Genomic DNA, 72,089 nt, shown 5'->3' on the forward strand with positions numbered 1-72,089 from the left:
ATGTGAGGAAACAGACAGGTCATGAATGGAAGTGAAGAGGTTGGCAGGGGTGAGGGGTCATGGGAGGATAACCAGTTTTGTGGGATAAAGAGGAACATTTCAAAACTTTCATGGGCTCAAAGGCACATCCCTAATTCACCTCTTGAAAATCCCCTTTTCAGGAATTTCCCTGATGTTTAAGGGGTGATCCGTTTCAGCTAAACAAAATGCTTTAATTATATATATATATATTTTTTTCTTTGTACATACTGGATCATAGTCAACTGTGTAAAGGTAGTGATTTTAAAAAACTCTCTGTTTTTAATTTTGTGACTCTTTGCCAACTTTTCTTCCTTACCCATTAAAGAGTTCTGTTCTCAGTATCTTTAGCTCATTCAATATAAATAAAATATTTTGGTTAACTTTCTGCACCTGTGAACAAAACTTTATCTTTTGTCACCCCAATTGTATGTCCTCTAGAACCCACACTTATTTTTCAGTACATAGCCACCAACCATACTTAGACTTATATTTTAAATGGCCATTTTCCTTCCTTCAATAGAAAATAAGTGCAAAGAAAGGGACAAAGTTCTTTAGTATAAGCAATTTGATGAATACGTTTCCAGAGGAACTAAGGGGATAATTCAGTTTTGGAAAACACACAGTTTCTATTTTTTAAAATATTAGTTGTCAAGGAAATTTCATAAACCATTGGTTAATATTTGAAGACAAATATGGAATTAGACAGGCTTTCCTGGTAGCTCAGGCAGTAAAGACTCTGTCTGCAATGCAAGGGACCCAGGTTTGATCCCTGGGTTGGAAAGGTCCTCTGGAGAAGGGCATGGCAACCCACTCCAGTATTCCTGCCTGAAGAATTCCATGGACAGAGGAGCCTGGTGGACTGGAGTCCATAGGGTTGTAAAGAGTCAGACATGACTGAAGTGATTTAGCATGAACATGAACACATGGAATTACACAGAAATACTTTCCCCAGAAATATCCCAGCTGTTCCCAACACAACCTCAGAGTTGCACTTTCATTCAGGATCTGGATTGAACAACAGTCATTTTAGGACGATGTTTCCCCATGCCAAGATATTTGTGGCTGGGAAAGTCAAGAGAGAAATTTAGACCAGTTTTATTGTACTAGTTCAGTAATTTTCAGTACTAATTTAGTAATCACACTGGAAGATAACAGCAAAATATTTCTAATTCAGAATTCCTCAGTAAATGATCATTTGGAATTTAATATAAGAATTTTCTCTGGACCCCACTAAATTTCCACGAATCTGTATTTTTCTGGCTTTCTGTGGCTATCCCTTGTCTGAACCTGGTGGTCTTGATGAGTACACATTTTAGAATCAAAAAACACATCAGAAATTAATTGAGGTTGATGAGGCTTATATCTAAGAAGGAAGATAAGCACTTTGTTGAACATTCACTATTCCCTGACCCTCAACTCTCTTTCCCATTTTTAGATGGGAAAGCAGAATGGCAATAGCTTTTGGTAGGTGGAATATTAATGTTCCCCATCAATGTAAGCTTGGTGTTTGGAACAAGGAAGCGAGATCTTTGGTTTCAGGTTGGTTCATATCTTGAGTTTGAGACTGGATTCCCTGTTTCCCTGGGGGCTGTTGTGGAGCTTAATTAATCTGTAATTTGTAATATGCTTTGAAAAATAAAAGGACTTCATAGAAATAATATTGTTTTAACTACAACTTCTGTGTTTGTAAGCAAACTATTAACACTATTGAAGCTGTTTACACATCAAAAATAAAACGAAAACTTGGCCATGTTCCAGTTGATTTAATAAATGTAGATAGCTAAAAGATATACTTCATTACAGAAAATGGACTTTTTTTCTGGAGAAAGAGGTACTCTTTTTTAAAGTAAAATATTTCTTTATTTTTAGCTGCATCAGGTCTCAGTTGTAGCATGCAGGCTCTTCTTTGCTGTACACACACTCCAGAGCAGGATTAGTAGTTGCATCTCCTGGGCTTAGTTGCCCTGAGGCATGTGGGATATTAGTTCCTCAACCTGTGATAGAACCCGTGTCCCCTGCATTGGAAGTTAGATTCTTAACCACTGGACCACTTGGGAAGTCCTAAAGAGGTACTCTTGAACAAACTATTTTCCCTGTCTGTTCAAATGAACTGAACAACTGTTAAATGTTCACTTTTATCTGATAGATGCAGTTCTACAAGGATAGTGAGTAGTTTTAGTCATTTGTTTTTAAAAGTAAGTAGGTACTTCTACAGCCACTCCAGTACTCTTGCCTAGAAAATCCCATGGATGGAGGAGCCTGGTAGGCTGCAGTCCGTGGGGTCGCTAAGGGTCAGACACGGCTGAGCGACTTCACTTTCACTTTTCACTTTCACACATTGGAGAAGGAAATGGCAACCCACTCCAGTGTTCTTGCCTGGAGAATCCCAGGGACGGGGGAGCCTGGTGGGCTTCCGTCTATGGGGTCACAAAGAGTCAGACACGACTGAAGTGACTTAGCAGTAGCAGCAGGTACTTCTACTGATAATGCTAAGTGTTGGCAAGGATAAGGGTTACCTGGCAACAAGCAGGAGGCTCCATTAAATTTGAAATTTAGATAAATAGGCATAATGTTTTGGTGTATGCACATGCCATGCAGCAGTGTAATGGAGAAATAAATTGTAGCATATATAGCATAAATAGAATAAATTGTAGCATATATAGCATAAATAGAATAAATTGTAGCATTTATTCTACAATAAATTGTAGATATATTGTAGTATGTCTGACAAAAAGAGTCGGACATGACTTAGTAATTAAACAACAACAAATATTTCTATAATACAACACTATATAGCAATGTAGATGAAAAAACTGCTACTACATGCAACCATGGGGATGAATTTCAGAAACACAATATTGAAGGAAGGCAACAGTCACAAAAAGTGCATACTGGATTATCCCACTTACATGAAATTTAAACAGAGACAAAACAAAACCCTGGGGTTAGGTCAGCTTAGTGGTTACTCTCAGAAGGTTGGACTGGGAAGAGGCGGGAGGAGGCAGGAGGAGGCCATGCGGTGCTGGTCAAGTTCTGTTTCATGATCTGGGTGCCAGTTACATGTGTGTTTTCATTTTGTGAAAATTTATTGAAGTGTTATAATTATGGCTCCTGAACTTTTCTATATGTATGTTATGAAAGTGTCAGTAGCTCAGTCATGCCTGACTCTTTGCAACCCCATGGACTTTCGGTCACCAGTCTCTTCTTTCCATGGAATTCTCCAGGCAAGAATACTGGAGTGGGTTGCCATTTCCTTCTCCAGGGGATCTTCCCGACCCAGGGATTGAACCTGGGACTCTTGCATTGCAGGCAGATTCTTTACTGTCTGAGATACCAGGGAAGCCCCTGTTAGGTTATGTCTGAATACAACTTACAAGAAAAAAGAAAAGTAGCAAGGGTTAACCTACTTTAACAAATTTCTTAAATGTACAAAGTTTTCAGAGAGAAACATGAGAAAGTAAAAAATGACAAATATTCATATGCTGCTGCTGCTGCTAAGTCGTTTCAATTGGGTCCGATCCTGTATGACCCCAGAGACAGCAGCTCACCAGGCTCCTCTGTCCTTGGGATTCTCCAGGCAAGGATACTGGAGTGGGTTGCCATTTTCTTCTCCAGTGCATGAGAATGAAAAGTGAAAGTGAAGTTGCTCAGTCATGTCCAACTCTTCGCAAACCCATGGACTGTATCCTACCAGGCTCCTCCGTCCATGGGAATTTCCAGGCAAGAGTACTGAAGTGGGTTGCCATTTCCTTCTCCAAATATTCATATAGTTGTGTATTTATTGCTATATATGAATATTCTATAAAATTAAGATATCTATTTAAGCTTAATATCATTATTTGTTCCTAAATATACTTTGAATGCCTAAAAACTAATAATTAACTGTATTTGTTCATATACTAAGTCATTTTTCATGGGGACTGCATGAATGATTATCAGATTTGATCACAAATATTAAGTGAATTCTCTTTTTAAAAATTACTTGGGTAAGAGTAATATAAGTGGATTAAGGATGAGTTCAAAGCAAATAATTATTTAAAAGGAAGAAAATATCAACATTCATTTAAAATTGAAAATCTTCCAAATAACTTAATAACTTCTACTGATGAGAAGGTACAGCCTTTATCATAAACAGAGGGAACTGACTAGTGATTTTTAAAATTGACTTTACCGGTAAAATACATCTATACACACACATACAAAATCTACACAAAATAAATATAGGTAAATATGTATATATGTATAGGTCCACAATGAAAGACAATGTTTTACTCTTTGAAAAAGTAATTATGATTAAGATGGGAGGTTTTTGATTTGCATTAAGAACTCAGAGCTTCTTGATGAAAGTGAAAGAGGAGAGTAAAAAAGTTGGCTTAATGCTCAACATTCAGAAAACTAAGACCATGGCATCTGGTCCCATCACTTCATGGCAAATAGATGGGGAAACAGTGGAAACAGTGGCTGACTTTATTTTTTTGGGCTCCAGGATCACTGCAGATGGTGACTGCAGCCATGCAATTAAAAGACACTTACTCCTTGGAAGGAAAGTTATGACCAACCTAGATAGCATATTAAAAAGCAGAGACATCACTCTGTCAACAAAGGTCTGTCTAGTCAAGGCTATGGTTTTTCCAGTGGTCATGTATGGATGTGAGAGGTGGACTGTAAAGAAAGCTGATTGCTGAAGAATTGATGCTTCTGAACTGCAGTGTTGGAGAAGACTCTTGAGAGTCCGTTGGACTGCAAGGAGATCCCACCAGTACATCCTAAAGGAGATCAGTCCTGAATATTCGTTGGAAGGACTGATGTTGAAGCTGAAACTTCAATACTTCAGCCATCTGATGCGAAGAGCTGACTCATTTGAAAAGACCCTGATGCTGGGAAAGATTGAGGGCAGGAGGAGAAGGGGAAGACAGAGGATGAGATGGTTGGATGGCATCACCGACTCAATGGGCATGAGTTTGGGTGGACTCTGGGAGTTGGTGATGGACAGGGAGGCCTGGCATGCTGCAGTCCATAAGGTCACAAAGAGTTGGACATGACTGAGTGACTGAACTGAACCAAAGGTGCTTTTCTTAAAATAAGGTAACAATTGTCTTCCCCTCTCCCCTTTGGCAAACACAAGTCTGTTCTCTATGTCTGAGTCTCTTTCTGTTTTGTAAATAGGTTCATTTGTGCCATATTTTATATTCCCCACACAAGTGGTGTCATATGATATTTGTCTTTCTCTTTCTGACTTACCTCACTTATTATGAGAATCTCTAGTTGCATCCTTGTTGCTACAATTGGCATTATTTTGTTCTCTTTATGGCTGAGTAGTATTCCACTGTGTATATGTACCTCCTTTATCCATTTCTCTGTCGATGGACATTTAGGTTATTTCCATGTTTTGGCTATTGTGAACAGTGGTGCTATACACATAGGGGTGCATGTATCTCAGAAATATGCTTTTCAATGTAAGATTTTCTCACGTTAGCTGATGCTGTTCCTACCTCCCCACTATAAGCTTCAGGTACTCATTGCCTGTACATAAGGACTGGGTCACATACTGCTGTCTATGTCAACCAGACAAGAATGTTGCTTCTACTGCAGGTATGTACCAGTCAGGATTATTAGCCTCATAATGCTGCAACAACAAACATCTCCCAAAAGTTAATGGCCTAAACCACGAAAGTTTGTTTCTCATTTACATTATATGTTCAGTGTAGATAGGCAAGGGGGCTGTGATCATTCTCTCAGAGACCCAGGGTGTCTAAGCAGTTACCACCTTGAATCACAGATCACTGTGGCACAGGGAAGAGAGAACTTAATTCTTGTATCAACAAGTCAATGTTCTGTCCTGAAAGCAGCCCGTGTCATTTCTGCTCTCCACTCATTGACCAAAACCACACGTCATCATCCAGTGACCTGGGAGCTAGAAAGTACAATTCTCCCCTGAGCCTAGGAGATTAATCACTTTGATGAACAGCACCAATAGCCACCACTGAATAAATATTTGGTGACAGATTCACTTTCTTTCCTCAGAAAGAGCTCATGGATTTTTCTCACTTTCTTTTGGATTCTCTTTTATTTTTCTTCTTGAGGACCTAGAGATAAAATGGACGTATCACACAGAATCAAGAATGCATTTTACTTTTCAGTCTGTTCAACTTTATTTTCCTTGCATTATTTATTCCACTCTGGGGACTTGTGACTTGCTAGTTCCCACCTAGCTTTGACGGTACTCTGAAAACCCGAGACTGAACGTTATAGGGCTCCTGACCAACATGGGAAAAAGCATTTTCTTGGCTTTCTTTCTGGGGCCTGTCTTGTGTCACACTTTTTTCCCTTACATTAGTATTACCAGATTCCTAAGCTTTCCTGCGAGAGCCCCACATTCTTCCTTACCTCCTCTCCTGAACTTTCAACTCCAGAATCTCTTAGGCCTTGTAAAGGGATTTGTGTTGAGAAAAATCACAGAGTCTGTTCAGAGTCAGTTCTCTCTCCCAGTAAATAAAAGGTAGGTTTCATAAAAGAAGGAGATATGCTGGAAGATAATTCTAGCTGCTTCCTACACTGTGTCTGTTCAGATTTAATGCCTATGTCGTACAGTTTTAGTAACCACCGTGGTTGTTCAGGCCAAAGTTTCAGTAATATGAGTTATCTACTTAGATTTTAAAAATAGTAGCTGTTAAGAACTGTACAAAACTAGCTTCTTCGGAGTGAAAAAGCTTTGTATTTTTAAAGAACAGATACATTGCTTATAATCAAACCCTTTAAAAACTGTGGTATGTATTTAACAGGCTTAAACTTTCCCATGATGAGATAGTTCAGGCTGAGCTAAAACAGACAGATATGTTTATCCAAACATGGGTATAGTCTTACTTCTAAGTCCTTCCCTTAAAGCCATCTATAGAGATACACACAGCTATAGAAATGTCTTTGTGATAGGGAAACACAATGGAAAATAAACCAGATCATGCCTTGCATTGAAAGCAAGTGAAGTGATATATTGTAGGGCAGGCAATTTAAACACTTGGGTTAGGTCAAGCTCATTTTCTAGCCTAAGATCAGAATTCAAACATGGCTAAGCTAATATATGTGGATCTCTGTATGAAACACATGTGAATAACATATTTTTTTGGAGAGATTATGGGCAAGCCCTTTCTTGTAAATATAATTATCAGGGATTACGGTTCAATTCCTGGCACTGTCGGTGAGGCTTAGAAGCTTCCCAGGGAATGGCAGTTTTTGCTGTCGGTACGTCACAGTCTCATTTTGACCAAGAATGACAGTACATGAAGCAAGAAAGATTGTTTTTTTTTTTCCCTGCCAGGTGTGAGATGCTCCTGTAACAAGAGCAGCACGGAGGCTCCTTTCAAGAGTAGAAAAGGTGATAAAAAATGAGAAAAAATTCAAGTAACAAAAAAATTGAATAGAACAGGCTTTTTATGTGTGTTGGTTTTGGTTCCACAAGGTGGCGGTAAATATGTTCTTAAGTAGCCATCTGCTTGGGGGAAGAAGGAAGTCACTCGGTGGCTGAGTAGTTATTGTGTATGCTAAGGGAATTGATGCTACTGAAACCAGAGGAAACGCATTTAAAGCCTGGGTGAGTGTTGTTCATGAGAATCCCCCTCTGCAAACTGATTCCTTATCTCTCAGGAGGGTCATGAGGCAGAGAAGGAAAGAGAAGCATGATTAGAGATAGTGAGATTCTGCCAGCTGCCAAGTTGGGGGCCCCAGGACTGGCTTTCTCTTTACTACTGTCTTGCTGTTTTCTTTAAGCTAGGTAATAAGCAACCCATCTGTTGGCTTCAAGGCTGAAAATACAGTCCATAACTGAATGATGAATTGGACGAAAAGAAATTTGGAAGCACTGTACTTAGAGCAAGTGGTCATAGAATGACTGATTGATACTAACGTCAGTTCATTTAGATGTTTACTTAGAAAGATAAATTCATCTAGAAGTTTCACATAGTTAAATTCAGACTTTTAAAGATGTCAACGTTTTAGTCTGGATCAGTATAATGAGAGTGATTGCTTTAAAGCCATGCTTTCTGATGCTATTAATACTGGAATAAGAAAATGTAAGATTTGGATCAGATATAGAAAGTTTCTAAACTTGGAAATTGAAGTTCCTTTTTTGTAGATTTAGCCAAAATAGATAAGTCCATATGAATTATTTAGGACCCTCCTGATCCTGTGTCTGGATCAACATCTCTCCCCTAAGGGGAGCATCAGTCATTTGGCTGCATGTATTGGATTACTTAGCACAAATGTTAATAAACATTTGATTGAACAACAGCTATCCAATTCAGGTCCAGAAACTCAAGGATGACAGAGGCACATTGTCTGCTCTCAAGGAAAGAAAGTCCCTTCTTCTTCATCTCTTTGGGAAAATTGGTTAGTAACTTTGTTTATGACCTTTGTTTGCATATAACACTTGAGAGCACAGTTGATGAAGAATTAATCTGAAGATTCTATTGGGTCCCTAAATAGGCATTTAACTGTGCAGCTAGTCCTAGGTGGGTCTTTCTCATGATCTTTACATAGGTAGTGGAATAAGAGTTTCCATTAGCTTTCCTTGGCAAGTGCTACAAAATAGTTTTATTTTCCTCTCTGATCATGGGATAACCCATAACTGCTAAGTAGCACTTTCTTGGGACAAAGTGAGGAAATAATGTCTAATGTTTAATATGAACTTTACATTCCTTGAAGGCCTTCTTTCTAGTGAGTGCAGTCTGCTCCTTACAATGACTATCTCAAGGCATAAAACACAGAGAAGTGCATCGTTCCCATTTGACAGATGGGGACAGTGAGGCAATAGCAAATGTATCATCTGTTGGGGATAAAGTTCATAATGGGGTACTAAGAGTATGTTGTATAGCATAAGGCCTCTGTTTGACTAGAAAAATAATTTTTTTTTGTACACTAGGGAAAGGTGTACCCCTGGGCAGATATAGCCCCATGGGTACCTGGCTTGGTAAAAGGAGCATGGGCTGGATTTCAGTTCCTACTCACCTCCTTAGATGACGACCTTTGTGCAGTACAGAACTCACACAACTCTGTGTCATTCCTGTTGCTGTTACCACTTCATACGTGGGGAATTAGACTCAAATAATTCAGGGAGAAAATTGAGCATTAACATCCAGAGACATGGCAGTTGTGTAAGTGAGTGTTCGATGGATGGATTAAGCCAGGCATTCCATCACATGGGCCTGGTCGCCCTAACTCCTTGTATCACCATGGCCTTGGATCTCACTATGAGGGCATGATTAGGGCAGAGGCAGACGTTGGGGTTAGGCATGATTCTCAACTGAGTGCCTCCTAAAAATGTTATATTCCTTTGGAAGCACTTGCTCCTAATCCTTATTCAAAAGAGAGATCACAGGAATAAAACCACCCTGATCATTTGTCATTTCCTTGGAGCTGACCATACACCTTTAAGTAGGTGGAGGCACCCTGAGTTGGGGGTCTGGGAAGAGGAGACCATTGACAGGTCCTCCTTTCATGCCAACAGGAGTTTTGGGCAAGAGAGGGTGTGGCAGAGGGCCATCTCAGAGATCTATTAGACGGACTGAGACTGACTGATATATATATTTATACCACATCTTCTTTCTCCATTCATCTGCTGACAGACATTTATGTTGCTCCCATGTATTAGCTATAGTAAACTGTGCTGCTATGAACACTGTGATGCATGTATCTTTTTGAATTAAAGTTTTATCTGGATATATGCCCAGGAGTGGGATTGCGAGATCATATGGTAATTGTATTCTTAGTTTTTTGAGGAACCTCCATACTGTCTTCCAGAGGGCTACACCAATTTACATTCACACCAATAGTGTAGGAGGGTTACCTTTTATGAGAAGTTTTTAAAGAAAAAAAAAAAATTTTTTTTAATGCCAGGAACAATTTTAAATGCTTTACCTACATCAGCACGTTTAATCTTCATAGTAGTCCCAGAGGAGCTCTTCATTGTCATCCCCACCTTATAGATGATCATGCAGGGAAACTGGACACACATGAAGATAGAGGAGGCTGTCCAATTCAGTGAGTGGCAGGGCTGAGGTTTGAACCCAGGAATCCTATGCCCAGAGATTGTGTCTGAAACCACGATCCCATCATGCCTCTCAAGTTTCCAATGTTTTGGAGTGCCCAGGAGGAACATGATATAAAGTGAAATTCATTAAAAAAAAAAAGAAGATACGCTCTTTGCTTTAAGTATGTCCAAGGTGTTTGGGATTTGGTTCAGCAGTTAGGGAGGGAAAGTGGAATCCATCAAGGTACACATCAATGTACTGAAATCTTATCTCTGCTGATTTCCTACCTCATATTTCATGTTGCACATAAAATACCTCCGACTTCTTTGTCCTCAGAAACTCTCACAAAGAGCACTTGATTTGAGGACGTCTAGTGATCAATCTTTGTACTGTAGTCTTATCACAAATGTTACAAAACTATTTTTATAATGTTTCCTTTCGAGTAGCTATCGAGACAGTCCAGATCCACAGCAAATTCCCATTTCTATGAAACTTCCTCAGCATATGGTGGGTGTTTATGTCTAGACAGTCTGGCCATAAAACTAAACTTGAAGCTAAAGGGCTGTGAATCTGGATCATGGATTCAGTTCCATAAGCACCTCTTGTATTCTTTTTCTTACTTGTAATTGTCAATTATACTTAGTAATTATGAAAATAATACACAATTTTCATAAATGAAACAATGTGAAGATATATAAAGAAAAAGTTAATACTTCCCTAACACACACACACACGCACACATACACAACTTTCTCTCTCTTCTAGCATAGTAACAGGCAAGTATTTATCTTTCACGTCTCTCCCTATCCTCATGGAATTATATACAAAAATAGATACATATATTATTAAACACGTTTGTGTGCATTTTAAAACAATTTAACAGACTTCCTTTTTTAGAGCAGTTTTAGGTTCACAGCAAAATTGATTAGAAGGTACAGAAATTTCCCATAAACCCCTGCCTCCACATATGCATAGCTTCCCCCATTATCAACATCCCCAGGTAGAGTGGTACCTTTGTTACAATTGATGAGCCTGCATGCAGTGTATTTTTAAATATATAGTTGCCAATCTGAAGTTGCCAGTATTTGACCATTTTGTCCTATAAAATTGGTAATTTCATATGGTTCAACATAATTTGTTGTTGTTGTTCAGTTGCTCAGTCATGTCTGATTCTTTGTGACCCCATGAACTGCATCTCACCAGGCTTCCCTGTCCTTCACCATCATCCTGGAGCGACAAGAATGATGATAGTCGGTGATGCCATCCAACCATCTCATCCTCTGTCATCCTCTTCTCCTCCTATCTTCAATCTTTCTCAGCATCAGGGTCTTTTCTAAAGAGTCAGATCTTTGCATCAGGTGGCTGAAGTATTGGAGTTTCAGCTTCAGCATCAGTCCTTCCAATGAATATTCAGGATTGATTTCCTTTAGGATTGACTGGTTTGATCTCCTTGCAGTCCAAGGGACCCTCAAGAGTCTTCTCCAACATCACAGTTCAAAAGCATCAATTCTTCGACACTTAGCTTTCTTTATAGTCCAACTCTCATATCCATACATGACTACTGGAAAAACCACAGCTTTAACTAGACAGACCTTTGCACTCTCTGTCTATAGTTTGTCTCTATAGATTCCCCCATTCTGGACATTTATATTAATGAAATCATACAATATGTGGTCTTTTGTGATTGGTTTCTTTCACTTAGCATAATGTTTTCAAGGTTTATCTATGTTGTAATGTATATCAGTACTTTATTCCTTTCTATACTGGATAATATTCCATCTTAAGTCTATACCTCATTTTATTTATCCATTTATCAGTCAATGAACCTTTGAGTTGTTCCCACCTTTGGCCATTATAAATAACGTTGCTATAAACATTTGTGTGCATATTTTTGTGTGAATGTTTATTTTCTTCTTTGAGTATATATCTGGGAATGAAATTGCGGGTTATATTGTAATTCTACTTTTAAGTTTTAAAGAAATGCTAGACTATTTTCTAAAATACCATTTTATATTATCACCATCAGTGTATGAAGGTTTCAGTTCCTCCACATCTTTGCCAACATTTGTTGTTATCTGACCTTTTTATTTTAACCATCCAGTAGTGTGAAGTGATAGCTAATTATGGTTTTGATTTGTATTTCCTTAATGACTAATAACGTCAAGCATCTTTTTATGTGCTTCTTCATCATTCATATATCTTTCTTGGAAGGGCATGGATTAACCCTATCTTAACTGGGTTATTAGCCTTTTTGTTATTGAGTTGTAAGAGTTCTTTATATATTCTGGATCTTGGTTCCTTATCAGTTACATACAAGTTCCTTTTTACTGAAGTTCTTTATGTGATATTCCCCACTTTCTTCACCTCACCCTGCTTGCTCTTGGATGACGTGGTCACAAGGCATAGCGAGAACCTGGAAGAAAGTACTCTCTGTGTAAAAGTGTAAAGCCTAATGTCTTCAGCTGACATTCAGGAACCTGTGTACATATCTCCTCAGCCCGATAGATCCTGGACCAGTAAAGCCAGAACTGGTCTTTTTCAAAAACCACCTCATTGCAGAGTGCTGCTTATTGAGTAGCAGATTAATGTCCAAACCTCTTAGCTAATTAGTGTGGAACACAAATCACCATTATGTAATGAGGCTTGACAATCAAATGAGAAGTCAAAGCAAATGCGTCAACTGAGTGTCTGCTTCTTAGAACTTTTGAGACAGCTGGATGGGCTGTTTTATGTCTTCTCTAGTATAGGGCTGATAACTTCATATTATGACTAATATTTTCTATTTTGTACAATCAATTACTTCATGGAAAAATCCAAGAATATATTAAGTTTATTTTCTCAAGTTGTAAACAGAGAATTAATCTTGAATGACTGGATTTCATTCCAGTATGAGATATTTGTGGATTTCTTTGAAAGGAAAAAATCAGAATTAGTTAAAAGGAAGACAAGACCAAGAGGACAGATTAGTGAGGTAACTGTTAAGTTGCAAATGGAGAAAATAACAATCTCTACCGCCAAACCCCTCCCATATTCCTTTGAAGTCCTCTTAATAGATGGGCTATATCTAAACTGGCATCTGAAGCTGTTACTCCAAGGACATTCTTTTGGATAGATGCCTAACATTTGTCCTTTTATGTAATGGTCTTTTGTTACAAGAACGTATTGTGTAATGGTAATTGGTAAATGATAAATTTGGTTGTAATCACCAGCTGTCCAGAAACTGAGATAGAAATTCAGTCTGTGGCAATATGAATATTTGTTTTTAATTTGTTTATCTTCGTGATTTTTTTTTAAATTGTAAGTTCTCTTTATTATTTTCAAACTATTTCATCTTCTCCTTAAGACAGAAAAAAAAAAAAAAGGAAAATATTTCTTCAGGGCAAGTGTTTAAATATACAGGTTTTTAATCTAATCCAAACAACTTTTTAATGGATTAACTGATTATGGGGCTCCATACATAGGGTAATTCAGTTTATTTTATGTATATTCAGTTATTTACTGGGAATATCTAAAATAATGGCAATATACATGTATCGTGTTTTTAACACTAGTTAAAAGTTACTAAGGGAATATACTTTGGCCACCTCATGTGAAGAGTTGACTCATTGGAAAAGACCCTGATGCTGGGAGGGATTGGGGGCAGGAGGGGACGGGGACGCCAGAGGATGAGATGGCTGGATGACATCACCGACTTGATGCACATGAGTTTGGGTGTACTCCGGGAGTTGGTAATGGACAGGGAGGCCTGGTGTGCTGCGATTCATGGGGTTGCAGAGTAGGACACGAATGAGCGACTGAACTGAACTGAACTGAAGGGAATATAAAAATTCTTAAAAAGGAGAAGCATATTTTGTATTATTTAAGCACAAATTTGGACTTTTAAACATATTCTATTGATTATTCAAATTATCAAATATGAATGTTGAACTTAATTATTCAAATACATCTTGGTGATTTTAAAACCACCCACTCTAAAGAAGATTGACACACGAGAATCTTTAAAAAAACTGAGAAATAATTAAAATATAACATTGTGTAAGTTTAAGGTATACAATGTAACGATTTGATGCATTTATATATTGCAGTATGAGGACCACTCTGGTGACAGCTTATACCTCTGTCATGACACATAGTTTTCATTTTCTTTCGTGGTAAGAACAGTTAAGACTAGTCCCTTAGTAACTGTGAAGTTTATAACACAGGATTGTTTTCTATAATCACCTGCTGCACATTGGATCTCTAGAAGTTATTTATCTACTAGTTGCCGGTTTGTACCCTTAGATAACATCTCCCTGATTCTCCCACCTCCAGCTCCTAGTGAACATGATTCTCTGTTGGTGAGTTTGGACTCCTTAGACTCCCCAGCCCCTTAGTTCAGTTCAGTTCAGTTCAGTCGCTCAGTCGTGTCCGATTCTTTGTGACCCTATGAATCACAGCACGCCAGGCCTCCCTGTCTATCACCAACTCCCGGAGTTCACTCAAACTCATGTCCTTCGAGTTGGTGATGCCATCCATCCATCTCATTCTCTGTCGTCCCCATCTCCTCCCACCCCCAATCCCTCTCATCATCAGAGTCTTTTCCAGTAAGTCAACTCGTCGCATGAGGTGGCCAAAGTATTGGAGTTTCAGTTTTAGCATCAGTCTTTCCAATGAACACCCAGGATTGATCTCCTCTAGAATGGACTGGTTGGACCTCCTTGCAGTACAAGGGACTCTCAAGAGTCTTCTCCAGCACCACAGTTCAAAAGCATCAATTCTTCTGCGATCAGCTTTTTTCACAGTCCAACTCTCACATCCATACATGACCACTGGAAAAACCATAGCCTTGACTAGATGGACCTTGGTTGGCAAAGTAATGTCTCTGCTTTTTAATATGCTGTCTAGGTTGGTCATAACTTTCCTTCCAAGGAGTAAGCGTCCTTTAATTTCCTGGCTGCAATCAGCATCTGCAGTGATTTTGGAGCCCCCAAAAAATAAAGTCTGACACTGCTTCCACTGTTTCCCCATCTATTTCCCATGAAGTGATGGGACCAGATGCCATGATCTTCGTTTTCTGAATGTTGAGCTTCAAGCCAATCTTTTCACTCTCCTCTTTCACTTTCATCAAGAGGCTTCTTAGTTCCTCTTCACTTTCTGCCATAAGGGTAGTGTCATCTGCATATCTGAGATTATTGATATTTCTCCCAGCAATCTTGATTCCAGCTTGTACTTCTTCCAGCCCAGCATTCCTCATGATGTACTCTGCATAGAAGTTAAATAAGCAGGGTGACAATATATAGCCTTGATGTACTCCTTTTCCTATTTGGAACCAGTCTGCTGTTCCATGTCCAGTTCTGACTGTTGCTTCCTGACCTGCATACAGGTTTCTCAAGAGACAGGTCAGGTGGTCTGGTATTCCCATATCTTTCAGAATGTTCCACAGTTTATTGTGATCCATACAGTCAAAAGCTTTGGCATAGTCAATGAAGCAGAAATATTTTTTTTTCTGGAACTCTCTTGCTCTCTCCATGATCCTAGTGAACACGATTCTCTGTTGGTGAGTTTGGACTCCTTAGACTCCCCAGCTCCTAGTGAATGCGATTCTCTTTTGGTGAGTTTGGACTCCTTAGACCCCCCCAGCCCCTAGTGAATACGATTCTCTGTTGGTGAGTTTGGACTCCTTAGACTCCATGTCTAAGTGAACGTGATTCTCTGTTGGTGATTTTGGACACCTTAGACCCCCAGCCCCTAGTGAACGCGATTCTCTGTTGGTGAGTTTAGACTCCTTAGACCCCCCAGTCCCTAGTGAACACGATTCTCTGTTGGTGAGTCTGGACTCCTTAGACCCCCCAGCCCCTAGTGAACACGATTCTCTGTTGGTGAGTCTGGACTCCTTAGACTCCCCAGGCCCTAGTGAATGCCATTCTCTGTTGGTGAGTTTGGACTCCTTAGACTCCATGTCTAAGTGAACGCGATTCTTTGTTGGTGAGTTTGAACTCCTTAGACTCCATGTCTAAGTGAACGCAATTCTCTGTTGGTGAGTCTGGACTCCTTAGACTCCCCAGCCCCTAATGAACACGATTCTCTGTTGGTGAGTCTGGCCTCCTTAGACTCCCCAGGCCCTAGTGAATGCTATTCTCTGTTGGTGAGTCTGGCCTCCTTAGACTCCCCAGCCCCTAGTGAACGCGATTCTCTGTTGGTGAGTCTGGCCTCCTTAGACTCCATGTCTAAGTGAACGCGATTCTCTGTTGGTGAGTCTGGCCTCCTTAGACTCCCCAGGCCCTAGTGAACGCGATTCTCTGTTGGTGAGTCTGGCCTCCTTAGACTCCCCAGGCCCTAGTGAACGCGATTCTCTGTTGGTGAGTCTGGCCTCCTTAGACTCCCCAGGCCCTAGTGAACGCGATTCTCTGTTGGTGAGTCTGGCCTCCTTAGACCCCCCAGCCCCTAGTGAACGCGATTCTCTGTTGGTGAGTCTGGCCTCCTTAGACCCCCCAGCCCCTAGTGAATGCGATTCTCTGTTGGTGAGTCTGGCCTCCTTAGACTCCCCAGGCCCTAATGAACACGATTCTCTGTTGGTGAGTTTGGACTCCTTAGACTCCGAGTCTAAGTCAAATCGCACACATTTGTCTTTCTCAGTCTGCCTTGCCTCACTTAGTGTAATGCCCACAGGAGAGTCAAGTGCTGAAGATCAAAAACAACTGTGAAACTGAATTACCAAATTCGAATTGGCTGGCTGTATGAAGGTGGAATTGACTATGGGAATGGAGATGTTAGGGAAGTACAACCCAAAGCTAAACAAGGTTCCTCTGGATGGCGGGCATGGAAACTTACACCTGCCTGACTTTTCTGTGCAGGCCATAGACTCACATTTCCACTGATATTTCCACTTTGGCGTGGAAAGGGCATACACGTGGGAATGAGACAGACCTGGGTCATCCTCCTAGGTTCATCCCTCACCAGCTGAATGATGCAGGACCAAGTTATCTGGTATCTCTGAGACTCTGTAGAGGTGAAAATCTAACTTATCTAGAAGGAATAAGTGGGGATACATCTATAAAGTGCCTACTCCAGTCCCTGGCTCAAGGCAAGCATTCTCCACATGCTACTTTCCTTTCCCTTCCTTCTTCATTTTCTGTTCTCTTTCCTTCCACCAAACTTGCTCCTCCACAACTTAGGCCACTTCAGTTCAGCACTTGAACTCTCAGGAGTTCATGGCCAAGAAGGAGGAGGTTGTCCTAATGTGGATATTCAGATCAACATGAAAAGTAGAACTCCCTTCCGGTTATCACCAGCCTTTTAGCAAAATTAGCTGCAATTCCCATCCCCCAACTCTTTTCTGTGCACATGTTCTTACCAGTTGTTCTTTTTTTTTTAATAGTCATGAAATTGACATATAGCATTATATTAGTTTCAGGTATGCAACATAATAATTTGATATACGTATAGGCTGCAAGATGATCACCACTGTAAGTTTAGCTAATGTTGATCACCACGGTTACAATTCTTCCTGTGATGAGAAATTTTAATATCTACTCTTCAGTCAGTTCACTTATTTAGTCATGTCGGACTCTTTGCAACCCCATGGACTGTAGCACACCAGGCCTCCCTGTCCTTTACCAGCTCCTGGTGTTTACTCAAACTCATGTCCATTGAGTTGGTGATGACATCTAACCATCCCATCCTTTATCATCCCCTTCTCCTCCTCGTTTCAATCTTTCCCAGCATCCAGGTCTTTTCAAATGAGTCAGTTCTTCGCAACAGGTGGCCAAAGTATTGGAGTTTTAGCTTCAGCATCAGTCCTTGCAATGAATATTCAGGACTGATTTCCTTTAGGATGGACTGGTTCGATTTCCTTGCAGTCCAAGGGACTCTCAAGAGTCTTCTCCAACACCACAGTTCAAAAGCATCAATTCTTCAGCACTCAGCTTTCTTCACAGTCCAACTCTCATATCCATACATGACTACTGTAAAAACTATAGCTTTGACTAGACAGACCTTTGTTGGCAAACTGATGTCTCTGCTTTTTAATATGCTGTTTAGGTTAATAATAATTTTTCTTCCAAATACTAAGCATCTTTTAATTTCATGGCTGCCGTCACCAACTGCAGTGATTTTGGAGCCCTCCAAAATAAAATCTGTCACTGTTTCCATTCTTTCCCCATCTATTTGCCATGAAGTGATTGGACCAGATACCATTATCTTAGTTTTCTGAATGTTGAGTTTTAAGCCAACTTTTTCACTCTCCTCTTTCACTTTCACCAAGAGGCTCCTTTGTTCTTCTTCACTTTCTGCCATAAGGGTGGTGTCATCTGCATATGTGATTTATTGGTATTTCTCCCAGCAATCTTGATTCCAGCTTGTGTTTCATCCAACCCAGTGTTTCTCATGATGTACTCTGCATATAAGTTAAATAAACAGGGTGACAATATATGGCCTTGATGTACTCCTTTCCTAATTTGGAACCAGTCTGTTGTTACATGTCCAGTTCTAACTGTTACTTCTTGACCCACATATAGATTTCTCAAGAGGCAGGTCAGGTGGTCTGATATTCCCATCTCTTTAAGAATTTTCCACAGTTTGTTGTGAGCCACACAATCAAAGGCTTTGGTATAGTCAATAAAGCAGAAGTAGATGTTTTTCTGGAACTCTCTTGCTTTTTTGATGATCCAGTGGATGTTGGCAGCTTGATCTCTGGTTCCTCTGCCTTTTCTAAATCCTGCTTGAACAACTGGAAGTTCATAGTTCACATACTGTTGAAGCATGGCTTGGAGAATTTTGAGCAGTACTTTGCTAGTGTGTGAGATGAGTGCAATAATGCAGTAGCTCGAACATTCTTTGGCAATGTCTTTCTTTGGGATTGGAATGAAAACTGACCTTTTCCATTCCTGTGGCCACTGCTGAGTTTTCCAAATTTGCTGGCATATTGAGTGCAGCACTTTCACAGCATCATCTTTCAGAATTTGAAATAGCTCAGCTGGAATTCTGTCACCTCCACTAACTTGGTTTGTAGTGATGATTCCTAAGGCCCACTTGACTTCACCTTCCAGGATGTCTAGCTCTAGGTGAGTGGTCACACCATTGTGATTATCTGGGTCGTGAAGATCTTTTTTGTACAGTTCTTCTATGTATTTTTGCCACCTCTTCTTAATATCTTCTGCTTCTGTCAGTTCCCATACCATTTCTGTCCTTTATTGTGCCCATCTTTGCATGAAATGTTCCCTTGATATCTCTGATTTTCTTGAAGAGACCTCTAATCTTTCCCATTCTATTATTTTCCTTATTTCTTTGCACTGATCAGAGCAGAGAGAATAACATTTGTCTTATTGTAGGTTTACTGGAGCATTGTGATCTGACCTCTGTGGAAAGTTGCAAGAACAAAGGATTCTGACACCAAGAAGTTTGCAATGACCAGCTACACCTTCTCCCCTTTTTAGTATAAAAAGAAGTCTAAATTCTATCTCAAGTAAGATGGTTCTCTAAGACATTAGCCTGCTATCTTCTCGGACCTCTGGCTTTTCAAAGAAAGTGTTGTACAATGACTTTCCTATTTCCTCATCTCCCTATTTATTGGCCTGTCATGTGGTGAACAGAACAAGCTTGGACTTGGTAACATGTGTATATATATGTGCCTAGTCAGAGTTATGAAAGACACACATGGGCATGTTGGACAGCTCTTTATTCATACATCTTGTGGAAATTTGAAAAAATATTTATTTTTAAAATTTCATTATTTTTATAATTAAAAAATCTCTAATAAAGAAAAATATTATTTTAAGATAATAAAATATTTTTTCAAAGGAAAAAAAAACCCAGAGCAAGCTAATGGTTATCAAGGGCTCAGAGGCACTTTACAATTCTGTTCAGACAATCTGGTTAGCTACCTAGTGGGTATTAACTCGATGTTAAATAAGTTAGTAGTGAGTTAAAATGAAAAGGTATTAAGAGTGAATGTGATGTGGGCATCCAAAGTTCGCTTTGAGCCAGATCCATCCTAGTTCTTGAGAGTTTTGGCCAGAAGGCTAAGCTGCAATCACTTGTTCTAACCCTGACCTCTGCCTAGGAGGGGCTTATCTTTTAAAGGCAGGGCCTGGCTGATAAAATGCCTAGACAGGGTTTGTGGTTTTCTTGCCCAGCACAGCAGATTTCAACTTGGACTGTCATTACAGCTTCCATGAAGAGTCCCAGGAGTTCTATAAACTTGAGGTTAAACCCTGGCCAGTACACAGAGACCTGGAAACAACCTTTCCAAAACAATCCTCTACAAATGCTTTTTGCCTCAGTGGGAGGAAGGGAGGGACATGCAGCGTTATGTGACTGTGGATGTTCCATCACACAATGTCGTGTAGCCCATTAGAGCCTTGGACAGAAAATTAACGACAGTTTGTTTTCCCATGACTTGGGGTTTGTCTCACAGTCTGTCTTGGAATTCCAGACTGTTTTGGATCATTGTGATTGCTAAATTCCTGCTGGTCTTTAAGAAGAGATGCTTGAGACTCAAGAGAGGTGGACACTGAGAACCTCCGATTATCTGGACTTTTCACCGCTCAGAAGGATGAACAGTGAATTAAAAGGCCTCCTCTGCATTCTGCCTCCATGTCCCCTCCCCATTTTCTTCCTCTTCAATTCACAGTCATATATTAATAACAAGGCAGTTATAGATGTTGAATCAAAGTACCTAAGAGCAATGGAATTTTATTTTATCTGAATATTTCTTTCATTGGAGATTATGAATCTCTTAAAAGCCCTAATTTATTTATTTATTATCATTCAAATATTTTATTTATTTATTTGGCTGCACTGGGTCTTATTAATAGTTCCGGCAGGCGGAATCTTTAGTGTCAGCATGTGAACTCTAACTTGCGACATATGGACCTAGTTCCCTGACCTGGGATCAAACCCGAGCCCCTTGCATTGAGAGTGTGAGTCTTAATCCTGGGACCACCAGGGAAGTACCCAAGCCCTGCTCTACTAACTAACCCTAATCCAGAAAATTCATAGACACATTGGCTAATTATGACAAAGGCACACAGACTGATGAGGACTGGGGATGATTTCTGATATGCTGGGCCACTTGCAGGTTTCCCTTTCAGTCTGCAACTTTTTTTAAGCTAAGAATTCTATATAGATATGACAGGAGCAGCAATATTTCTGAACATTCTACTTCCCGGTCTTACGGTGGGAATACCTAGTCTTTAGGAAAGTATGGAGTAATTCAGAGAAAGTAGAACACTAGTTGATTTGGACGAATTTATACTCTTTGCATTTAAGCTTACTTTTGGACACTCCTTTATCAAAAAGTCACCCAGCTTCAGTAATTTTCCTTCAAATAACTGGGGCTGTTCATCCCTCAGTCTATATATTTTTATTCTTTAATTTCTCCTTTGGAAGTCATGTGATACACTTATTTATTATAAGATGCCTCAAATATCATGCCTGACACATAGTAGGCATTCAGTATGTATTTTTTATATGAAGGAATGCCATGATCTTTAATACAGTTAGTCAGGACAGGCTAGGATATGCTGTAGTAACAAAGAACTCTGAAATCTCAGTGGCTTAACACAACAAAAGTACATTCCTTGCTCACCACAAGCTCTGATGTAAGTCGGCAGGGCAGGTCTTCTACATCTGGTGAGTTAAAGATTCCCTTTAATTTGTGAGGTTGTCTTCTCAACAATTGACTTCCAGACTAGTCCCAGTAAAGGAAGGGAAAGATCAAAGAGACCCATCGACTCTCAAGTGCCTTGGGATAGAAATAGAAATCACTGGCTCTAACATTTCTGTGTGCCAGATGCAATCATGTGCCCCTAACCCAGCAACAGGGGAGTGTGGGAGATGCAAGGACTTCATGAATATTCAGTGAGGACTACAGGTCTCTGCTGACCTTGAATTTTAGGAAACAATGGGTGGGAGGAGAAGGGGATGACAGAGAATGTGATGGCTGGATGGCATCACCGATTCGATGGCCATGAGTTTGAGTGAACTCCGGGAGTTGGTGATGGACAGGGAGGCCTGGCATGCTGTGATTCATGGGGTTGCAAAGAGTCGGACACGACTGAATGACTGAACTGAACTGATGGGGTATAAATCTAAAGTCAATGCAATATCTTCCATATTTAGTTGTCTAGACTTCATTGCCTCTGAATACTACAGAGAATTTTGTGGGGAAAAATTTTCATGGTAAAACAAGTTTGTGAAATGCTGTGTACTACATTTAACTCATTGAATTTACAATGTGTGGTTATTTATTAAAGATTTTGAGAAGTTCCACATTTCAGAAACCTGTTAAATGAGAATAGATATCACAGAGAGAGGTCAATTAATTTTTTTATTTGATAAATACTATTTGAATATCATTCTTTGCCAGGTGTCGAGCTAGACTTTTGGGGAAATTATATGAAAAAGATCGTTTCCTTGCTTACAAAGAGATTAATTCTGAGAGAAGAGTATAAAGCAATTCCATATGAGTGATCACATTACAATAGGGATAAATATTTTATGTATTCACCAATGGGTAGCTATATCTTTTTATACCAATGAAAATGGTCTTGTGGCTCATTTGCACATAGTTGGGGTGTTATTTTACAGCATTTTTATCCTACTATAGGCAGGAAATTTTAAAAAATATACTATTTTTTAGAGCAGTTTTATGTTCACAGTAAAATTGAGCAGAAGGTACAGAGACTTCCCATATACACCTGTCAGACAGTTTAAAATATTATGACACCGGTTTACTTTCTGCATAGTTGACAGTTTTCCTTAGTAGTATATACTATAAACAATTGTGTTATAAAGATAATATATCATAGATGCCAAATTAATAACAAAATATTCTAATGTGACTCTTACATTTTTAACTAGAAATGGTGCATTCTTACATTATACATATTAAACAAGCCAAATGGAGTATACAAAAAGGTTAAAACTTTTGCCTACAGCATTTAAGTCCTCTCATCTCTTTTTCCAGAAGTAGCTACTGTTGCCTTTTTTTCTTTCTGTATTCACATATGTACATGCCTATGCACACATATCCCTGGCCCTCTGTATGTGAAGATTCTATATTTGAGGGTTCCGCGTCTGTGAATTCAACCAACTGTGGATGGAAAATATTCAGAAAAATATTCCAGAAGTTTCCAATAAGCAAAACTTCAACTTGCCGTACACTGGCAACTATTTACATAGTGCTGACATTGTATTTACAACTATTTACATTGTGTTAGATATTACAAGTAATCTAGAGATGATTCATGGTATGTAGGTGGATGTACATTGGTTATATTCAAATACCATACCACTGGGTATGTATCCTCTAGGGCTTCCCCGGTGGTGCCAGTGGTAATGAACCTGCCTGCCATGAAGGAAATGTAAGAGATGCAGGTTCGATTCCCGGGTCAGGAAGATGCCCTGGAAGAGGGCGTGGCAACCCACTCCAGTATTCTGTTACGGAGAATTCCATAGACAGGGGAGCCTGGTGGGGTTCAGTCCATGGTGTTGCAAAGAGTCGGACATGACTAAAGCAACTTAGCATGCACGGACATGCACCCTTACACATCCAAGTATGTATCCTTATGCAAGTCCCTTGACTTGAACATTTGTAGATTTTGATATTCGAGGGAGTTCTGGAACCAGTCCCCTCAGGTAGAAAAGGATGATTGCATATGTCCTTTTTAAAAACATAAATGATAAACTATGATAAATATTGTTCTGTATTCTTTAAAATTAAAAATGTATCTAGAATTCTATTCCATATACACACAAATTGCTTGGATGTACCATGTAGCTAGCACACTAATGATGATCATATAAGTCAAAATGGTCTTCAAAGTTTATTTTTCAAAACGTTATACTTTTGAAATTAAAGAAAAGCAGCTAAAGTAAACTAATGCATCCTTCAAATGTGCTTCTTGTGAGATTTTAATACCCAAGTAGGTTTTTTTTTTAAAATACACTGTTTTGTACTTTTAACATATAATAATATACCTTTGTTCACTCCACACAGTTACGTATGTCTTTGTGTATGTATGTTTTACGTACGGTTTAAAATATGGGTTTTTTTTTAAAATAACATTAATTGATTTAGGTGTTAGACTCACTAGGAGATAGCATTCAAGAGTTAAATATTTTAAACTCATAGAAATATACCCTTGAACATAACACGGGTATAATAGAAAATGTTACTGATGATAATTCCATAAGCTTTGCAGAACTTCTGAAAGATATTAATTTTAAGTTATCACATCTATTATTGCTTTTTATACTGTGATGAAAACATAGAACTGAGAACACAGAAATTTAGGAAAAAAGGTTAACAAGTTTTCCTTTGAATATTCAATGTAAATAGGAAAACGGACTGGCAAGAGTAATTAGTTACTTTTTCCTCCCTCATCTAAGGGAGTTGCCAGGAAACAGGGAGGAAGGACAGGGCCCAGAGATCTTCCACCTGCCACAGCAGTGAGCAATCACTCCCATCTTCAAAGTGATTTACAAACATTAATGTAGCTTCCCAACAGCCATATAAGGCAGGGAGGTTATAATTACCCTGTTTTACAAATGGGAGATGGAGACACAAATAGGTTAAGGGTTTGCCGCAGGCACACCGTGATTTCTCTGGTTAAAGAACAGGAGAGCTTGGCTTCCCTGGCTCCCCTCACTCCCCAGTCCAGTGTGGCTTCATCTTCTTCCAGGAGAAGGTCCTGGCCCTCGGACACCAGCACTGTCCTAGGAAAAACACAGCCAGGTCTCCACTAGGACAAAGAGGTAGAGAATTAGGGCCACGTGCAGTAATTCAATGGAGAAGGCAATGGCAAGCCACTCCAGTACTCTTGCCTGGAAACTCCCATGGACGGAGGAGCCTGGTAGGCTGTAATCCGTGGGGTCGCTAAGGGTCGGACATGACTGAGCGACTTCAATTTCACTTTTCACTTTCACACATTGGAGAAGGAAATGGCAACCCACTCCAGTGTTCTTGCCTGGAGAATCCCAGTGATGGGGGAGCCTGGTGGGCTTCCGTCTATGGGTCACACAGAGTCGGACACGACTGAAGTGACTTAGCAGCAGCAGCAGCAGCAGTAATTCAATGGCTCTGTGTAGATAATCTCATTAGCTGTCTAAGGGCAAGGATGTGCACCCAGTGGGCGTTTGTCAAGAACCTGCTGGTAATCATGGTGAATCACTCGGGTTATAAAGGCAACTGCTCTACCCCAACTCTGTAGGTAATTGTCTGATCTGACTTTTCTGAAGATTGGTAGGATCTAGATTTCAAGCTAAAACAAAAGGTCTCTCTCATCAACTGGTGTTGAACTCTTTCCCAAAGAGTTTCCCTGCTGTTTTCAGGTGTAAGGCAGACAGTTGAGAGAATTGCATGACAAATATTAAATGATATGTGGACTGGCCTCCTGGGAATGAGTCATTGGGCCTATCTATTTGTGCTAATCCTGTTACTTTCAAATGTAATAGTGGTTAATATTGCTGGAATTCTAAAGGTGAAAAGTTGTGTAAGGGAAAGTGTAAAGAGAAACTTTTCTTTTTGGCTGCACTGCACATCATGTGGGATCTTAGTTCCCTGACCAGGGATTGAACCTGAGAGCCTGCAGAAGTGTAGAGGCCTAATCCCTGAACCACCAGGGAAGTCTCAAAGGGAAACTTTTAAAATAAATATCATTTGCCCATTCATTTGCTATTGGTTAGGCATAGAGTAAATTTTAGGAGGGCGAACAATCAGAGTTATAAAGATTTTTAGAAACAGAGCTTTATTATAGCTCAAGAATTGATGAACAACCTCAAACCACCTTCCTATTATCTATATCCCTGGGGATGGCAAGTGGGCAAGCTGATAGGACACACATGCTGATTATGGAGAAGGCCTAGAACAGGCTCCTAGACAATCTATATATGTCTTGGACAATATATGCATTTGCATGCATATATACCTATACACACAGATACACAAACATATATATATATATATATATATATATATATATATATGAGATACATTTCCCATCTGCAAGTGTGCATAAGGAATAAGTACATACAGCATATATTTACTTAATTATACATTATATATACATATGTGTTTCAGTTATTTAGCAAATGTCTTATCTCCTAACAGGAGGGTAAGCTTCTTGAAACTGTGGGGAGCATGCTCTTTTCATCTTTTTTCACCCTACCCAAGACCTAGCAGTTTTTTGCTTATAACATATAAAATAATATCCCAATATGTGTGAATAAAGATGTAGTCTCAACTCTCAAGACACTTAAAGTTCTGAAACACCTTCCAGGATTGGCTTGATCTTTCAGAGCCTGCTACCCAGAAAAATAAATCTAAAGTCTGTCTTTGAAAGGGTGTTCTAAAAGACCCTGGTACAATTACTCTTGTTCTGGAGACAGGGTCCAAAGGTAAAGGCCAAAGTTTATAATTTAAATGTCTTCATCATTTTCACATTGTAGTTTTCCTTATAGCAATGAACTATGAATTAACTATTATTAAGAAATATTAGGAACTACTCCTGCAAAAGATGATAATAGAATACTAAAGTGATTATTTCTTTATACCATCTATATTTTGGTGGAGTTTAGAATTTCAATAAATTTCAATGGACTCTGCGTTTCTGTTTTTGCTTTTTTTCTCTTTCCCCGAACTCCTAATCCAGTGAGTAACCTTCAGTGTTTACCCAAATTTTCATTTTTCTCTTGAAGGGTTCTGGTTAAGTCTGAAGATGTTGAAACTACATTTGAAAAAGGCACAAAACCCTGCTTTTTAAAAATTAAAAAATCAAAACCAAACCAAACCACAATGTCGAAAATGCATTCCTTTTATATTTGTTTATATAGATAACTCGGAAAGTTCCTGTAAGAAGAAATTCCATTGACATGTATTCATCTTATGCATTTCAATTGCAATAAAACAATCTTGCTGCTTTTTATTTTTTGCTGGTTGTGATACTGCCCCAGCCTTTGGTGGCCTTTTCTTTCCTGTAGCTAGCTTCTTTTGGTTGTGGGCCCTGGTTGATTGCTGACTGCCTCTGCTGATACCCAATTGATTATTTTGCCTTCTGCCCCTGGTCTTGGGTATTCTTTCAGGCAGCCCAGCCCGCTTCTGCAACACTGGCACTCATCCACCTGTGAGCAGATCAGTTCCATCTGTCCTCAGCCTTCTTTGAACAGTGGCTCAGTTCAGAGCCATAAATGCCTAGGTCCATGAGCTAATCCAGTCTCCTTGGTTGATAGAATCCATGACAGGATCACGAGCCCCAGGGTCATAAACATCATTTGGGCGCTAATAAATTTCAAGCTTTGAAAGGAGGTGTTTATGTATAGTAAGAGATACTGTTTGCAGAAGGAACTTTCTTGGGGCATCTGTAATTTGTTTGGTAGCAGTGACACGCCGGGGGCCTGGCAAGAGAATTTCTTTCAGGTCTCAGGTAAAGAGAGAGAGCGCCACGTGGTGGCAAGAGCCCTGGGACTTCCTGGTGTTCTCTCCTGTCCCAGCCTGCCCCACTGCTGACAGCTCGTTCTCAGTGCAGTGGCTTTCCCAACACATCTTTTGTAGCTGTCTCTCTTCATCTGCAAAGGAATAGCGATGCAGACTTAAATCTTCCTGGAAAAGGGATGTTAATATTTATTACACTGCTGCCTGAGAGCTCAGTTGGTAAAGAATCTGCCGGCAATGCAGGAGACCTTGGTCCGATTCCTGGAGGGGGAAGATCCGCTGGCGAAGGGATAGGCTACCCATTCCAGCAGTGTTGGGCTTCCCAAGAGGCTCAGCTGGTAAAGAATCTGCCCGCAACGTGGGAGACCTGGGTTTGATCCTTGGGTTGGGAAGATCCCCTGGAGAAGGGTAAGGGTATCCACTCCAGTATTCTGGCCTGGAGAAGTCCATGGAGTGTATAGTCCATGGGGCTGCAAAGAGTTGGACAGGACTGAGCGACCTTCACTTTTTCAGCCCCCTTTGGTCTCACCGTTTGCATCCTTCCCTACTTGTGTAATAGAATTTTGGAACTTTGATATTGCAGTTCAAGGTCTTAGGTTGGATTATAGAATAAAATATATGGAAGTTTGTTCTTTGGATGTCTTTAAAAATAGGATAAATTCCTATTTCAGTTGGTCTGTGTGGTATGGTCACATGTGTTCCACTAGCTTTTAACACAGAATTGTATTGATCAATCAGCATTGATGAATGATCTCTCAGGACTTTTCAGCGATGCTGGAGATACAAAAGGGAAGAGAAGCCATGGGTATGCTATCTCGCTGGGAAGGAAAGAAATAGGAAAATGATAAAAAGGAGTAAGTGAGTCTGTGGTTAGTGGATGTGTGGTCCACCCCCTTTCCTCACCAGCGTCAGGAGCCTGGCTGGCCGTTGGTGCGGCTATGTTTCTTCCAGGCTGAGGGGAACGTGGGGACACTCGGCTTGGCTTCAACTGGCCATCAGGATTTCAATTTTTGCTCTACTTTGGCTGACTGCTTTACAAGGATGAGACTAGTGCTTTGATGGTTCCCAGAGATGGTGGTATGGTTTAGTTAGTAGTTTCGATCCGTGGCTTGGGAAGATCTCCTGGAGAAGGGTATGGCAACCCACTCCAGTATTGCCTGGAGAATCCCCATAGACAGAGGAACCTGGTGGATTACAGTCCACAGGGTTGCACAGAGTTGGATACGACTGAAGTGACTTAGCACGCCGGAGAGGTTAGGTGGTTTATTGAGGTGCCTCTGGGTTTTCTCTCTCCCTTGCTGCCCTGCCTCAGAGATGTCTATTTGGGACGTGTTCCACATTGGAAGGGCTGCTAGGTTAATATATGAGTGCAAAATGAGATCTTTAGAGGGTAAAACATGTGACAGTCATAATGAGTTTTATGGCCAGAAATTGAAAGTTCAGCCTGTGTCAACCCTGGGTGGGGGTTTCACCAAAGGGCATGGTGAATTTACTTCTTTACTTTTAAAGATGAGAGGCCATGTAGCTGCCACCAGCATAAAGTTCCCAGCAGGGAGAAGTGCTTCGGTGAACTGCAGCTCCCGCCTTCAACTTCTGCCCTAACTCCTAAATCTCCCCGCCCTCCTCCCCCTTATGAAATGTGTAGCTGACACCCTGATGAATGGATGCATCTCTGTGTAGGTCCTGTGGTGAGCAAGTCTGCAGCTGATTAAATCACACATTTCCCATATCATTCTAATGAGTTCTGTGGCATAGTTCCTTGAGCTGACAGCAGTACAATAGCACCTTTTGAACTATTCCTGGTTTCATGCCAGTAAACTTATCTTTTAATGGTTTTGCACCCACCTCCCGACTCCTAGGGCAAGAGGAGAAAGGAAGGAGTATGTTTTGAAAGAAATTCCAAGCTTCTATTGTGTGTTTTCCCACTTATAATCCAGTTTGTCATTGATAAAAAACATCATGGAAAACAAGATTGTTTTAGAATTGTTTTAAAATTCAAGTTCATCGGGTTTGAGCACTTTAATTGAATGTCTACATACACCAGGCACCCTGCTAAGTGCTGGAGATAGCAGGTAGGCAAACTGTTTTGTCATTAGCATTTTTTTTTGCAATTTTAGTTATCTAAATTGCACATTCTGATTATGAAGTAGGCGAGGAAACGTCTTTTTTCTGTTTTGTTTTCTTTTGAAGAAGAACCCACACTAAAAAGAGCAACAATATATTTTTTTCGTTCTTTTGTTCTGTTTTCCATAACTCAGATAGATACTGCCCCATGAAAACTCATCTCTGTAGGATTTTTTTGAGAATTCTGTTAATGTAGCAGTATTTCTTCTTATGAGGAGTCATGAAAGGAATGTCTCTCAGGATTCACCACCCTGAATAACTGGACTCTTCACAAGTGATTGGTTTGTTTTGATCTTGTGAGCACAGGGAACTCTGAAACTGTTGTTTTTCTCTTTGTGCAAACATTGGACCCCTGAAGCTAGGGAGACACTGGGATGTTGCAATGTACATTTCCCCCCTACTTCTCCTATTTTTAACTTTATTTATTTATCCTCCCCTTATTGGCATTCTATTGGATTTTCTCACTTATTTTAATCTTCTAGAACCATTTACACATATTGTAATAAATCATATTTTTAATAAATCTCAGATTCTTTTTGGAATAAGGCACAGTATTGATAAATACACTTGTAAAAAAGAAAATAATTATACCTAAGACAAGCTGCATGCCAGATACATTTATGGTCAAAATTTTCTGGAGGTTTTGAGTTTATGTAGACATCTTTCATGTTCTTCAGGTCCCCAAGTAAAGAATTTGTTTATTTCCAGAGAGTTTAATAGGCAAGATGGATTGTAGATATATCTAGGTTATTTTTTAGAATATTTTTCATTTACTCTTGTTTGGGTATGTGCATTTGGAATAAGAACATTTCCCCCCATTTTACATTATGAAAATAATACAAGTTCATGTTAAGACATTTCACACAGCATATAAGTTGGAATTAAGTATGAAATTAAAAGTCTTTTTCCCTCATTAGTTCTCTAAATTTTATTCCCTTTTATGTAACATTATAGACTTTTCTATGTACTGATAAGAGTATGTATGTGTATATATACTTTGATGTTACCTGAATGGATTATACTCTTCTCTGAAGTAGGCTTTGTCAGTTGACAAAATATGGAAATTCTTTTTCGGGTCCGTATAAACAGATCTCTTTTATTCTTATTACTGGTTTATTGTTCCATACTTCATAGCTTATTTGACTAGTCTCCTAATACTGGGCACTTAGGACTCCCTCCCTTTTACAAAAGCAAACATTGCTGCCAAAAATATCCTTGTTCATATAATTTTAACACACCTGATGGAAAAGTATATTTCTTGAAATATAATTGTGGAATATGTGTATTAAGATTTTTGATCGGTTCAGTTCAGTTCAGTCACTCAGTCTTGTCCGACTCTTTGCGACCCCATGAATTGCTACACGCCAGGCTTCCCTGTCCATCACCAACTCCCGGAGTTCACCAAAACTCATATTCATTGAGTTGGTGATGCCATCCAGCCATCTCATCCTCTGTCATCCCCTTCTCCTCCTGCCCCCAATTTCTCCCAGCATCAGAGACTTTTCCAATGAGTCAACTCTTTGCATGAGGTGGCCAAAGTATTGGAGTTTCAGCTTTAGCATCAGTCCTTCCAATGAACACCCAGGACTGATCTCCTTTAGAATGGACTGTGTGGATCTCCTTGCAGTCCAAGGGACTCTCAAGAATCTTCTCCAGCACCACAGTTCAAAAGCATCAATTCTTTGGCGCTCAGCTTTCTTCACAGTCCAACTCTCACATCCATACATGACCACTGGAAAAACCATAGCCTTGACTAGATAGACCTTGGTTGGCAAAGTAATGTCTCTGCTTTTTAATATGCTATCTAGGTTGGTCATAACTTTCCTTCCAAGGAGTAAGTGTCTTTTAATTTCATGGCTGCAATCAGCATCTGCAGTGATTTTGGAGCCCCCCCAAGAAAAAGTCTGACACTGCTTCCACTGTTTCCCCATCTATTTCCCATGAAGTGATGGGACCAGACGTCATGATCTTAGTTTTCTGAATGTTGAGCTTTAAGCCAACTTTTTCACTCTCCTCTTTCACTATCATCAAGAGGCTTTTTAGTTCCTGTTCACTTTCTGCCATAAGGGTGGTGTCATCTACATATCTGAGGTTATTGATATTTCTCCTGGCAATCTTGATTCCAGCTTGTGCTTCTTCCAGCCCAGCATTTCTCATGATGTACTCTGTATACAAGTTAAATAAGCAGGGTAACAATATACAGCCTTGATTCACTCCTTTTCCTCTTTTGAACCAGTCTGTTGTTCCACGTCCAGTTCTAACTGTTGCTTCCTGACCTGCATACAGGTTTCTCAAGTGGCAGGTCAGGTGGTCTGGTATTCCCATCTCTTTCAGAATTTTCCACAGTTTATTGTGATCCACACAATCGAAGGCTTTGGCATAGTCAATGAAGCAGAAATAGATGTTTTTCTGGAACTCTCTTGTTTTCTCCGTTATCCAGAGGAGGTTGGCAATTTGATCTCTGGTTCCTCTGCCTCTTCTAAAAGCAGCTTGAACATCTGGAAGTTCACGGTTCATGTATTGCAGAAGCCTGGTTTGGAGAATTTTGAGGATTACTTTACTAGCATGTGAGATGAGTGCAATTGTGCGGTAGTTTGAGCATTCTTTGGCATTGCCTTTCTTTGGGATTGGAATGAAGACTGACCTTTTCCAGTCCTGTGGCCACTGCTGAGTGTTCCAAATTTGCTATTGAGTGTAGCACTTTCACAGCATCATCTTTCAGGATTTGAAATAGCTCAACTGGAATTCCATCACTTCTACTAGCTTTGTTCGTAGTGATGCTCTCTAAGGCCCACTTGACTTCACATTCCAGGATGTCTGGCTCTAGGTGAATGATCACACCATCGTGATTATCTTGGTCGTGAAGATCTTTTTTGTACAGTTCTTCTGTGTATTCTTGCCACCTCTTCTTACTATCTTCTACTTCTGTTAGGTCCATACCATTTCTGTCCTTTATTGAGCCCATCTTTGCATGAAATTTTCCCTTGATATCTCTAATTTTCTTGATGAGATCTCTAGTCTTTCCTATTCTGTTGTTTTCCTCTATTTCTTTGTGTTGATCGTTGAGGAAGGCTTTCTTATCTCTCCTTGCTGTTCTTTGGAATTCTGCATTCAGATGCTTATATCTTTCCTTTTCTCCTTTGTTTTTCACTTCTCTTCTTTTCACAGCTATTTTTAAAGCCTCCTCAGACAGCTATTTTGCTTTTTTGCATTTCTTTTCCATGGGGATGGCCTTGGTCCCTGTCTCCTGTACAATGTCATGAACCTCCATCCATAGTTTATCAGGCACTCTATTGATCAGATCTAGTCTCTTAAATCTATTTCTCACTTCCACTGTATAATCATAAGGGATTTGATTGAGGTCATATCTGAATGGTCTAGTGGTTTTCCCTACTTTCTTCAATTTCAGTCTGAATTTGGCAATAAGGAGTTCATGATCTGAGCCACAGTCAGCTCCCGGTCTTGATTTGCCGACTGTAAAGAGCTTCTCCATCTTTGGCTGCAAAGAATATAATCAGTCTGATTTCGGTGTTGACCATCTGGTGATGTCCATGTGTAGAGTCTTCTCTTGTGTTGTTGGAAGAGGGTGTTTGCTATGACCAGTGTGTTCTCTTGGCAAAACTCTATTAGCCTTTGCCCTGTTTCATTCTGTACTCCAAGGCCAAATTTGCCTTTGTGATAGTGATGGTCAAGTGGCTCTCTGAAATGTTATTCTCAAAAAAAGGTGATTGTTATTCCCTTATCTTAGATGAGAATTGATATAATCAAACTTTTGATAAGCAAAAAAACTTTTACATTTATTTTAATATGAATCTTATTATGAATGAGTTTGAACCCCTTATTTATTCTTTGCCTCTTTGGGTTTCTTTTTCTGGACTACATTTTTAGGATTTTTGCACATATTCCTCTCACTGGGTTGTTTAGAATTAACTTATTATAAAGAGTACTTTTATAAATTTTCTTTCTGTCACAGTATAATAAAAAAAATCATAACTGATCACCACCTTGTGCTGTGTGTAGATACATGTATATATCCTTCCATACTGATTTCTTTTTTTTACTTTAATTAATTTTTATAGTTACATAATATAGTACAATTATTTTTTAAGTAGATAAATTAAGATTTTTAGTTGGAGTTTCAAGATCAAACTTAAAAATTAACAGAATGAATAGACAGAAAAGTAGAAGAACACAGTGTCCCTGAAAAGCACTAAGACCCAATTCCACATAAATTGCCAACATCCATTGGATATTAAAAAAAGGCATGAGAATGCTAGGAAAACATCTACTTCTGCTTCATTGACTATAAGTTGTTCAGTCGTGTCAGACTCTTTGCAACCCCATGGACTATACAGTCTATTAAAAATTTTCCAGGCCAGAATACTGGAGTTGGTAGCCTTTCCCTTCTCCAGGGCATCTTCTCAACCCAGGGATCGAACCCAGGTCTCCTGCATTGCAGGTGGATTCTTTACCCGCTGAGTCAACAGGGAAGCCCCCTCATTGACTACACTTAATTCTTTGACTGTGTGGATCACAACAAACTGTGGAAAATTCCTAAAGGGATGGGAATACAGGGCCACCCTACCTGCCTCCTAAGAAACCTGTATGCCGGCAAAAAGCAACAGTTTGAACTGGACATGGAACAACGAACTGGTTCAAATTTGGGAAAGGCTGTATATTGTCACCCTGCTTATTTAACTTATATGTAGTGTACATCATGAGAAATGCTGGGCTGAATGGAGCACAAACTGGAATCAAATTGCCAGGACAAATATCAATAACCTTAGATAGGCAGACAACAAAACCCTTATGGCAGAAAGTGAAGAGGAACTAAAGAGTCTCTTGGTGAAGGTGAAAGAGTAGAGTGAAAAAGCTGGCGTAAAACTCAACATTCAAAAAATTAAGATCATGGCATCTGGTCCCATCACTTGGTGGCACGTAGATGGGGAAAAAAATGGAAACAGTGACAGACTTTATTTTATTGGGCTTCAAAATCACTGTGGATGGTGACTATAGCCATGAAATTAAAAGACATTTGGCTCCTCGGAAGAGAAGTAATGACAAACCTAGACAGTATATTAAAAAGCAGAGACATCACTTTGCAGACAGAGGTCCGCATGTCAAAGCTGTGTTTTTTTCAGTAGTCATGTATGGATGTGAGAGCTGGACCATAAAGAAGGCTGAGTGCTGAAGAATTGATGCTTTTGAACTGTGGTGCTGGAGAAAACCTTGAGAGTCCCTTTGACAGCAAGAAGATCAAACCAGTCAATCCTAAAGGAAATCAACCCTGAATATTCATTGGAAGGACTGATGCTGAAGCTGAAGCTCCAATACTTTAGTCACCTGAAGTGAAGAGCCAGCTCATTAAAAATGACCCTGATGCTGTGAAAGATTGAAGGCAGGAGGAGAAGGGGGTGACAGAGGATGAGATGGTTGGATGGCATCATTGACCTAATGTGCATGAGTCTGAGCAAATTCCGGGAGATGGTGAAGGACGGGGAATCCTGGCATGCGGCAGTCCATGGGGTCGCAAAGAGTCAAACACAACTTAGTGACTAAAAAATAACAACAATGATCCTATTACCATTTTTTATATGGTTTTGGGTTTATTTTTTGTAGGTCTTTTCCTTCCCTTGTGTTTCCTGCCTAGAGAAGTTCCTTCAGCATTTGTTGCAAAGCTGGTTTGGTGGGGCTGAGTACTCTTAACTTTTGCTTTTTCTGGAAAGCTTTTGATTTTGCCATCAAATCTGAAGGAGAGTCTTGCTTGGTAGAGTATTCTTGGTTGCAGTTTCTTCCCTTTCATCAGTAAATATATCGTGCCATTTCCTTCTGGTTTATAGAGTTTTTGTTGAGAAATCAGCTGATGACCTTATGGGAGTTCCCTTGTATATTATTTGTCATTTTCCCCTTGTTGCTTTTGATAGTTTATCTTTGTCTTTAATTTTTTCAGTTTGATTACTCCGTGTCTTGCTCAGTGTGTTCCTCCTTGGGTTTATCCTGTCTCGGACTGTCTGCACTTCCTGGACTTGGCTGACTATATCTTTTCCCACGTTTGGGAAGTTTCAGCTATTATCGCTTTAAATATTTTCTCAAGTTCTTCTCTCTTCTCCTTTTGTGATCCCTATAATGGTGTGTTTAATGTTATCCCAGAGGTCTGCCTGCATTTTGTTTTCATTCTTTTTTCTATATTCTGTTTTTCAACAGTGATTCCCACCATTCTTTTAAGTCACTTCACTTGAGGTTTTTCTGCCTCAGTTATTCTGCTGTTGATTCTATCCAGGGTATTGTTTCTCTCTATTTGTTTGTTCTTTAGTTCTTCTTGGTCTTTGGTAAACATTTCTTATATCTTCTCCATTCTGTTTCCAAGACCCTGGATCATCTTCATTATCACTATTCTGCATTCATTTCTGGAAAGTTCCCTATCTCTTCTTCACTTAGTTATTTTTCTGGAGTTTTGTCCTATCCCTTCATCTGGGACATAATATTCTGCATTTTCATTTTGATTGCTTTCTGTGATGCGGTTTTCATTCTGGCAGCTGCAGGATTGTAGTTCTTCTTGCTTCTTCTGTCTGCCCTCTGGTGGATGAGGTTAAGAGGCTTGTGTGAGTTTCCTGATGGGAAGGACTGCCAGTGGGAAAAACTGTGTCTTGCTCAGTAAAACTTTTATTTGTCTGCTGATGGATAGGGCTGTGCTCTATGTTAGCTGTTTGGCCTGAGGTGACCCAATCCTGGAGTCTACAGGCTCTATGGTAGTACTAATGGCAACCTCCAAGAGGGCTCACAAGAGGGACCTCCCAGGACTGTTGCTGACAGTGGCCCCGTTCCCATGGCCAGCCACTGCTGAACCACACCTCCACAGGAAACAGTCCAACACCAGCAGGTAGGTCTGCTTCAGTTTCCTGTGGGGTCACTGCTCCTTTCCCTTGGGTCCTGGTGCACACATGATTTTGTTTGTGCCCTCCAAGAATGGAGTCTCTGTTTCTTCCAACCCTGTGGAAGTTCTGTAATCAAATCCCTTCACTGGCCTTCAAAGTCAGATTCCCTGGGGATTCATAGCCCTTTCACCTGATCCCGAGGCTGGGAAGTCTGATGTGGGGCTCAGAACTTTCACAACCTTCTTTGGTATTATTTTTCTCCAGTTCGTGAGTTGCGCATCCACCAGGAATGGGATTTGATTTTGTCATGATTGCACCCCTCCTACTGTCTTGTTGTAGCTTCTCCTTTGTCTCTGGACGTGAGCATCTTTTTTTGGTGAGTTCCAGAGTCCTCCTGTCAGTGGTTTTTCTATAGCTAGCTGTGATTTTGGTGCTCTTGCAGGAGGAAATGAGTGCATTTCCTCCTACTCCACCATCTTGAACCAATCTCCCATACTGATATTCTTTTTTATAGTTGAATTTATCAATATTTCTGTTGTGCAGATTTTTTATCATTCTTTGATATCCTCAAAATTGTAAGCATATCTAATTATGCTTTTCTGGTACTTTTTATGATTTAATTTTTTAAACTTAAGTTTTTGACCCATTTAGAATGAATTTGGTTCAGGAAGTAATGTATGAATTGAGGATTTTATTTTATTTTTTTTGCCTAACCAGCTTCTCCAATACCAGATTTTACTCATTGTATTGAAATGTCACTTTCATCTTTTTTCCTGGATTCTTTAGCTTATCTCATTGATCTATTTCTGTCTTATCAGCTCTAATATTGGAAATGTTTACTCTTTTTAGACTCTTTTTAGTCTTAAAATGTTCAAATTTGAGCCAAATTATTTGCCTCTGCTTGGAGTCCCTGTGGGATTTAGGGGGACCTGCTAGTGTGGGAAATGGGCTAGACCTGTTCCCTTGGGATCTGTGTACCTCAACACAACCCACTGGGGCAATCAGCTGATATTCCACTACCATCATATGTTTATTTACATTTCAGATAGTCCTTTAGTGTGATTATCTCGTTAATCCTAACAACAGTCTTATAATGTGGATGTTGCTCTTTGGCAAGTGACTTTATGGTAGAGGTTCTGGGGTTTGACCAGCATTGCATAACTCCCACGTGCCACAGCCAGGACTCCTACCCCAGTTTCTCTGTACGCTTTCCCCAAAGCACAGCGGCTTCATTTCCAGGGTAATACTGGATCTTTTGCTCAAGATCATCTCTACCAAAAGGTGTTCCTTCTTCAGGCTTTTGAGCAGGTGATGACTCAACAGGATCTGAGATTTTATTTGTGGATCTTTTCAGTTAAATCCTCAAACACCCTTTGGAAATACACCCTTAGAACAGCAGGCTGGCCAGCATTGAGAGCCTGCTCCCCTGCCTTTTATCTGCAACTCCAACTGCAAGAGGTTGGTAAGATGGGGGTGGCCATTGCTGATTGTTTTCAACTCTCTGCTTTTTTTTAAAAAAAGAAGAAATCTTTTAGATAACACTCTAAATTCTTGGAGCTGATATTTATCAGCACCCTCTGTGATAGCAAAATACTTTTCAGCAGAGAGAAAGTAGGTTTGACAGATAAGCTGCATAATTAAAGGATTAACATCGTTTCTCCTGAAATTAAATTAGGAACAGACGACTTTTGTACTGACTTGTTTATGATAAAATTATTTGATGTCATTTTGCAGGGAATAACCCTCAAACCATGAGATAGTGTCAGTTTTAATATTTTAGCCTCAGAGGTAAGTGGGAAATGACATTTACATGACGTGACAGGTGGCACATACCTGAATTGTCTCCAACTTGTCAAATCTAGGTGTTTCTCTACTTTCCTCCCTTTCCTCCTTTTTTTTTTTATCTGTGGAGAGAAAATGTTTTTCTTCTAGTTGTATTCTGGAAGCAATCTAAATTTTGTGTGGATTGGGTGATGCTCTAATTGGGTGATTCAATCTCTTCCTCTGACCCAGGCCACAGTGACTGAAAGCATGGTTGGATAAAACTCTTTGGAGGGATTTGGGGTGGGGGAATAAGACTTGGGTAAAAAAGTGCAGAAGACTAGTTTTTTTCCCCCTTGAATCAAATTTTTATTTTTCTTAATCAGGTCTGAACAAACATCTACTACTGTAACTAACTTTTATTTTCACGTATTTTCTTATTTGTCCATTTAAAAAAAAGTCCTCAAGGTAATTTAACCTCTCTGGAACCCAGTGATATGAAAGCAGACAGAGGGAAAGTTAGAACACCATGTTTAGAAATTAAAAAAATATTTAAACAGGAAAAATTGTTCTTCTTTGATATATCTAGAGAAAGTGTACTCTCCCGATCCTTTGCTTAATCCTTTTCAGGAAGTTTTAGAAACTTAATGGGGAGAGGGAAAAGGCATTGGTAAGAGAAGACTGGTTTTATATAGCTATCAAAGTCTGTTCCTTCTGACCCTCTTCTGCTTTCTTTTATTGCAGGTGCTTTCTCTTTCCCAGGGAAGTGGAGCTCATTTGGCTGCAACATGCCGGAATTTGCTTTGAGACCTTCATTGCAGGGAGGATGTCATCTTCAGTAGAGGCTGCTGCTGAGTCAGATGCCCTATGACTGTGCTTGGTGAGGTCACATGCACAGAAACGTTTAAGTCTCAGGTGCATCGGGAAGAGCTGAGCTAGGGCTTGTTACCAATGCTGGGCCCCAAAGCCCAAAAATGCTGCCTCTCAAAGGTGGTACTTAGAGTGGGATTTTGAGAGACAGTAGGATTATTTTAAGCTCAGAGGTGTAGGGATCATTGCATGGGGAAGAAAAAGCATAAACTAGATAGTGAAGGCAGAAAAGTTAGAGCCACTTTTGGGAAGGAGAGGAAGATGCTGTAGGAGCCAAGTTGGGGCTTGTTTGGGAGGGGCAGTAGCAGGCATGCTCCCTGACTTGTGTCAATTCCTGGTGGCCCTCTGGTGACTTGGGTGTCCCTGTGGTGCATAGTCATCTGCATGCTGGCAGCACCCCCATCACACGCATGCCTCAGGGTCTCTCTTGCTTTGTCCCAGGGGCTTCCTCCGGGGTCCAGAAGAGCATTCGCCTGACTGAAGGAGCTTCTCAGGCTGAGGGCAGTCCCCAGCTGAGTGGGATGAGAGTTTGTGGACAAGTGCCCTGGCAGCTGGGATGCGTGGTCCATGCAGTTCCTCTGAGGGTTGAGTCTGGTGCCCACAGAGGGAACCAGTGCAGTAACACTACTAAATTCTTCCTCTTTCTTGTTTCTGCTTCTTGGGCTCATCTCAAGAAATCACCTGCACGTAAATCAGAGGAAAAGACTGAAGGGTACACAGGTAGTTGTTAGCATGATTGCTTGGTGCAGAGCAGGGAAAGGAAGACGTGGAATATGGGTGAGGGAGGACAGCATGAAAGGGAATGGGCATAAAATATGCTGGAAAAAACACCCAATGTCCTTGGACACAGTATGCCAGATCCTGCTACTGGAAGTGGGAAGTGGGAAGTGGGCTAAACCTGTTCCCTTGGGCTCTGTGTACCTCTAAACACAACCCACTGGGGCAACCAGCTGATATTTCACTACCATCATATGTTCATTTTACACTTTGCGAAGTGCTTTTAGTGTGATTATCCCATTAATCCTAACAACAGTCTTAGAAGGTGGAGGTTGCTATTCTTATTTTTGAAAAGTGACTTTTTAAGGAAAAGAAAGGGGAATTGTATGATAGGAAGAAATAAAGACTTGTTAAAGAAATGGACAAGACTAAGCCATACTGCCTAGGATTTCACAGTTGGGTGATAGGACCATAAAGAAACACACAGAAGAGATTGTTACCAAAGTCCAGAGAGTGTTTTTTTTTTAAAAGGGGCCAGGTAGTGGTTATGATGTAGCACTTGACAGAGATTTTTAGGGTGGCAGCAAAGTTCTATTTCTTGACCTGAGTGATATTTATAAATAATTCTTTAAAATGTACATTTGTTTTGAATAGTTTTCTGCATTTGTATCATATTTTATCAATAGTTTGCAATGAAAAGGTTAAAATCCCTAGTACGTATGGTACTATTAATCTGTGCATTTACGCAAAATTATATGTGTGTGTGTGTAAAAACAAGCACATAAAAAAACAGCAACTGCTAATTTGTCCCTCCCCCCAATTTAGGAGGTTGAGATTAATATATGCACACTATTATATATAAAATAGATAGCCAACATGGGCCTACTATATAGCATAGGAAACTATGTTCAATATTTTGTACTAACCTATTGGAGAAGGAAATGGCAACCCACTCCAGTACTCTTGCCTAGAAAATTCCATGGATGGAGGAGCCTGGAGGGCTAGAGTCCATGGGGTTGCAAAGAGTCAGACACAGCTGAGCGACTTCACTTAACCTATGAGGGAAAAAAATCTAAAAAAAGACATATACACATGGATGAATATAACTGAATCACTGTACTGTACACCTGAAACTAACATGATATTGTAAATCAACTATACTTCAATTAACAAAAAAAACCAGCTGCTGACCTGTGGGTATATAAAATTACCCCTGACAGTTAAAGAGAATGTTCCAGAATTAGGTTGAGAACTCTCCCTTTCCAAATCCTTGATTCCTTGAAGTGTCAGGCTGGGCAGCTTTCCTACCTAACTTTGTTCAGACAGATGAAGGCAGGAAGGATTACTTTTGATCATGCCGGCTAGATGTGTGAGTAACATTCTGCCTGGTAATTATTTTTGACATTTGACAGTTCTAGGCACAACCTTTCACAGTTCTGAAATGTTGGCAGTACATTTATTTTTTAAGGGTTCATATTTTCCTATGAGTAACCAGTGCTCACAGAATACTTCTTAGGGTGCCTTGTTTCAAATTAAGCTAGAGGGTTTTGGAGAGTCACAAATCCAGAGGGCAGCTTGAAGTTTCAGGGAAGAACTCATCACTTAGCAACCATCACCACCACAACAAAAGTGTGCCTTTTAAATTATTTCTAAAAGCTGGTCTCAGTGTATAGAACTAGACTTACAATCTTGCAGCATAGAGACAAGGTGAATCTTTGTTCTCACATATCTCGCCTGCTTGTCTGCCACACTGCTGAAATTTTCTCTTAGATTATTCCTTTGGCTACTTTCCTATAGGAAGTAGCCAGGTTAAGGATTTATGAGAACTTAATGCTATGGTGGGGCTTCCAGGTGGTGCTAGTGTTAAAGAACCTGCCTGCCAATGTGGGAGACATAAGAGACAAGGGTTCGATCCCTGAGTCGGGAAGATCCCCTGGAAGAGGGTATGGCAACCCATTCCAGTATTCCTGCCTGGAGAATCCCACGAACGGAGGATCTGGGCAGGCTGTCATCCACAGGGTCACAAAGAGAAAGAGTTGGTCATGACTGAAGAGGTTGAGCATGAGCTTGCAATGTTATGGCAAAAACAATGCATGGAGAAAGGGCTTCTGAATTGGAGAGGAGGGAAGGACCATTGTAAAGAACAGGGAATTGCGCAAAAGAAAAATGCCTGGAGCTTTTCAAAGGCAAGCAATGAAAAGCCACTGAGTATCTATAGTGATACTTACGGATATTTATGGATAAATATCCACTTATGGATATTTAATCAATCAAATTACTTTGGTTTCAAGTGATAAAAAAAAACCAACATAATTGGGCTTAAGGAAAGAAAAGAAATCCATTGGCTCATATGGTATAAAAAGTCTCATGGTAGATTTTTGGGTGGGGTTTCATGCATGGCTTGATCTAGGGGTACAAACAATGCTTTGAAAACTTGATCTTCTTTGCTCTTGAATCTGCTTTCCTTTCTTTGGAATTTCCTCAAAGCTCTGTGCTCCTGTCATCTCCCAACTGTAGTATAAAAGGTTCTTCCTTCTGATCTCTCAGCAAAAGTTGTGGGTTTAGCTCTCACTGGCTCTAATCACCTCTGACTCAGTCATGGTAACCAGCAAATCCAACTCTCTGGTGGGTCAGGCTGGAGTTATATGTTCCCTTCTGGAGCCGGAGGTGAGTGAATTCCACTGGTGAACCTGCACTGTGGATAAACAAATGTGGGTAGAAGAGGGAAGTGGGTCTGAAGACACAGAGAGTGTGTGTCCCCTTCATCAGTCCTGTGAATCCCCATCCAGGGAGGCTGTGAAATAGTGCTGGTGGGTCACACCAGCACCAGAAAACTCTGATAGAAGACAATTTAAAGGAACAGGAGCTATCTGAGTGTGTCATATGTAGTAGGTCACACACAGGGGTATGTGTACATGTATATGTGTGTAGGTATATCTACATGTGTGTATCTGCATTCATATGTATGTATCAATGTGTAGGTACATATGTATGTATCAATGTGTGGGTACATATGTATGTATCAATGTGTAGGTACATATGTGTGAAAGTATCTCCCTCCACGGGGCATGGTAAGAAGGTGTAAAAACATTGTTCCCTAAGATCCTACGTGCCAGCCACATGGACTGATGTTGCCCTTTCTGGGGTCTCCCGCTCTCCTCACGCTGTCCCTCCAGCTGGAGATGACCTCTCTCCTGCTCTCACCCATTCCTTCCTCATCTTCAAGGTCTGACTCAAATGGCATTTTCTCCACTGAAGACTTCGCTTCCTGATCCCCAACCCATGCAGGAGTACAGAGCCCTCCTCTTGTGCCCTCAGTGAGGCTGAGCTATGCCTCGTTTTGCTGTGGACAGCTGCCTGGAGAAGGGCACAGCTGTGCTACTAACACAGTCACCATTAGCCCTAGGTGGCCACTGAACCCTTGAAGTGTAATCAGTCCAAATTGAGATGTCCTGCAAATGTAAAATGTGTATTAGGCTTCGAAGAAGAAAAAAATTGCACATTATCTCAATATTTTAAAAAAATATTTTTTTGGGTTGTGCCATGAAGCTCGCAGGATCTTAGTTCTCCAACCAGGAACTGAAAACAAGGCCCCTGCAGTGGAAATGCCAAGTCCTAACCACTGGACCGGCTCGATGGACATGAGTTTGGGTGAACTCTGGGAGTTGGTGATGGACAGGGAGGCTTGGCGTGCTGTGATTCATGGGGTCACAAAGAGTCGAACTCGACTGAGTGAGTGAACTGAACTGAACTGAACTACTGGACCACCAGGGAAGTCTGTCTCAATAGTTTTTGTGCTTATTTCATGTGGATAGGGGGCTTCCTTGGTGGCTCAGATGGTAAAGAATCTGCCTGCAATGCAGGAGACCCAGGTTCTATTCCTGGGTCAGGAAGATTCCCTGGAGCAAGGGAATGGTAACCCACACCAGTATTCTTGCCTGGAGAATCCCATGGACAGAGGAGCCTGGCTGGCTACAGTCCATGGGGTCACAAAGAGTCGGACACGACTGAGCGACTAACACTTACATGTGGATAGGATAGTATTAGGGGATGTACTGGGTTAACTAAATTATATAATTAAAATTAGTTTCACCTGTTTCTTCTTACCTCTTTTTCAAATGTGGCTACTAGAAACTGAAAATTATATGCACGGCTTGCATATTATTTATACAAAGCAGTACTGGGGTAGAGAGCACAGGAGATGAAGGCTGAGCCCTGGAGGCAGAGAGTGTTGAGCAGGGGGGCAGGTGAACTCCTGAACATCCTCATTTCCCATGTAGACAGAAGAGGAACCGGACTTGTGGGGTTACTTGTGCCTATTAATGGAGTAGCTAATAGCACATGGGGCATACTTACCAAGCGGTTGCTGTGGCTTCTGTTATCCGCAGTGAGGTCCAATCTCCCTGCTGGACCAGCTGCCAGTTTTACCTTTAGAGCATCTAACAGACTGCTGGCTCACAGAAGGAAGCCAAGAAATGTTTCTTAAAGGAAGAAAGGAAGGAAACAATATCAGACATGATTTGAGCAAATTTCTTCAAAGATAAAATATACCCACTTGATAATTTTGATGAAATACAAGCATGTCAGAGATTGTAAACAGCATTGTGATTGCTGAAGGAAAGTTCTTAGCTGTAAACTGGCCATTCCAGGCCATTTATAATAACCCACCTCACCCCAAGCCTGTCTCACTTTATGTTGTTGGACCTGGAGTTTGGCCTAACTTCTAATCTGAATGAGCGTTTCAGTCATTTCAATTCCGACCTCATTCTTGTTCACTTTCTTCTTTTTATTTAAACTTTGTTTTTTCAATAGCCACATCTTTTTCAGTTTTGCACTTGATATGTAAAATCAAAACCATGTGAAAATTACATGTACTTTGCAGGGTAACTTCATGTGGTTTTCCCATGAGCTCTTACATATGTCTGTGTGTACATGCATATGTGTGTGCACACACACTTTTTTACCCTAAGGGTGTTTGATGCAGCAGATTTAGAAATGAAATATTCATATTACAAGTCCCTACAGGATATGGGGTGTAGAAAAGGCAAAACTGCCAGGATAGAAGATAGTGAAATATTAGGGTAGAAAGGCTGAGCCTTACAGAAATGGGCAAGAGGGTGCTGGGAGAAACAATTTCAGATACTTCTCGTCCTTCTTACTCCCTGCCTTTCTACTTCTCTCCTGAGATTTTGGCTACAGCATTTACTTAAAATGCACTGAAGGCAATTCCTCTGAATACAGGAAGCTGGGAGTCTGGAGCTGCTGGTTTTTGTCCCCAAGGGGCATTTGGGGGCAAACTTCAAGCTCAGTAAGTTACACTGACCTGTAGGCAAGTTCTTTCATTCTTACCAGCCTCAGTTTATTCATTTGTAAAGTGAGCCAACAAAGGTCCGTCTAGTCAAGGCAATGGTTTTTCCCATGGTCATGTATGGATGTGAGAGTTGGACTGTGAAGAAAGCTGATCGCCGAAGAATTGATGCTTTTGAACTGTGGTGCTGGAGAAGACTCTTGAGAGTCCCTTATACTGCAAGGAGATCCAACCAGTCCATTCTAAAGGAGATCAATCCTGGATGTTCATTGAAGGGACTGATGCTAAAGCTGAAACTGCAATACTTTGGCCACCTCATGCGGTGAGTTGACTCACTGGAAAAGACTCTGATGCTGGGAAATGTTGGGGGCGGGAGGAGAAGGGGACGACGGAGAATGAGATGGCTGGATGGCATTACCGACTCTGTGGACATGAGTTTGAGTGAACTCTGGGAGTTGGTGATGGACAGGGAGGCCTGGCGTGCTGTGATTCATGGGGTCGCTGAGAGTTGGACACTACTGAGCGACTGAACTGAACTGAAAGTGAGACTACACCACTTATTTCATGAGGTTTCTGCAAAGATTAAATGTGATAATATGTTTGAAAATAGTGTATCAAGTATGCGATACCTTAAAAATGTAGGTAGCATGATGTGAGTGAGTCTTGGAGTTAGCAAGAAAGTTGAAGACATGAGACAGGGACTGAGAAGGGAGTGTCAGAGTTGGCCAAACTCAGTTTTCCATCTTGCAAGACCAGGCTTGAGTGATGAATAATTGGAAAGTCTATTTAATGAATCTCTAGCTAAAGCAAAATTATGCCCTTGAGACATGCAATAGATCATCAAATAAAACAAAACTGAGGTCCTGGAGACACTGAACACGCAAGGAAGCTAGAAGGTCCTACTCAGGGACAGGTGCCAACAACAGACATATCTAAGGCCAGACAAGGCCACTTTGAAGAAGGAGACCTTCAAAGGGCATGGATCGTGTCCAAGCCACACTCTATAAACATTTAGCCCCCAAGTTTTAACTCCCAGAAAGAGGTGTAAGCAACAAGCTATAGCTATGCTAGTAGAAGCATCACCAAATCCTGATGGGAGAGAAAAGGTCCAGAGCTGGCTTCATGAAGGAGGCTGGGCTAAGCCTGTGAGAAGGCAGAAGGTGGGTAAGTGGAGATGGGACATGGGAAGGAAGAATGGTCTTAGAGGAAAAAATGATGGTGGTCAAAGGACCATGCCACCTGATGGGAGAATGAATAGGATAATTCAGCAGGATTAAAAGATTGGGAAAATATAGGGGCATGGGAATAAATCTGAGAGGTTAAGTTGGGGTCACACCAAGAGGTAAATGGAACTGCTTTTACTGTTTTGGGTAAATAATGGAGAGCCACTGTGAGCAGGAGAATGTCACAATCAAACTGATATTTTAAGAAGATTAATTGGAGATAATATTTAGGATGTATTGGAAGTACAAGAGGAAGAGCTGCTGCTGTCAGGTTCTAGTGCAAAGAACAAATGAGAGAGATTTGGAATCAGGTAGACTTACTTTTGATTCTTGATTGTGACTTATTAGCAGTGGGGACTTGGGAATATTACCTAACTTCCTTAAGCCTCAGTTTTCCCATGGATAAAATGAGGCTGATAATAGTACTTATCTCAAAGGATTGGTCAATGAGATTCTGCAATGAATTTAAAGTACCAGATACAAGGTCTGACACACACCACTGAATGGGTAAGTGATATTATTAGGGATAGGGCAGATAATAAGGCTTAGAGAAGACGCCATGAAGGAAACCATTAGAAGTGTGGGTAGGAAACATCCTTTCTGCCCTCCTGTCTTCTAAATCAGAGGTTGGCAAGCTATGACAAAGAGAGTCTGGTTCACACTATCAAGCTAGAAATCACTTTTATATTTTTAAAGGTTTGTAGAAAACAAAGAAGATTCATCAGAAACAATACATGGCTGGCAAAGCCTAAAGTGTTTACTATCTGGCCTTTTTCAGAAAGTTTGTTGTCTCTTCTTCTAGAGCAAATCCTTGAGCATCTGAGCAAAGAACACATCCATGGAAAGCACACATTCATACAATGAGGACCTTTCCCTTGGCTAGGGGACCAGCAAAGCCTTTTGCATGTCAGGAGCAACTGTTTTCTTAGATGCTTCACCCTCTTATTATTTTCTTAAATGCAATCATCTCCCAGGCCCAGGTTCTCCATACCTCGTTCCTCTCTCTAGTCTCTGTTCTTGCTTCCTACAAAAGAATATTGTAAAAATCTCCAATGTCTGCAAACATTCATAGGCCCTTGAAGGGGAAAAGATGTCTTTAGTATTTGCATAATATTTTGGAAAAGAGAGTCTTTGTGTCCTGCAAACTTTCAGAAAGTTTACATTATATAAATGATAAAACAGCAAAAAGAGTGTCCCCAGGTACACTGATCATATCATTGTGTTACAAATATGAGGTTTATCTAAGCCAAAACAGATTTTCTGGTCCAGAAAGTACTAAGAAATCACATACTCAAGCTATAGTTACAAAATACATGACATAATGGAAATATATAGGAAAATTTCAGCCAAAAAAAGAAGAAAAAAAAGGAAAATAAAAAAGACAGCAGCTTGGAGCTGAATAATTCAGAGCCAGATGGTGTATGTAGATTTGACAAAAAGGAAAGAACTTCAGGAATAGTATATTTCCTGATACTGTGTACTGTGTTTCTGTAGTACTGTGTCTAACTGTACCTTTAAAAAGTCATTTAAAAATATGTCCTCTTACTCATAAAACTGTCATGATGATACTTTATTTTAAAAGCTTAATATTATCAATGAAAAAAGTCATTTACTTTATACTTTATTTTGAAATTTCAGGAGTAAATTCATTAATTCATACTCCTGTTCCTTCAATAGATATATGTTAAGTGCTTACTACGTACCAGGAACTAGGCTAGTTCAATTCAAGAAAATTAGAGACACCAAGGAAACATTTCTTGCAAAGATGAGCACAATAAAGGACAGAAATGGTATTTCTGCTAACAGAAGCAGAAGATATTAAGAAGAGGTGGCAAGAATACACAGAAGGACTATACAAAAAAGATCTTCATGACCCAGATAACCACAATGGTGTGATAATTCACCTAGAGCCAGACATCCTGGTATGTGAAGTCAAGTTGGTCTTAGGAAGCATCACTACAAACAAAGCTAGTGGAAGTGATGGAATTCCAGTTGAGCTATTTCAGATCTTAAAAGATGATACAGTGAAAGTGCTGTACTCAATATGCCAGCAAATTTGGAAAACAGCAGTGGCCACAGGACTGGAAAAGGGATTCATTCCAATCCCAAAGAAAGGCAATGCCAAAGAATGTTCAAACTACCACACAATTGCAGTCATCTCACAAGCTAGCAAAGTAATGCTCAAAATTCTCCAGCTCAGGCTTCAACAGTATGTGAACCGAGAACTTCCAGATGTTCAAGCTGGATTTAGAAAAGGCAGAGGAACCAGAGATCAAATTGCTAACATCTGTTGGATCATGAAAAAAGCAACAGAGTTCCAGAAAAACACCTACTTCTTTATTGACTATGCCAAAGCCTTTGACTGTGTGGATCACAACAAACTGGAAAATTCTTCATGAGATGGGAATACCAGACCATCATACCTGCCTCCTGAGAAATCTTCATGCAGGTCAAGAAGCAACAGTTAGAACCAGACATTGAACAATGGGCTGGTTCCAAATCGGGAGAGAAGTACGTCAAGGCTGTATATTGTCACCCTGCTTATTTAATTTACATGCAGAGTTCAGTTCAGTTGCTCAGTCATGTCTGACTCTTTGCGACCCCATGAATCACAGCACGCCAGGCCTCCCTGTCCATCACCAACTTCCGGAGTTCACTCAAACTCATGTCCATAGATTCGGTGATGCCATCCAGCCATCTCATCTTCCATTGTCCCCTTCTTCTCCTGCCCCCAGTCCCTCCCAGCATCAGGGTCTTTTCCAATGAGTCAACTCTTCCCATGAGGTGGCCAAAGTATTGGAGTTAGTACATCATGCTAAATGCTGGGCTGGATGAATCCAGGAAAATCTCTCTGAGAGTTTTGACATTTCACCAGATACTATAGGTTGTTTCTGATTAGGTTCCCAGAAGCAGAGACTGAAATGAGGACTGTGTGTAAGTCATTTATTAGTAAAATTTTCTAAGAGGCCAGGGACTAGGATGGGGGCCTAGAGTATATAATTTAAGGGACCCTGAATAGCCAAAATAATCTTAAAAGTAATGAACAAAGTTGGAGATCTCATATTTCTGACTTCAAAAGTTCCAACAAAGCTACAATAATCAAAAGTGTGATACTGGTATAAAGATTTACACAGCCAGTGGAATAGAATAGAGAACCCAGAAATAAATTGCCTATATGGTAAAATAACTTTTGATAAGACTTCCAAGGCCATTCTGTTGGCAAGTTAGTCTTTCCAACAGACGGTGATAGGAAAACTGGATATCCACAGGCAAAAGAATAAAGTTGGACCCTTATCTTATACCATACACAAAAATTAGCTCAAAATGAATCAAAGACCTGCATGTAAGAGCTAAATTGATAAAACTCTTAGAGGCAAATCCACGAGAAAAGCTTCTCGACATTGGATTTGATAGTGATTTGGAAGGGTATAATACCAAAAACACAGTCAACAAGAAAAAGTATGCAAATAGGGATTCATAAAAGTTGAAAAAAAAACTTTTGTGTATTAAAAGACACTGTCTACATAGTAAAAAGGCAATTCACAGAATGGGAGAAGACATTTGCAAATTATATATATATATGATGAGAAATTAATATCTAGAATATACAAAGAACTCCTACATCTCAGAAACAAAAAAAAACCCAAATTAAATTTAAAAATGGACAAACAACTTGAATAGGTGTTTCTCAAAAAAGATACATAGATGACCAACAAGCACATACACAAAAAATATGCTCAATATTACTACTCACAGGGAAACAGAAACTAAAACCACAATGAGATAGTACTTCACAACCATTAGGGTGGCTGTTCTAAAAAAAAAAAAAAAAAGAAAAACCCTCAGAAAATAACAGGTGTGGAAGAGGATATGAGGAAATTAGAAACTCTGGGTATTGCTGGTGAGAATGTAAAACGGTACAGAAGCTGTTGGAAATAGTTTGGTAGTTCCTCAAAAAATTAAACATTGAATGTCATAGAATAAACAGAATAAACTAGCATTCCACTTCTGGTTTTATACCCAGAAAAACTGAAGCAGGGACTCAAACAGATATTTGTATCAGTTCAGTTCAGTTCATTCGCTCAGTCGTGTCCGACTCTCCGTGACCCCATGAATCACAGCACGCCAGGCCTCCCTGTCCATCACCAATTCCCAGAGTTCACTCAAACTCATGTCCACAGAGTCGGTGATGCCATCCAGCCATCTCATTCTCTGTTGTCCCCTTCTCCTCCCGCCCCCAACCTTTCCCAGCATCAGAGTCTTTTCCAGTGAGTCAACTCGTCGCATGAAGTGGCCAAAGTATTGCAGTTTCAGCTTTAGCATCAGTCCTTCCAATGAACACCCAGGATTGATCTCCTTTAGAATGGACTGGTTGGATCTCCTTGCAGTACAGCAATGTTCAATTCACAATCATCAAATGAATGATAAAGTCTGTAGACAAAGCAAAGCCTACAGTCTGGGAAGATTCAGTTAACTCAATAATCTGATAATATTACAAACCCATAATGTTATTCGACTCTTACAAATTGTAGTCCAGAGGAACTTGTTACAAATAGATGAAAAGAGCAAGACTTGAGAACTCTGGGGCTGTGACTCCCAGGCAAATGATATTTTTGTGGAGCTGACGCTCAGGGAGATACAGTGCATTGAAAATGCTGAGCACTGAAAATATAAAATATACAGTTTGTTGATTTCTTATAAAACTAAATATATAACTATATGCTTCGGAAATTACACTCTTGGGCACTCACCCCAGAGAGATGAAAGTTTCTGATCACCAAAAACTTGCTCATGGCTATGCATTGCTATTTTATTTGTGATAGTCAAAAAGTGAAAATAGCACAGATATTCTTCAGTGGGTAAATAGTTTAACTGTGGTGCTTCCATACCGTGGAATACTATTCAGCAATTGTAAAAAGAAACTATTGGTACCTGCAACAACTTGGATAAATTGCAAAGGAATATGCTTCGGGGTGGGGGGGCGTGGGGGTGGGGTGGGAACCATTCCCTGAAAGCTATGTATTGTGTTGATTCCATTTGTGTAAGAAAGTATATAACAAAATTCACAATATGGAGACTAGATTCCTGGTGGCCAGGTTTTAGGGATGGAGGGAAGGGGAGAGTGTGAGTAAAAAAGAGCAACATAAAGGATTCAACTGTTCTATATCTTTACTGTCAGTTCAGTTCAGTTCAGTTGCTCAGTCGTGTCCAACTCTCTGCGACCCCATGAATCACAGCACGCCAGGCCTCCCTGTCCATCACCAACTCCCGGAGTTCACTCAAACTCATGTCCACAGAGTCGGTGATGCCATCCAGCCATATCTTTACTGTAGTGGATACATAAATCTGCACACATGGTGAGACTCCATAGAGCTAAATACACACATACACACACATGGGTACAAGTGAAACAGGAAATCTGCATGCGATAGATGAATTATCAATGTCAATATCCTGGCTGTAATATTGTCTACAGTTTTGTAAGGTGCTGTCACCATCAGAGGAAACTGAGTGAAGAGTACACCGGGTCAGGCTATCATTTCTTATAATTGCATTTGCACCTGTAATTATATCAAAGAAGTTTTAAAAGAGTAAGTAAATAAAACACATCGAAAGGATGAAGGCCTGGCATTGGGCCATACAGCCAGCTGTCCCTGGACTCCAGGGTCTTTGCTTTACTGCAGACACATATAGGAAATGAGACAGGGAGATCTGATTTACATAGAGGGGGCTCCTACAGACCTGGGCCAAACAGGAGCTGGTGGGTCCAGGAGTGACCCTGAGTCTCCCTCTGCTTCTAACTCTGTTTTGCTTCTTCTCTTCCCCAAATCATGCCTAAAAGGAAAATCAAGAGGTTCTCCCAAAGCAGGAAAGCTTTTTAACTGAAGAGTGGTGAGGGAAAAGAGGACACATTTCACTTTTGTTGTTCAGTCACTCAGTCGTGTCTGACTGCAAATCCGTGGACCTCAGCACGCCATACTCCTCCTTTCTCCACTGTCTTCTGGAGCTTGCTCAGATTCATGTCCATTGAGTCACTGATGCTATCTAACCACCTTATCCTAGGCCGGCCCCTTCTTTCTCTTTTTGCCTTCAATCTTTCCCAGCATTAGGGTCTTATCCAATGAGTTGGCTCTTTGTATCAGATGGCCAATGTTTTGGAACTTTAGCATCAGTCCTTGCAGTAAATATTCAGGGTTGATTTCATGTGGGATTAACTGGTTTGATCTCCTTGCTATCCAAGGGACTCTCAAGAGTCTTCTCCAGTACCACAATTTGAAGGCATCAATCCTTTGGTGTTCAGTCTTCTTTATGGTCCAACTCTTACATCCATACATGCTGCTAAGTCACTTCAGTCGTGTCCGACTCTGTGTGACCCCACAGACGGAAGCCCACCAGGCTCCCCCGTCCCTGGGATTCTCCAGGCAAGAACACTGGAGTGGGTTGCCATTTCCTTCTCCAACATCCATACATGACTACTAGAAAAACCATAGCTTTGACTATACAGACCTTTGTCAGAAAAGTGATGTCTCTGCTTAATGCATTGTCTAGGTTTGTCATAGCTTTCCTTCCAAGGAAAAAGCGACTTTTAATCTCATGGCTGCAGTCCCCTTACTGTCTGCAGTGATTTTGGAGCCCAAGAAAATAAAACCTGTCACTGCTTCCACTTTTCCCCCTCTATTTGCCATGAAGTGATGGGACCCGATGCCATGATCTTAGTTTTCTGAATGTTGAGTTTTAAGGCAGCCTTTTCACGCTCTTCTTTCACCTTCATCAAGAGTATCTTTAGTTCCTAGTCACTTTCTGCCATTAGAGTGGTATCATCTGCATATCTGAGGTTGTTCATATTTCTCCTGGCAATCTAGATTCCAGCTTATGATTCATCCAGCCCAGCATTTAGCATGATGGGAAATAGATGGAAAAACAGTGGAAACAGTGTCAGACTTTGTTTTTTTGGGCTCCAAAATCACTGCAGATGCTGATTGCAGCCATGAAATTAAAAGACGCTTGCTCCTTGGAAGGAAAGTTATGACCAACCTTGATAGTATATTAAAAAGCAGAGACATTACTTTGCCAACCAAGGTCCGTCTAGTCAAGGCAATGGTTTTTCCCGTGGTCATGTATGGATGTGAGAGTTGGACTGTGAAGAAAGCTGATCGCCGAAGAATCGATGCTTTTGAACTGTGGTGTTGGAGAAGACTCTTGAGAGTCCCTTATACTGCAAGGAGATCCAACCAGTCCATTCTAGAGGAGATCAACCCTGGATGTTCATTGGAGGGACTGATGCTAAAGCTGAAACTGCAATACTTTGGCCACCTCATGCGACGAGTTGACTCACTGGAAAAGACTGTGATGCTGGGAAAGGTTGGGGGCGGGAGGAGAAGGGGACGACGGAGAATGAGATGGCTGGATGGCATCACCGACTCTGTGGACATGAGTTTGAGTGAACTCCGGGAGTTGGTGATGGACAGGGAGGCCTGGCGTGCTGTGATTCATGGGGTCGCGGAGAGTCGGACACGACTGAGCGACTGAACTGAACTGAACTGAACTGAACTCTGCATATAAACTAAGTAAGCAGGGTGACAAATACTGCCTTGTTGTACTCCTTTTCCAATTTGGAACCCACCAGTTTTTCCATGTCCAGTTCTAACTGTTGCTTCTTAACCTGCATACAGGTTTCCAGGAGACAGATAAGGTAGTCTAGTACTTTTATCCCTTTAAGAATTTTCTACATGTTTGACTTGGAAACACGTTCAAATGCTTTATGCTCATTCCAAGGGCTCACAGAGTGGTATGAACACAGGGACCATCACTCACTTTGCTCAAATGGTGCTCTGACAAGTGATCACAACAGACATGGGGCCTCCGGCAGTTACCCTGCACCAAGTCTCAGACCCCATTTCTAATGTGAGGGGGACATATGTATGAATGTGGAACACCGTTAGCGTGGAGATGACACAGGCGAATCGGGGTCTGTTCCCTCCTAGGAAGGATGTGGTCTGGGATGGTAGTGATTATTAATAACTGAAATTTAGAGGAAAGGCAATTCAGTGTTGGAGACAATATGGGCTAACAATGACAGGAGATGTAATATCCCTCTGTAGGGATTTGTGATCTAGTTACCTACTTTTTTAGTAATTTACATTTGTGGAAGGATGATTTATCAAGCTGTTGTCTCTTCTTTGCCATGGGGCTTCCCAGGTGGTCCAAGTGGTAAAGAATCTTCCTGCAATACAGGAGACCCGGGTTTGATCCCTGGGTCAGGAAGATCTCCTGGAGAAGGAAATGGCAACCCAACCTGAATTCTTGCCTGGGAAATCCCTGGAACAGAAGAGCCTGGCAAGCTACAGTCCATGGGGTCACAAAGAATCTGACACAACTTTGCAACTAAACAACAACAAAAAACAGCAACAAACTCCCTTTTGCCAGGGAAGACTGCAGAGATTGAAAGCTAACTTGAAAAACCCTCCTCTCTTCCGGGAAGTTCTGGGTTTCTGGTCTCTGAGATGGTTAATGGATTTTAGGTTTCCTGATCCCCAAGAATTGGACCATGAAGAAAGCTGAGCACAGAAGAATTGATGCTTTTGAACTGTGGTGTTGGAGAAGACTCTTAAGAGTCCCTTGAAAAAAAAAAAAAAAGAGTCCCTTGGACTGCAAGGAGATTAAACTAGTCCATCCTAAAGGAAATCAGTCCTGAATATTCATTGGAAGGACTGATGCTGAAGCTGAAGCTCTAATACTTTGGCCCCCTGTTGGAGAAGAACTGACTCATTGGAAAAGACCCTGATGCTGGGAAAGATTGAAGGCAGGAGGAGAAGGGGACGACAGAGGATGAGATGGTTGGATGGCATCACTGACTTGATGGACATGAGTTGGAGTAAACTCTGGGAGTTGGTGATGTACAGGGAAGCCTGGTGTGTGGCAGTCCATCAGGTTATAAAGAGTCAAACACGACTGAGCAACCGAACTGAACTAATCCCAAACTAAAGTTGCTAGGCATCTGTTCCACACCTGATCCAGGTGTTTCTGGAGAGGGAGGTCTGGGGGGATTTTGACTTGATGGAGGGGGAATTGCCCAAGGTGTACAGTAAGGAAAGGAAGATGGCGATGAATTTCACTAGGAGCAGAGTCTTGTTTTCAAAGCACACAGCAAGGCGACTGACTTCTGATAAGGTGAGCTGATGTGCTTGCTGGAAGGACTACCTCAAATGTCTGAGTCTGGACCATAGAAGTAGGGATGGAGACTTGTATTTTGAAAAACCATTTGGATGTTAGTGGCAGAAGACATGATTTACTGGTTTAAACAAAAATGGAGAAGTATTTATTCATGTAACTGACAAGTCTGGGATTAGGGCTACAATTAAGAGCTCACTTGATTTTGTCAGGATTCAGTGTCTCTCTAATTCTTGGCTAAATTCTTCCTGGTTTCTTCATTTTTCAGACTTCACATGGTAAAAAGATGCAAGCCAGCAACCTCAGAAGTAGATTCCCCAGGTTCAATTACAATGGAAAATGTGCCTCTGCCACGTGAATTCCTACAAGCATCTCTCTGCTGCTTATTGGTTGTACTTTAAGGTTGCGTGATTTAACAAATAAATATACAAGATACTCAGCAATTTTTAAAATATTTCTAATTGTCAGTGATATTCATGGGACACAATTATTCTGTTTATTGTTTATCTGAAATAAAGTAAACCTAACCTGCATACCTCTTCTGTTAATTACATTTCTCTGGATATTTGACTTTCCACAGTAGTTCCTTGTTTGGCTGACTTTGCTTATGAAATTACTTGCTGTTAGAGTCTGTGTTCCATTTACACTTTAATATAGCTTATACAGTGTTCACAGCCAATTTACTTTGTTCTTTTGTCCAGTGAACATTTATTAGTAAGACAGTAGGCTCAACATTATGAGCCAGTATTCTGACCATGCACTTGTATAAAATTAACAGTTCTGAGAAGTGCTCTTCAAGTTTGATCTGTTTAAATACCTAATAACATTTTTTCAACTGGGCACTTTGCTTTCACATCATTCAAGATGACATTTGCCTCTCTTGATTAGCAGCTTAAAAATTATTATATCCTTTTAATTTTTAATTTTAATGAAAGTCAATTTATAATGTATTAGCTCCAGGTATACAGCATAGTGCTTCAATATTTTTACAGTTTACACTTGATTAAAAGTTATTATAAGATAATGACTAGAATTCCCTGTTCTATACAATATATCCTTATTGCTTCTCTATTTCATACATAGAAGTTTGTATCTGTTAATTCCATACCCCTAATGTGTGTCCCCTACCACTTATTGGTCTAGTTTGTTTTCTACACTTGTGAATCTGTTTTGCTACATAATTTCCTTTGCATTATTTTTTAGATTTCACATATAAGTTTATCGTACAGTATTTGTTTTCCTATGTCTGACTTATTTCAATGAAAATAAGATCCTCTAGGTCCATTTGCATTGCTATGAATGGCGGAATTCTATTCTGGGGTGTGTGTGTGTGTGTGTGTGTGTGTGCACGCCACATCTTCTTTATCCATTTGCCAGTTGGTGGGCACTTGAGCTGCTTCCATGACTCAGTTATTTTAAGTAGTGCTGAGTCATGTAATATGAGTGCTGAGTGCATGGAATAAGAACATGTGGGTATATGTATCTTTTTGAATTAGTGTTTTCATTTTTTCCCAGATAAATACAGGATCATATGGTGAAGGCAATGGCACCCTACTCCAGTACTCTTGCCTGGAAAATCCCATGGATGGAGGAGCCTGGTAGGCTGCAGTCCATGGGGTCGCGAAGAGTCAGACACGACTGAGTGACTTCACTTTCACTTTTCACTTTCATGTATTGGAGAAGGAAATGGCACCCCACTCCAATGTTCTTGCCTGGAGAATCCCAGGGATGGGGGAGCCTGGTGAGCTGCCATCTATGGGGTCACACAGAGTCGGACATGACTGAAGCGCCTCAGCAGCAGCAGCAGCAGCATGGTACTTCTAATTTTAGCTTTTTGAGGAACCTCCATACTGTTTTTCCATAGTGGCTATACCAATTTACATTCCCATCAACAGTGTACAAAAGTTGCATTTTTTCCACATCCTCACCAACATTTGTTATTGTAGACTTTTTGATGATAACCCTTCTGACTGGTATGAAGTGATATCTCATTGTGGTTTTGATTTGCATTTCTCTAATAATTAGTGATGTTGAGCATCTTTTCATTTGCCTGTTACTTGAAGCGATACATTTTCCATCAATTCTTTTTTAAAACACATTTGAGTTTTTAAGTATTGGAGTACTTTAACAAAATGGTTTGATTTTCCTTTAATTTGCATATTCTTATTGCTAAAGAGATATTGAAAACTGTGAGCAACAAATAAGTAGCTTTACTCAAATGGATTATATGAAGGTCAACAAGATATTTGGGATCTTTCTTTCATAATTAAATTAAGATTTCAGTGCTTCAAATAAACTAAAGATTCTATCAACTTTTTAATATTTGTTAAAGAAGGCCAATGGATTTTTTTTTTAATGAGAACAGACTGAAGAGTACTAAACACTAATAAAAATCACAAAACTCCTTTAATCATTCTGTCCAAACATTAGAAATGCTGAATTAAGAGAACATACTGTAGCTGGCAATAGAAATTGATGTCAAGAAAGGCTATCAGATGCTGTTTGAGCAGTGTTATATAAAACAAGGGCAAGACAACCAGCACCTTTATAGAATCACCTTTGCTTCAACTTTGAATAGGTTTTGTTTGTACCTTTATTTGAGCAAACATGCACCAAAATTTGTTTGTTATCACCAGTGAAACAATATAAATTTTTTTCCATTAACTTCTAACTCAATAAGTAAGTCTCTGCGAAAATCTACTGCCATTTCTAAAGTCTCCTGTAGAAAGGATTTTACTCTCAGTGGCCTTATACTCAAAACTTTTTCACGAGAAAAATATTGCACAAGAGAAATTTTTTCTTCATTGTCATTACTAGCATCCATGACTGTGACAAAATAGTTGAGGTGCTCAGACTTTTGATAATCTATGCGACAGTAAATGGAGCTAGTACATTTAAATTTTTCCAGTGGATTTCATGTGGGCACTTGAAATATTGCTTGTGTTTAGGAATTAGAAAACACTTCTGGTAGTAGGACACTTGGATATTTGAGTTGAAAGACTGAAAATACACTATGTTGAAGGCCATTGTAATATCTGCTACAATTATTTAATTCTCTTAATCAAAAAATCTGTCATTTTGCTACTTTCTTTGGTACTAGTTGGAGAACTCATGCATCTCTTATGCTTGCTGTTAGGATATGCCAGCTTATATCTGACTTTGATATTGAATGAATAATCACACGCTGCATAAAAATCTTCAAAAGGATCTTTCTTCATTTCCACCGTCCAGAAAATTTACCATGAGTTTTACATTTTAGCTTTGACACTTGGGACTTCAAATACACATCAATAAAATAATAGATAATAGCAACCACCACAATCACAAACAAGACTGAATTTGATAATCTCACGGCAGTTTCAGTGCCAACCCCATAACTAACTGGAAGCAGGTTGAACCATCGAAAGTGTTGTAAATTTGTGAACTAACAGTAAAGCAAACTTGATATTGGTGCAAAAAGGTAAACTTTCCATTTGCCTGCAAAGTACAGTCTTGAAAGGTGCAGTCTCTGAAGAAAGCCAGAGCTTTCCTGTTTGAGGTTTCGGAAAACCTGGTGTTCAAGAAATGATGGCTGTCAGAATGGGGTGTTTGGGAACTAATGGCCTTTCTGTGGTTAGTGTGGTCGCTGGAGTTAGGGGGCTACTGACCTGCTGACTCAGAAGCACGGCCCAGTGAGTAAAACTGTTGATGATTGGCTGGGTTTAGAGTGTGTGGACTGACTCAAAGTTATTTCTAATTCATAGTGATTACTTGTTCACGACGTGGAACTTTGGTCAAGTTATAGTCTCATCCTTTCTTCAGTATGAAAAACGTGTTCTTTGATTTCTCTGTCTCTGGTTTTGGTTTTCCCTCAACCAAGCCTGCAGGGAGGACCATGGAGAATTGTCCAGATCTTTATTTATGGAGGTGTGATTTTCAGCCAGTGTTGCCATTTACCGTGGTGAGAAAATAGCTTTAGCTGTCAAATTGGTATAATTCATTTAAAAACAAAAATCTGTGTTCTGGTCATTTGGAGCATTCTGAAAGTCAGTACAGGATGTAGGGCAAAATTATCTTCTAGAGGACATGTCTGTATTTACAGGATGCTGCCCAGCAACCCTAGTTTTCCCCAGAGTATCACTAACTGAGATGCAACAACATTTCATCTATTTAATAGCCATTTCTCTTCACATTGTGTAAATCCTCTGTTGACATCTTTGCCTACTTATCCATATTGTTTTAGTTATTATATTTCTGAATCTCTTTATGTATTAAGGAAAATAGTTTTTTTTAATACACTATGACTTGTGCGTATTTTTCTCAATTATCATTTATCTTTTGACTTTATTTTTAGTGTTGTTTGCCAAACTAAAGTTTTTGAATTTTATTTTCAATTAACCTCTTTCTTACTTATTTCCAAATTCTGCATGATTTTTACAAAGGCCACTCCCAATCCAATGTTACAAAAGCGTTCTTCAATGTTTTCTTGTAATTCTCTTATAGTTTCATTTTTTTTACATTTAAATTTTAATTCTCTTGGGAATTTATTCTGAGTACCGTGTGAAGTCTAGAGCCAACTTGATTATTTTTCTACACAAAAAATTAGAAATCAAATTTGGAGATCAATCAAAAAATCTGCCGAGATCACCTTTTCCACATTTGAGATGTCACCTCTATCATGTATCAAAGTCCCCAATATATTTGAGTCTATTTCTGGATTTTTAACAAGTCTGTTCCTTTGGTCTGTCCACATAGGTATACCCCCTGCTTTAATTACTGAGACTTTGGCAAAAGTTGTGCTATCTGGTAGTGTATGTCTTCCCTTGTTACCTTTCCTTTTTAGAGTTTTTCAAGCCCTTGTTATTTATTTTTTTCTATATTAACTTTAGAGTTATCCTGCCTAGCTTCAAAGCTAAGCAAAGTAAAATAAAGCAGAGACCAAAATCTGTTGTGTGTTCATTGAGGTTACATTAATTTACGAATCAACTTGGCGGGAGTGTCATCTTTGTGATGCTGTGCCTTCCTTCCTAGGAAAGTGGTATGCCTCACAATTTTCTCCACATCTTTTATTCTGTATCTTGTTGTTGTTGTTTAGTCACGAAGTCGTGTCTGACTCTTTTGTGACCCCATGGACTGTAGCTCGCCAGTCTTCTCTGTTTAGGGAATTTCCCCAGCAAGAATACTGAAGAGGGTTGCCATTTCTTTCTCCAGGGGATCTTCCCGACTCATGGATCAAACCAGTGTCTCCTGCACTGCAGCCAGATCCTTTACCACTGAGCCATCATGGAGGCTCATTTTGTACCTTAATGGTGTTTTGATGTTTTCTTAAACACAACCCACATTTAAAAATTGTTTATTCCTATACATTTAATCTTTTTCATTGTTATTATAGTTTTTTCACTTTATCTTCCAACTGCATTAAGTATTTGAAAGTCATTGATTTCTATATAATGATTTTGTAGCCCACCACTTTATTAAATTCCTTTTATTGCTTACAATCATTACTAAGTTGATAATTGGGGGTTATTCAGATATATAATCATAACTTCTGCATATGTTTATGGTTTCCCTCCTCTTTTCAACTTCTTATTTCATTGCACTGGTGAGTGCAGGTAATACAGAGACTCGAAACACAATTGATAGTAGTGCATGTAACAGGTACCTATTGCTATTGTAACACTTCAGATCAAACTAGCCCCAAATTCAGAAGTTTAAAACAGCATCTCTCATGGCTGCTCAGACAAGTTGCCTGACAGTTCTGTAGGCTGGGTTCCACTATGTATTTTTAGTCAACATAGGTCAGATGGTCTAACAGGGACTTATCTGGGAAAGTTTATATATTAACTCAGATCACCTCCTTGTGGCCAAATGGTGTGGCCAATTTATTTATTTATTTTTCTTGTGGTCTTCCCTGGTGGCTCAGATGGTAAAGAATCTGCCTGCAATGCAAGAGACCTGGTTTCGATCCCTGGGTTGGGAAGATCCCCTGGAAGAGGACATGGCAACCCACTCCAGTATTCTTGTCTGAAGAATCCCCATGGACAGAAGAGCCTGATGGGCTGCAATCCATGGGGTTGCAGAGAATTGGAAACAACTGAATGACTAAACACAGCACACACACACACACACACACACACACATTTATTTTGTACCAAAGATTAGTCCAAGATGGTAACTTGGTATAAGTTTGTGAATAAATGAATGAATTTAGTTTACTAAAAATAAATGATTCTGATACCCTTGAGGAAGAAATGGTGTGATCAGTTTTCCTGAGTTGAACTCTCACAGTTCCCACATAGAACTTGGATTTGCAAGCGAACTAAGGCAAACCTACTGGGAGGACATGCTGCTTGGGTATATAGCTCTGTTATCTGGTTCTGAAGCTCTCAACCTCTGCCAGAAAGATGAGACCACATGCTGAAATGTTTTCAATCTTCAAAAAATTAATTTTCTGTAAAATACTTATTAAAGATCATGAAGGGTGCCATAGGCAGAGCTGAAGCTGGTCCAGTTTCCTTTCAGACATCTTCTCTGTGAGTCCAAATAAGGTTCCAGGGTATTTCTCTACACTTAATATTTTTCCTTTCCAGGATAGAAAATGGACTGAGAAAAAGGTATTTACTGAGGTGTTTGACCTAAAGGAATAAGCCAGATATATTTTCAACTCTCCACATCAAATACACAGAATGTCCAAAACTAAAAACTTGAAAACATTAATAATGCCAACTTGTCCTTGCATTTCCCTGTGTGTTTGGTAAATGCATGGCCAAGGAGAACTGGTCACATTTTATAGAATCACTCAAGGGTCTCTTGGGACCTTGTTGTGTTCGGCCAGCTCTCACACAGAGCATAGAGTTCAGTTCATTTCCTTCCTTAATTCCATCCCCATGTGACATGTCTGTACAGTTGTATGCAATCTGCATGTGCCTGTTATAGATGCAATAACAACCATGGCTTGAAGTGCGTAAGGACTCATGTGAATAGGGTTAATTCAGAAATCAAAATAAAACAAGAGCTTGAAAATATGAATTGCCAAATAAAATTAGTCTGCTCGTGTGGAATGACCTATGCCATTGAGAACGATGGTCTGGAGACAGTCTTAAATTTTTAGCTTGTACATCAAATTTAATTTTGAGATGAAAATGATTTGTAAACCCTGTGGCTTAGTAGAAAGTAATATACTAAAAGAAAATTAAGAATTACAGTGATCTTTCTCCTGAAATGTGTTATTAGGGCTTGCTTTGTGGGTGGCAAAATGGAATAATAGGGAGATGGTTCATTCAGTTTGAGAATGAAGAGAGGCCCAAAATAAGAAAAGGAATCATGAGATCAAAACGAGGAAAACCAGGGCTGGAAGGGGGAGTAGAGTGTGAAGTAGGTAAGAAACTGATTCTAGATGAATGGGCAACAATAGTGCCAGAGCAATACAATGCTCTTCTGTGGCATTAATAATATTTTTACATGAGAAGTTATCAGTGTAAATGAAAAAATTGGATGAAATACAACGTGTTTGTAAATTAACAATATTAATGCTCTTATGTGGCACTAATAGCAAGGCACACACAGGGCTTGATGCAATAAAGGAAATGACTAGAAGTAGATAGATATTAATTGACAATTATTTTTAAAATCTGTGGTAATAGAGAGGCACCAGTAATTCAAGGCATAGGTTACCACTATTAGGTATTGCCTTAAAGTGCTAAATGGTAGTTAAAAATGGCATTTACTTCTACCTTATATGCACAAATTGATTATTGTTGAATATTTTCCCACATATTTGCTTATAATTTTTCTTTTATGAATTATTTATACTTTTTTTTTGTTTGTACTGGACAAATTTATTCAAAATGAAAGTAGCTTTATTATCTTTGCCAATAATAAACAAAATAGTAAAAGTTGTATCTGTATCTTATAAAATTCAGATTTCCAGCAGAGGACAGAGAGAGAAACATCAATCATGATTCCATTGCTCAGAGAATAAATATTTTTGTTAATAATAATATATTATATTATTTTGGGCTTGTCTGGTGGCTCAGATGGTAAAGAATCTGTCTGCAATGCAAGAGATACAGGTTTGATTGCTGGTTTGGGAAGATCCCCTGGAGGAGGGCATGGCAATCCACTCCAGTATTCTTGTCTGGGAAATCCCATGTACAGAGGAGTATGGAGGGCTACAAATCCATAGGGTCTCAACAGTCGGACACAACAGAAGAGACTTAGCAAGCACACATGTAGTAGAAGAGCTCTTTCAAAATGTAGATTTTTGATTCTCACCAAAAACCAGCCAACTTGGAATCTCTGGAGCATGGGGTCTGGGCACCTAGCTAACAGCCTCCCCCTATACCACATGACTCTGGAGCACTCTAAGGTATGTGGACACCAGAGACTATTGGGATGTTGGAGTGTGGAAATTTGATTGTCCAACTAAGTTAATTAATCTCTGTATGGAACACAGCGGTTGTACTAATTTTGTGGTTATTTTTCCAACCATTTGTTGCTTTTTTATTTACTGGGAATCATATGAAAAATGTTGCCCACACTCATATGTTATTACATAACTTTAGTAATCCCTTCATCCCAATCCAATATTTTTCTCTAAGAAAAGAAATGTAGGGAAGGAAAACATCTGAATAGCAACACCCATTTATTTTTCAGGAGAAGTTTTGAAGGAAATTGTCAGGTGTTTTCAAAAGCCACACTTTTGCCCTGAAGGCAAAGGATGAAAACTTGGATCTTTTGAGCCTCCTAATCCCACTGGAAGAACCCACAAATATGTGTACTTTATGAGGGGGTACTGTGGCTTGTAGTCTTTTCCTAATTCACAAGGTAAGAGTCACCTACGTTTAACTGCCCAAGATACAGATTCCAGAGTTCTGCCCCAAAGACGCTGAATTGGAATCTCCAGGGGAGTGAACTGAGAATCAGGTTTTAAACAAGTACCCTGGATGATTCTACTATTCAGACACATTTGCTTTTGGAATCAGTTGTGTGTGTGTGTGTCTGTTAGTTGCTTATTCATGTCCAACTCTGCGACCCGAAGAACTGTAGCCTGCCAGGCTCCTCTGTCCATGGAATTCTCCAGGCAAGAATACTGAAGTGGGTTGCCATTTCCTTTTCCAGGGGATCTTCCTGACACAGGTAGAACCTGTGTCTTCTGCATATCAGCAGATGTTTTAACATCTGAGCCACCCTGCTAAATGTGGTATGGAATCAGTTATATGTGGGTTTAAATCCTCACTCTGTTACCTTATCTTGATGATCCTTGGCAAATTACTGCTTGACTTTTCCAAACCTGTTTCTCCATTTATAAAATTGAGATGCTTCCTTCCTCAGGCATCTTGTAAGAATGAACTAAACTAATAGTAGGTTAAGTTGCCAATACAGTGTCTAACATGTAGTCAGACCTTAAGATTTGTTACTTCCCATCCTACTCCCCTTAGAATGATTATGTTTGTTCAGATCCTAGTGACGTTAGGAATTTATGATTGCCCTTCATGCAAATAATCCAGACTAGCTTGCTGGCAGGGAAGCATATGGCAAAACCACAAAAGGAAACTTCTCCCTGTAGATCTGAGCTCTGTTTTTCAAACTGTGGTCCACACATGTGAATCACCTATGACTCACTTTAAAAATAATTAAATCAATAAACTAGGCTTCTGGCTCTGATTCCATACTCATCAAATCAGAAACTCTAGGAGCAGGATCCATGACCAGTCTTTACAACAAGCACTCTTAATAATCCTTACATATCTGAAAGTTGAGAGGCAGAGAGAAAAGCTCCTAACAGTCAAAAGAACCTCCTTCCAGAGAGTGTCCAGAATTGCTGGCTGACATCCCAGTGTCTGTGCCATAGCCCGTCTCGTTCATCAACATCCTCCTTGGTAGGCAGCATCCTCCTCTGTCACTCGGGCTTATTTAACTGTGCCCAGCCCTGGGATGTTCAGAGGACACCATCATTCCAGTTGGAGTGAAAAAGAAATTTGATCTAACATTTCCTGCAAAGCCTCTGGTTTCCATAGCCTACTTTCCTGGTCTCCCTCCACACACTCTCCTGGCAGCGAAGGCTGTGACTTATGCACAACTACTGGATTATATTATCTCCAGTTGACAGTGGTCCTTCTGAGACTGTTGGCCAAGAAGATGACCTTTGTTGAAAAACCATCTAAGAAACATGATTCTGAAAACAAAATGCTGAAAGTACAGCATGTCCTGAGGGCTGCTTTGCAGAAGTGACAGGTGGTAATTGGACTGAACCCAGAGATATCTGAATATTCCAAGAACAAGTGTCCAATTTGGATCTCTCCTAGCCTCTCAGTTTTCCAATGACATCGGCCTCAGTGTCTGAAAATAGGGAGCACTTCAGATTCTAGACTTGTTCTAGTTTCAGGGATGCTGGGCTTGTCTGCTGACTTCAAAATCAGGAGTCTCTATTCCTTCAAAAATCAAGCTCCTGTGCTTATGTTCTGGCCAATAACTAACAGATAAGAGCAGTTTCAAGCTCAGAGATGGAGCTTTGTTTCTTCCATGGCTGCGCACATTGGTTAGTGGTAAAGAAAGCTCCGCCCAGAATGTACTAGCAGAGATCCAAACAAATGAGGGCCTGAGCTTCCCAGAACTCATGGTGACCCTGAAGTTAGTGTTCAGGTTTGTACTCTCAAGAGAATACCAGGGGAATAAAGGGGGAAGCTCTGCCCTTATCTTCGAACATAGATCTCTCCTTCTCTGCCTTCGCCAAGTGGAGATAAAGAGTGATTTAAGGCAAACAATATCTGAACAGCATTCCTCATCCTGGTTTTTAATTAAAGGAATCTATGCAAGATCAGCGTTAACTCACTCAGGTCTCCAAGGCCAAAAATGATTCACATAACTGAAAACAAAAACAAAACCTAGCAGAGCTGCCCCTTTGCCAAACGTATCCAGGCTAGCTCTCCGTGCTGCCGTTTTTCATTTGATAAGAGTTTGTTCTAATGTTAATAATTCTTGTATTCAAGAAACACATGTTCTTGAGTCAAATGCCTTAACAAATTGATGATCCCAGTTTCCTGTGGATTAATTTTCAAGCATAAGAAATAAATTGTCGGAGTGTAATCCCATGGTTCAGCTAGAGATTGAACAAGTTTTCCCCAGAAAGTTGTCAAGGAAATCCCAGATACAGATGGTGTCACAGGTTGGGAGGTAGACCTGTGATAGATTTTGATGTGTGGGATATTTATTAAAGGGTGTCCTTGGGAAGGAGGAAGGGATCAGGAGTGGGAAGAATGCAGACACATGGCAGTCTTGGCTGATGCCATCGAAGCTCTGGAAATAGAATGGCCCTTTAGAGTTGCCCCAAGTTGAGGTGAGATGGACTAGCAATTAGATATGAGCCATCCCTGAGAGGGTGTCACTTTGGACAAGGCAACTTCTGTAGCTGAAGCAGTCCTGCGAGGGGCTGATGGTGAAGTCTTTGGGCCAACAGCATTCCCAGTGACTTAGACAGTCCTTCACTGCAGGGGGCCTGCTGGGTGCATCTTTATGTCCACCACAGATGGTGCTCCATCCGTGTGTCAATAACACCTGTTAGAAATACTCTGGTGTGATTTGGCACCACTGGAAAAGACTCTGAGGCTGGGAGGGATTGGGGGCAGGAGGAGAAGGGGACGACAGAGAATGAGATGGCTGGATGGCATCACCGACTCGCTGGACATGAGTTTGAGTGAACTCCGGGAGTTGGTGATGGACAGGGAGGCCTGGCGTGCTGTGATTCATTGGGTCGCGGAGAGTCGGACACGACTGAATGACTGAACTGAACCCACTTTGCATTGAGGGGTCTCCCCCTTTCTCCCTCTCTTGTTCTTATCTTCTCTAGCTCTTTGTCTTATTCTCTCTCCTGCCTTTCAAGATAATTCTCCCCCCAGCTTCTACCATTAACTATTGTTTTAGCAATCAGTGACTCCACCCACATTGGTCCCTGGTTTGAGCATTGAGTTTTGAGCGCTGACCCAAACCTCTACATTTATAGCTACCCAAACCTCTACATTTATAGCTACCAAACCTATACACTTATAGCTACCTCCGCTTTATAGCTTTAGGAGTATGTGCCATTCCCACTTCTTCTGATAAGTCATCATCCTTTCTGTGTATCACCTCCATCTGCAAAAAGAGAACACTAAACCCCAGCTTTGTTTGAGATGGGACAGCAACCTAGAGGCCACGTACTGTCTTTGATACTTAGCTTTGTCATTTCTCTTGAGAAAGTCCTTTTGAGGGACTTGGGTTTGGGTTTTGATCCAGCCTTGGATGTTTGTATATTGCCTAGCTCCCAGCCTTTGGCCCTCCAAAAAATGAGCTGGCTACTCATCAAGGGCCATACAGCAGAGCTCATATCCATGAATTCTGAGGGAATGTCACTGAATGTCCCTTACTGCCCAAGGCTTGTAGATCTGGAAGGATCATAGCCCCTAGGATTGGAACCTCAGCAATAACAACTGCTTTGTATTTTCTGCTCAGATTCAGCTGAAACTCATCGGAAATCAGATCTGATGAGGGCCTTAGTTCTGGTGACTACACTAACCTCATCTGATCAGATTTCCAGTTAGTCAAGCTGGTTGCTGAGTCCTTTGTCCTGTTGTTTCCTTGAGACCAATTTGGAATGGTGGTGCTTCATGAATAATCCATGGGTATTAACCAGCTGCATACATAAGAGCATTTCCACTGTGTCTTTGCCATGGAATGTTAGATGGTTCTGATGTAATTCATAAGTAATCAGGAAGCGATAGGCTCTGATTTAAAGTATCTAGAGACCATTGAGGGTCCTTTCAAGTTTCCAAAGGAAAGGCACGCTATTAACTGTGAGTGGTCATAACAGGGGAATTTCCCCTGGAGAGTCTTTAATGTCACCGTTGGCTATATTACAGGGACAAAGAAATATATGAGATACTTCTCAAAATGTTGGAAACAAAACTTGATGCCAGCTTTTTTTGGTTTCTGTTGTGCCTTAATCACCAAGTGGTGTGGGTTAAAACAAAAGCCATAATTAAATTGAGCCCAGTTTAGGGGGAAGAACCGGGCAACTCTGCTTAAACAGAAGCAGGTGGTGTTGGAATGCTCAGTGGAAGTGAGCTGTGAGGAGGGAATGCAGATTTTTTTTCATTGAAATCGCAGTTAAAAATACTTGTGCCAGGCTGTGATTAAGATATATACATATATATATCTTAATTTTATGTTTATATACATATATACTTATAAAAACTAGGATGTGTGTGTGTGTATATATATATATATAAAACTGAGATAGATATATCTATCTCAGTTTCAGAAAAACTGTGACGGAAATGCAATACAGTTTTAATTAGAGAGTGATCTTTTGTGGTAAGGGAGGGTGGGATTTGTTTCTTTGTGTGTGTGTGAGTGAGTGAGAGAGAGTTTATTTTAAGGATTGCTGTAAATAAAGATGTCCTCCTATTCTAGTTAGAAATGTGATTTAATTTGTACTCAATTCAGGAGCTCATCCATGCTGGAATGGCCATAATTTATGTAGCAAATTTCACAATGGAAAGGAGGACAGATGGAAAGGTTTGGCCAACACCTCACTGGGACAGGAGAGCTGCCCTGCCTCTCAGGACTCCTGAGAGCAGGAGTCCTGCTCTTCCCTAATCATCCTAAGATGTTCATTCCTGAGGGCATGTTTTGGTGGACTCTCCCAGTGGGGTCACACATCTCCATGGCATGGGGAATGAAAAGGGCCACAGCCCAACTGCTGAAATTTCCATTTCCCTCAGCTATTGCTGTCAGATAAAATACATGATGCCCAATTAAGTCTGATTTACAGATAAATAATGGATAATTTTTTGTTAAGAGTATGTCCTATGCAATACTGGGGACTAAAAATTACTCATTTTTAACCTAGACTTCAAGTTTAACCTCATGTCCTGTAATTTTATTTGTTGTATCTGGCATCCCTACCTCCAAAGGGCCTTTTTCTCCTCTGATGGAAAGTGAGGCTGACACTTTTTGAATTCTTAGATTTTTTTGTTACTGTTGTTGTCATTGTGCTTTTCAAAAAATTTGTCATTGTTATTTTTGACCTTATTAAATTCACAAGGATGCCTGGATGGAATGCCTAGCTCCCATCCCATCATTGAAATAGAGGCAGGTTTCATGATTTCTGCTTAAGAAAAGGATAATAAGGCAGCCAGCATATGCTCTCACTTGTACATTACCATTCCATTTTTCTTAGTTGAATGCACAGTGTAAATGCTAGTAACTTGCCAAGTTGGTTCTTTGAGGATTTTTTACAGATGAGGAAAAACATTAGGGTTGTGCCTTGGGAAGACTTGCTATAAAAACAGAGGAAGCTTATTAAAGACCCTGATAGGACCAAAGATGTTTAGTAAAATTTGTGGTGATATTACAGGTTCTGTTTCCAGCTCTGATGATAACTAGCTGTGGACCTTAAGCAAAGCACTTAATCTCTCTTGGCCTTATTTTCTCCTTTTACAAAATGAGCTGGCTGGATTAGATGACTTTTAAGGTCCATTCTGACTGTCTTATTCCACTAAAAATATGTAATTTTTCCAATACTTCAGTACTATATCATTTCTGATTTGATAACTTGGGAGTCTGATTCTGTGGAAAGCTAGGGTAAAGTACTTTCCTGGCATAGACAAATAACTCCAATGAATAGCAGTTGTTTTATCAGTTCAATAACAGCAGTCTGTTCGAGCAGCAGTTTCTAGTTTATTCCATTGCTCATCTCGCAACTTTTGTGTGGATTTGAGGAATCAGAAAGTACAAGACAGGGTCTCTGTCTCAGTCTAGTGGGTGTGGGGTGAGGATGATTATGGAGAGGGACCAAATGAACAAGTCAGAAGCTTGTGGAAAGTACTAGGCTAGAGACAATGGTGGAGTATGAATGTAGCACACAAGAGTGATTTTTAAGGAAATTGTTTCCCTAGATGTTGATGATTGAATTCACTATAAATTCTAGTGTCTCTAGTGTCTGGCCACTCTGATCAGATGCAGAGTCAGAATCACATTATTTACTCCCATAGTATGGCATGCGTGTACTCATGAACTGGTGCATACACACACGTGCACACACGGACACACAAGTGAAAGCTTTCTAGAGAGGAAAAAAGCAAGAAGTTATGTGTGTAGAAGAAAGGAAAGAGCAAGATAGAAGAACTGCTGTTCAAAAGAGCCACCCTCTTGTCTCCATTTTTTTCTGTTCTATAGAATGTCACTAAGACGGTGATAGTTGCTTAGTCCTGCCCGAGTCTCTGCAACCCCATGGACTGTAGTCTGCCAGGCTCCTCTCTCCATGGATTTTTCCAGGCAAGATTACTGGGGTGGGTTGCCATTTCCTTCTCCAGTCACTAAGAATATGTCTATTCTATACTATGTCACTTTTTTAAAAAGTAGCTGAAATTTATGAAATACTCACTATGTGCTAATCATGGTTTTTTAACATGTTACACTCATTCACTTATTTAACTCCCTCAATATCCCTATGTAATAGATATTCAGTACTATTTTTAACCCATTTTATTGAGGAGGAAATTGGCATATATTTTTGTTTGTTTGTATGTTTGTTTTGTATGTTTTCCCTTTTTTTGGTTGAGAAATCCTTCTACCGTTTTTACAGTATAACTAGTCCAGGTATAAGAAATCATATATTATTCTTCTGAGGGCTTTCATTTCCTAAAGAATTAATAATTATGATTTTGTGAACTATTTCCTTATCGCTGACTTTTCATAACTCAAATACAATGCTTTTACAACTATTTTTCATATTTTCCCCAGATTCCTCATTATTTCAGAGGGGATGGTAGTTATGCAATGTGTATTTCTTCCCTTCAGCCCCATGCCTAGAAGATAGATCAGTGTGTTATTTGAATTGGTTTGCACAAATAATTCAGAAATCATTTTTAAAAGAACTATTAGATATGAATGTGAGCATTCCAAACTGGGTGTTAGATTAGAAGTCACCGGATCAAAGCCATGTTTAACAATTATCTACGTAAGAATTGGTGAGAAACATTTGTGAAGCTTTGATTAGGAGCTGGAGGATGTGGGAGGCAGTGGGGCGGTGGAGGGTGGAGCCTGCTCTTGGCTGTCTTAGCTGTCTGCGCCGGCCACTGGAGGATGGGGAGTAACGAAGGATAAAGCAAACGCTGACCATCCTCTCTCTTACGTACCTGGGAAATTCATCTTGAATTTATTAGCCACATAAATCACTTTTCTGCAGAGTGTAGCCATAAATCACCACAGAAAGATTGAAATGGTATCATTTCTTTGGGAATAATAAGCTAGAGGTGGTATAGCAGTCCAAGAGCAATTATAACACAATTAAACATTCAGGTTACTCCCTCTTCCTCATGATTTATGCCTGAGAAAAGTGCACCCAAAGGTCTATATTTTCAAAAGGAGGTCAGAGCTGTCCAGGAGCCAAGAACAGCAAAAAAGACATTGACAATTGCCAAGCAGAAGACCAGCAACTTGCCCTTTTTTTCTCAGAAGGGAAAATACTATACCACGTAAAACATGTAAAAAACAAAAATGCCATGTAAAACACATGTATCATGTGTACACACAAAACATGTATACTACATAAACATGTTAAAAGCA

The 72,089-nt window shown here is 40.1% G+C and overlaps 1 long non-coding RNA gene across 1 annotated transcript; it reads left to right on the forward strand.

Moving 5' to 3' along the window:
• Positions 1–7,524: 7,524 nt before the first annotated feature.
• On the forward strand, positions 7,525–56,010 carry LOC148777393 (uncharacterized). Its single transcript, XR_016037774.1, has 4 exons — positions 7,525–7,609; positions 8,319–8,403; positions 38,958–39,093; positions 55,771–56,010. It is a non-coding gene; the product is annotated as an uncharacterized LOC148777393 (long non-coding RNA).
• The last annotated feature ends 16,079 nt before the right edge of the window (positions 56,011–72,089 follow it).

Source organism: Moschus berezovskii, chromosome 7 (genome assembly GCF_049115385.1).
Source record: "Moschus berezovskii isolate FMDL1 chromosome 7, NW_MosBer_1.0, whole genome shotgun sequence".
NCBI lineage: Eukaryota > Metazoa > Chordata > Mammalia > Artiodactyla > Moschidae > Moschus > Moschus berezovskii.